At 56.3% G+C, this 67,664-nt stretch overlaps 5 protein-coding genes and 1 long non-coding RNA gene across 15 annotated transcripts; 2 read left to right on the top strand and 4 right to left on the bottom strand.

The window, feature by feature from the left end:
• Positions 1-7,132: 7,132 nt before the first annotated feature.
• On the bottom strand, positions 7,133-10,565 carry ABHD15 (abhydrolase domain containing 15; the record flags this gene model as incomplete). Its single annotated transcript, XM_079726427.1, has 2 exons — positions 7,133-7,658; positions 9,685-10,565. 2 exons carry the CDS (start codon positions 10,563-10,565, stop codon positions 7,133-7,135), a joined length of 1,407 nt encoding a protein of 468 aa, XP_079582553.1.
• A 2,102-nt stretch (positions 10,566-12,667) lies between these two features.
• TP53I13 (tumor protein p53 inducible protein 13) lies at positions 12,668-16,351 on the top strand (the record flags this gene model as incomplete). 2 transcript variants are annotated; one of them, XM_079726097.1, is made up of 7 exons in its annotated part: positions 12,668-12,739; positions 12,910-12,978; positions 13,202-13,243; positions 14,896-15,024; positions 15,161-15,361; positions 15,472-16,027; positions 16,114-16,351. In XM_079726097.1, the coding sequence occupies 7 exons, from the start codon at positions 12,668-12,670 to the stop codon at positions 16,224-16,226; spliced, it is 1,182 nt and encodes a 393-aa protein (XP_079582223.1). In that variant the 3' UTR covers positions 16,227-16,351. The 2 variants fall into 2 exon arrangements, with proteins under 2 accessions (XP_079582223.1, XP_079582224.1); XM_079726098.1 differs by lacking the exon at positions 14,896-15,024.
• Positions 16,352-18,080: 1,729 nt separating this feature from the next.
• On the bottom strand, positions 18,081-32,030 carry GIT1 (GIT ArfGAP 1; the record flags this gene model as incomplete). Of its 3 annotated transcripts, XM_079726289.1 has the most annotated exons (21): positions 18,081-18,293; positions 18,463-18,526; positions 18,652-18,834; positions 18,940-19,013; positions 19,143-19,229; positions 19,419-19,472; positions 19,563-19,793; positions 19,905-20,057; positions 20,162-20,295; positions 20,424-20,535; positions 20,953-21,050; positions 21,608-21,680; positions 22,118-22,166; positions 22,357-22,383; positions 24,274-24,316; positions 24,653-24,747; positions 24,833-25,050; positions 25,570-25,675; positions 25,797-25,909; positions 26,375-26,508; positions 31,979-32,030. In XM_079726289.1, 21 exons carry the CDS (start codon positions 32,028-32,030, stop codon positions 18,081-18,083), a joined length of 2,313 nt encoding a protein of 770 aa, XP_079582415.1. The 3 variants fall into 3 exon arrangements, with proteins under 3 accessions (XP_079582415.1, XP_079582413.1, XP_079582414.1); XM_079726287.1 differs by lacking the exon at positions 22,357-22,383 and having other exon boundaries at positions 20,162-20,322; XM_079726288.1 differs by lacking the exon at positions 22,357-22,383.
• Positions 32,031-34,353: 2,323 nt separating this feature from the next.
• Positions 34,354-36,537, bottom strand: LOC307068366. The gene is made up of 2 exons (XR_013811438.1): positions 36,314-36,537; positions 34,354-34,595 (listed from the first exon to the last, which is right to left on the bottom strand). It is a non-coding gene; the product is annotated as an uncharacterized lncRNA (long non-coding RNA).
• ANKRD13B (ankyrin repeat domain 13B) lies at positions 36,254-53,717 on the top strand (the record flags this gene model as incomplete). Of its 4 annotated transcripts, none has more annotated exons than XM_079726192.1 (15): positions 36,254-36,367; positions 46,928-47,063; positions 47,198-47,322; positions 47,410-47,455; positions 48,063-48,206; positions 48,296-48,485; positions 48,562-48,628; positions 49,701-49,782; positions 50,503-50,567; positions 50,788-50,918; positions 51,012-51,169; positions 51,294-51,446; positions 51,564-51,727; positions 51,806-51,882; positions 52,360-53,717. In XM_079726192.1, the coding sequence occupies 15 exons, from the start codon at positions 36,254-36,256 to the stop codon at positions 52,595-52,597; spliced, it is 1,890 nt and encodes a 629-aa protein (XP_079582318.1). The 4 variants fall into 4 exon arrangements, with proteins under 4 accessions (XP_079582318.1, XP_079582317.1, XP_079582319.1 ...); XM_079726191.1 differs by having other exon boundaries at positions 52,321-53,717; XM_079726193.1 differs by having other exon boundaries at positions 51,806-51,886; positions 52,382-53,717.
• Positions 53,718-53,750: 33 nt separating this feature from the next.
• CORO6 (coronin 6) lies at positions 53,751-60,318 on the bottom strand (the record flags this gene model as incomplete). Of its 4 annotated transcripts, none has more annotated exons than XM_079725864.1 (10): positions 53,751-54,854; positions 54,949-55,179; positions 55,278-55,335; positions 55,679-55,824; positions 55,913-56,017; positions 56,956-57,075; positions 57,702-57,883; positions 57,979-58,108; positions 58,545-58,667; positions 60,121-60,318. In XM_079725864.1, the coding sequence occupies 10 exons, from the start codon at positions 60,316-60,318 to the stop codon at positions 54,732-54,734; spliced, it is 1,416 nt and encodes a 471-aa protein (XP_079581990.1). In that variant the 3' UTR covers positions 53,751-54,731. The 4 variants fall into 4 exon arrangements, with proteins under 4 accessions (XP_079581990.1, XP_079581991.1, XP_079581992.1 ...); XM_079725865.1 differs by lacking the exon at positions 56,956-57,075 and adding an exon at positions 56,455-56,574; XM_079725866.1 differs by lacking the exon at positions 56,956-57,075.
• Between the last annotated feature and the right edge of the window lie 7,346 nt (positions 60,319-67,664).

The following is a 67,664-nucleotide window of genomic DNA, read 5'->3' as shown; positions in this document are numbered from 1 at the left end:
AAGTGTTGTCATTTTAAAAAGTATAGTTGAGATTACCTACTTTATTGAATAGAAGACTATCAGAAAAAAATGGCACTTTTAACTTTTTAACATAGCTTCTAAACTCCTAGAATGTTGATGCTGAGCTATTTTGAGATTAATTAGCATTTATGTAGTATTTAATTTGCCTGGGTCAAACAACTACGTGGCAGAGCCAAGATTTGATTCCAGGTGTTCTATCTCCAGCATTTCCCAACATCCCACCTTGAATTTGGTTGAGTTGAAAGGGGGTTTAAAAAACAAGATTTCTTTCTGCTTTATCCCCACAATTGAGCGGTTCAAACTACAGTGGAAGGAGAGTTAGGTGCTTCTACCATGTCAGCAACCCAAAACAAATGCTGTCATTGACTAAACACATCAAAGATGCTCTGAGTTATGCTTAGGGTTTAAAGCCTATCCTACCTGACTATAAAAGAAAAAAATTTTTTTTATGAAAGAAATTTTAACATAAATTTAAAAATCACCACAGTGGTTGGCTAGCTCCACAGCCTCAGGGTTGTAAGTTAGTGCTATCATCTACATCTCAGTGATGCCAGCTGCCAAACCAGGGTTTTCCTGTATATGTCCTAGGCAATTAGTGACTTTTTTTTTTATTGGAGTATAATTGCTTTACAATGGTGTGTTAGTTTCTGCTTTATAACAAAGTGAATCAGTTATACATATGTTCCCATATCTCTTCCCTCTTGCGTCTCTCTCCCTCCCACCTCCCTATCCCACCCTTCTAGGTGGTCACAAAGCACAGAGCTGATCTCCCTGTGCTATGCTGCTGCTTCCCACTAGCTATCTCTTTTACGTTTGGTAGTGTATATATGTCCATGCCACTCTCTCACTTTGTCACAGCTTACCCTTCCCCCTCCGCATATCCTCAAGTCCATTCTCTAGTAGGTCTGTGTCTTTATTCCTGTCTTACCCCTATGTTATTCATGACATTTTTTTCTTAAATTCCATATATATGTGTTAGCATACGGTATGTCTTTCTCTTTCTGACTTCACTCTGTATGACAGACTCTAGGTCCATCCACCTCATTACAAATAGCTCAATTTCATTTCTTTTTATGGCTGAGTAATATTCCATTGTATATATGTGCCACATCTTCTTTATCCATTCATCTGATGATAGACACTTAGGTTGTTTCCATCTCCTGGCTATTGTAAATAGAGCTGCAATGAACATTTTGGTACATGACTCTTTTTGAATTATGGTTTTCTCAGGGTATATGCCCAGTAGTGGGATTGCTGGATCATATGGTAGTTCTATTTGTAGTTTTTTAAGGAACCTCCATACTGTTCTCCATAGTGGCTGTACCAATTCACATTCCCACCAGCAGTGCAAGAGTGTTCCCTTTTCTCCACACCCTCTTCAGCATTTACTGTTTCTAGATTTTTTGATGATGGCCATTCTGACTGGTGTGAGATGATATCTCATTGTAGTTTTGATTTGCATTTCTCTAATGGTTAATGATGTTGAGTATTCTTTCATGTGCAATTAGTGACTTTAATTATACTTTCAGATACTTGTTCTTACTGATACGAGGGAGGCAAGGCTGCTGAGGGTGTTGTTTATTGCAGGCTGTGTGATAAACAACTTTAGGGGTGCCATTTATAGATTCATGTTGGCTCCGCCACAAGAGTTGTGCAGCAGCTCTGAAGACAAATTCTTTCTCCTTTTGTTAACACCCTTTACATTATGGAGTTTAAAATGAGCTTTATTTACTGTCATCTTAGCCATTGATTGACTAGGAAAAGGCAAAGTATGGCATAAAGAGCAGTGGTTTAGGGTTCTGGTCTTCAGCCCCGTCACTACTAACTGAGATCTTAAAAGTCACATCCCTTCTGACCATCACTTACAAGAAATAGGAAAGCAGATGGTTTTTGGCTGGAACAAATGAATCAATGTATAACCTATTAGCCATATCATGGTTATCCGAGAGAGAGAGCATGTGTGTGTGTGTTTGGGAAGGGGGTGGGGAGAGTTTGTCCTCAGTTGGGCAACCCAGCACCCAGTTTGTAAGCCTCAAAGGTGCTGCTCTTCCAGCCCCTTCCCAACTTTGCAGTGGAATTAATAACTGGAAATCCTTGGCCTTACAAGAATCAGAATATAGACTCTGATCTGAAAGCAGATGCCACCTCATTATAGAGGTCTTTGAGCTCTGGTTGAGGAATTAAATGGGCTTGAAGAATGGGATCCATCTGCTTTTACTGTTTCATTATAGCCTAACAGACCTTAATTAAGGCCTATTCACAATCTCAGTCTTTTCATATGGAACAACTCATAACTTGGCCTGAAGTCATATGAGTCACAAATGAAGTAGAAACTAGAACCCACATCTCCAAACTATTTCAGTGCTCTATCCAACACACAAATTACTAATTGCCCCCTGGAAAATATCTCTATGTAGGTACCACTGATGATCAGGGAATTTTGAGCCTGCTGGGAAATTATTAGCCCAGAGCAGGAGGCCTGGTTGTTGATTAAACAGAGGTTCCGCTGGTTAGTGTTAGGGGACACAAGCCTAGATCTATAGCAGTGAAGCAACAACCAGCAAATAGAGAATGTGCAGTGAGGCTCCGTTAACTCCACAGGTAGGTAAGCACAGCTCAGTACATAGAGGACTTAAGAAGACAAACAGCACATTTGTCTGTGGAGATTTAAAAAAGAATGACATTCCATTGTTGCAGGGAGACTGCAATTTATTATTCAGAGGCAAACAAGCTGAGAGAATTTTTTCTTCAATCTCACTAGTGATAGACACTAGAGCAAGATACCTTATTACACAGGAAGGCTGGAGGAGCCAGAGACATTTGTTATTTAAGTGTTAATATCTTTTATTGTTTAATGAAATTCTACTTTTCCTCTCAACTTTTAGCTCTTCCTGGATACTTCAGAGCATAATTATTAGATGTCTTAAAACATCCTCTGGTCGCTTTGGTAGGGTTATTTTCATTAAAATCTTTATGTCGGGCCTCCCTGGTGGCGCAGTGGTTGAGAGTCCGCCTGCCGATGCAGGGGATACGGGTTCGTGCCCCGGTCTGGGAGGATCCCATATGCCGCGGAGCGGCTGGGCCCGTGAGCCATGGCTGCTGAGCCTGCGCATCCGGAGCCTGTGCTCCGCAACGGGAGAGGCCACAACAGTGAGAGGCCCGCATACCACAAAAAAAAAAAAAAAAAAAAAAAAAAAAAAAAAAAAAATCTTTATGTCATCTCCCAACTCCCAGAATTTGGATCAGGTCTATGATCTGATCCTCAAGCCCGTAAACCAACCAGAAGTCTTTACAACCCACCGAGCTCGTTAGCATTGTTTCCAGTCACCAACTCTCAGATGAGAAGAGACCTTATATCTAATGTAGGCCACCCTTATTTCTCAGCACATGTCCCCTCCATGATACGTGCCTAGGAACAGTCTAGCTTGTGTATACCAACAATGATGGGGGACCTTCTGCTTCCTAAGGCATTCATTCCATCCCTGGGCACTTGGACACTCCCTAGGTATAACTTCTTAATCTTAACTCTACAAACTGTCATAACTAGTGAAAACAGTTTCTGATGCCATCTTTTGTGGCTTGGCTGTAGGATCATTGGTATCATTGAATCATTGGTATCATTGGCAAGTTCTGCCAAAGTGGCCAATTATCACTGCCTGTTTAAGCAGGGAGGGAACTTTATACTAAAGTTCATTTCTAAAGGAAGAAACCATGGCATCACTAAGGGTGACTGACTGACAAAGGATCCTGCAGTCTGGGTGGAAGATGAGTACAGAGGAACTTCTGACTCTGGGGTGGTTTTGAGGTTATATATAAAGCTAAGATGACACTTCCTGTGTCAAGACCTCTTTTCTAACAGTACTCAAGTCTTAGCAAGGATATCTTCACTCAAAACAGAGATGACATCTCAAAATGAGGATTTGGTGCTGTGTTTTTTTTATTATTGTCATCTCTGGCCAAGCCACCTTGGAAACCTATGCATAAATACATAAAATGCTAAATCTTGGGCTTCCCTGGTGGCGCAGTGGTTGGGAGTCCGCCTGCCGATGCAGGGGACACGGGTTCGTGCCCCGGTCCGGGAAGGTCCCACATGCCACAGAGCGGCTGGGCCCGTGAGCCATGGCCGCTGAGCCTGCACGTCCGGAGCCTGTGCTCCGCAAGGGGAGATGCCACAGTAGTGAGAGGCCCGCGTACTGCAAAAAAAAAAAAAAAAAAAAAAAAAATGCTAAATCTTTAAGAGAATTAAGTTATAGCTTAGCACAGTCTTTGGTATCAGAGGTCAGAACTTAGCAGGACTCAAGGAAACCTTGAGAAGCAGTTGTCTGCTTCCTGCATTCTGATCCAGTGGGTGGAGACAGATAACTCAGGTCTGAGATTATGCCTCCTTTATTGTAATTGGGTTGTGTTTTCTTTTCCCCCTTTACCATTTGAAGGTGTTTATAAATAATGAAGAGACCAAAAGGGAGGCAAGCAAGTGAATGAGACCTGAGAGGATTGCCAAAGACTTGCTACCTGGAAAACTCCCAACTCAGTGGTACTTCTTTGGGTTTTGTTTGTTTTGTTGTTTGTTTCTTGCTTCCCCAAACTCGTAATTTGTCACTTTGTTTTTAGGGCCATGCATTCTCTCAGAATGTGTGCCTGGGGTTCCTCCATCTGGTTTCATATAATTAGCTACTAACAAAAGCAGAGCCAATTTGGGTGGTTCCTTCATCGTTAGACTGAAGGACAGGGTCACCCAAACCTGCTTGAACAGGAACTATGCTTTCTTGGCAAAAATGGCTTGAAAAGCAGTGATGTCACCAAATGGTGATGAGAAGATGAGAGAGAGGTAGCTTCCTGAGAATGGCTATGAGTACCTCTGGCACAGGGGCATGGAGGAGAAATACTTTAGGGTTTAGGTGATTAGGGCTGGGGATCCAAGGGGATCCAAGAGACAAGGGCTGTTCTGATGTTCACAGAGCTTTAAGACTATAACTGGAAAAAAAAAATATATATATATATATATATATATATCCTCCCCCACCCCACCCCACAAGCTGGCTTTCCTGTAAAAAAGGAACCACGATTTCTCCAAAAGCTATTATCTTAACCAGAGTCCCGTGGTTATCTGGCCTAGAGAAACAATCTGGATTTTAGCCCTTAGGGGCCCTTTAATCCTGGGGGGTGAGGGTGGGGGGTGGTTAAAAACCACTGGACTGCTCCCCATTTTGCAGTGAGTTCTGAATGATTATAGGGTCCTGCATATGGGACTGCAAGACCTAATAAACTGAAATCCCCACTGTACCAGATGCTGGGGGAGGGGGCTGGCCAGATGTCAGTAATTCTTCTTTGCCAAGCCTTACACCAAGGCGTTAACCAGAAGTAGAACAGCTTCTTTAGGGTTCACTTCCTTATTATCTCTCCTGCTCAGAAATGGTGAGAGAATGTTAGATGAGGAACATAGAGGAGGAGGAACAAGAAGTGGGGAAGGAGGGAAGGAATTTTTTCATGACAGGATAATGTGTCTTAGATAATTGAATGTTGTCTGCATTTCAGTTTAGATTCTTGGATAGTTCAGAGTTTCTTCTTATTTGATCCAGACGAACAAGGATGGGCTAAAATTATCCAAACCTAAAATCATGGCCCCAGAAATTCCTCATACCAAGCCTTAGGGTATGGCTTTTGGTAGACATCTCTCCTTCTTCAAATTGTTTTGCTATTTGTGAGGCCAGTATGGAGCTTCCTGTCAAAACAGGTGCCTTCTTTCTTGATGACCAATTAAAATTTCAGGGCAAAGCTTTTCTGGGAGGAACTGGATGTCCTATTGTATTGCTTAATGGCCTAATCCAAACCAAGGTGTGGGTCAATCTGTACAATGCCTTATTTTACTCTGATCTTAAGCATTAGTCCTCATAAAACCAAAGAGCCTATCAGTCACTGAGCGGTCAGATCCAGGAGGAAGCTTTTCCTGCATCTACATGGATGGCCTTTTGAATAACTGAGCAGAAAAAGCATGGTAATGTGAAATATTCATAAATTACTGAGTCAGCTCTAGCCAATCTCTTGGAAATTTTGTTTGCTTTCTCTGGTCCCAGATGTCTCTCCAGGGTCTGGAGAGGGAAAGCCTAGTAGTAGTGTCAGAAAAGAGGGCAACTAACCAAAAAAACACCTAAGATATGAGGTTTATACTTTTACCACTTAGAGAAAGCCCACATCTCAGGAGGAAAACACCTCTGGCTAGAACTCTCTGGAGTAATCCCCCGAAATGGTACTGGAGGGAGCAGCTAGAATGTCTGCGAGCCTGGCTCCTTGAGCCATGGTCAAGCAGACCCTGCAAGGATTTCGTCTTCGTAAAATCATCCTTGGGATCTCTCTAGTGAGTCTTGAGGTCCTAGGCTGAAGCCCCAGATCAGCCCCACTCCCAGTCAGGACTTGCAGAACTCCACCGAAAGACTGGCCCTTGGTATTCCAGACGCAGGCGTTCATGCTCTCTAGCTGGTTGCCCTCCCCAACCCCGTCTCAGCACAGCACTTACTGCCTCTGGGCCTATCTCACACTCAACACAAGATGCATTGGCTCTGTGAGCCGCTTCCACATCTGCCACCACATGAAGTCAGCAGAGCGCCACAGCCTCAGAAAAAAACGAGGGAAGTGGCATCGAGACACAAACATCCTGTCCTCACTACATCAAGTGGCTCCAGCTTGAGAACCAGTGTCACAGAGCTGATTATTTATGTGGCACAGACCTGCCCAATGGCTCACAAAACTCATCTCCTTTGTATCTTTGCTGTGAGCGAGCATTTTCTCTTGAGTCCAGGGACATACATGGAGATATTCTTTGGCTTATGAAGTCGGTGACAGGGGACCGTGACAGGGAATGCCCAGCTGCTGAACCAGGATGAGTTGGCATGTGTAGAGCAGGGCCTGGGCAGGAGTTCTGCTCAGGGGCAAATGAACGCTAGCTTGCTGGAAGTTCCATCTCTTTCCACAGACCAGTTTAAGAGAGAAGGGGCTGAATCAGGGGCAAAGAGCTGAAGCCGCCTGCCCCACTCAGTCCTCACTGCGTTTTCAGGACTCAGCCGTGCCCAGCTCTGTTCTTCCTCGCAGGGCTGGCGGGTTCTTGGGTCAGGTCTCACCTTGTATACGATCTCTTCCAGCTAAAGATCTCCTCCAGGTTGGAAGAGGGAGAGACCTCCCGCTTTGGCAGGGTTCCCCAGCGACGCCGGCCCCCTAGGAAAGAAACTCGGCGTCTGCTCAGCCCTTTCATCCTCTCTTCCGTTCGGAAGAACTCAGTCAAGGCCCGGAAGTACTCCAAGATGACCTCGTGGCTCCAGGCTGGCAAGGGCTTCTGGCGCAGGAAGCCACAGTGGCCTCCGTGGCGGCTGAGCAGGAGGAAGAAGTAGGGGTTGCTGTGAAAGAGTTCAGTTGGCAGAAAGTGGTTTGGGGGCCCGCACACAGGATCATCGGCGCTACAGATGCATAGCACAGGTACGGCTGCCTCGTCCACATCCCGGAGGGGGTCGTTGTGGTCCCAGTAGGTGTCCCAGCTGATGGGGAAGCTCTTGGTGTGGCAGAAGAGGGTCTCTTCAAACTCTCGCAGGGAGCGGCTCCTGAACAGTTTTCCAGTGTCCACTGTGTCCTCCAGGGCTGTGGCGTACCTGGAAGAAAGAAGTTGAATGGGGAAGGAAAGAGAGGAAAGAACTGGAAAATAAATTGACAGCAGAAGTTACAGAGTGGCAGCCCACAGGCCAGATTCTGACCACAGAGGCTTTCTTTGGACATAGAATGTATTTAAAAACTTCCATGTCATTGCCATCATTTAAAATCAGGAGATTTCACATAAAATGCATCTTTCTGGCTTCTCGAGGGAAATGGGGAGATCTGGCGACATGGACTGGCATGGCAACAATCAGGGTATTTCCTCCCTCCTTCCTGTGTTACAGTTTCTACCAGGACAGTCATTCATGGCATTACCTCCCCAGCCCTGGGGCAGCATTTGACTTTACAGCCTCTGAGTTATTGCAACAGCTCTCCTCCAGACCTCATCTTCTGACCATGATAGGGAGCCTGCTATGAAATGTCACCTCCTGAACCTCTCTTGGAAGAACTCAATGGCTCAGACTATCCAAACCAGCAAGTGACATCCCCCAACATTAACATCTTACTTTAAGTTGTATTAGTTTGCTTTTTTAAAAGATAATATGCTATCCAGCTGATGACAAATGAGTGTGTCCTTGATCAGTGGGGCAGGTATTCCTAGAGAGGGCTGAGTGGCGGAGGAAGTGACTGGGAGTGTAATTAATTGGGTGAGGTCCCAAATGGGAGCCTGAGAGCAACTGCTCTGGGAAAGAGGAACATCTTTGCTGTTTCCACCTCCCTGGAGAGGGCCTGGCACCCTGACCAGGAGGCCAGGATGGGCAGCTCAGTCCTTTATTTGGATTAATTCAGCCTTAGCCAGCTGAATTTGGATAGGTGTTTCCTGCAAACATTCAAAGAGGCTTGCCCCAAGTTGGCAATCCCAAAATTCCATGGGCAGGGCAGTTCCTAAAGGCCCAGGTTTTCTCTCCACGTCCCTTACCTTATCCTCCAGCTGGTGCCCAGGGTCAGCACTGAGGATGGTCATTTGGGGATGGAAACTGGCAGTTAAGCCATGTGAAAGTACCTTGCCCCTGGACTGTTCCAGCGGCTCTGGGTTGCCATGGTAGCACATGGGCTGTTGCTGAGCTCAGGGTTGACCTTCTTAGAACAGGAGGCAAAATAGGGCAAGGAAAGAAAGAGAAATCACAATTGTCACCATGTATTGGTGCCAGGCCCCTTGCTTTCGTTATCTTATTTCATGCTTATAACCACCTTGGGAAGTGGTTATTATAAACTCCATTTAACTGAAGAGGGAAGTGAGGCTCAGAGGGGTTAGCTAACTTGCTGGAAATTCAGGATTTGAACCCAAGTGGGTCTGACCCCACATCCCAGGTCTTTCTGCCACACCACACTGCTGCCATCATGTCTTTGACCTCGTTCTTCTATCTCCTAGGAAAACAACAGTGTAAGCAGAGGCCTGGTTATTTGCTGTGGGAATGTCACTCAGGCCTTCTCAGTGGAAAATTCTCCCCTGTCACCCTGGTGGTAGATTCTTTTCTTTTTGGAGATTAAAAAAAATGTTTAAATACTCTTAAAATTTTTGCATTAAATATTGAGTATATACCTGGGAATATGCAAAACATCTGTCAGGTCTAAAGAATTTTAATAAATCAAATACCACCAAATTTCTTATTCCTGTCACCTCCAGGCTCAGAGGAAATATTCTGGACAGATAACCAGTCACAATTGCTTCCAGAGCCCTATTTGCTGATTTGACAAGCTATGGACTAAGCGATGTCAGGTGCTGCCTCTTGTGGCGGGTGGAGCAGGTGCTCAGGTTGCTAGGACACGGTGGGGCTGAGGTGAGGCCAGCGGGCCCCAGGTCAGGAGTCCCTGCTCTAGCTAATGATGCTGAGTCCGTCTGTGGCTTTTAAACCTGCTTCCCTGATTCTGTCCAGACTAGAGGGTTTGGACGCTTCAGGAAGTGTGTGAGGAAAACTTTGCCCAAATTGCTCTAAACCTGTTTGATTCAAAACCAGGCATAGCCGTTTCTCAGCCCCAAACCTCTATTCCCCCCATTGCTCGTCTGCAGCCTCCGTTACCCACCTGCTGAGGGCGATCTTCTGGTGGAGCAGAAAGCCCCGCTCGTAGGGCCAGGGCAGGCCGGCCTCAAACCACTCGCGGCAGCATAGCACCGGCGAGATGCAGGCTGCACCAGTCATGTAGCTGGAGGAGCCACACTCGCCCAGGTAGGACAGCAGCAGCGCCGAGCCTGAGCCCTCGCTCACCGCGAACAGCGGGGCTGCGGGGTGTCGGAAGCGGATGTAAGTGATGGCCTCTTTGAGATCAGACGGGTCCCCGAAAGGCTGCAGCCGGGGGCTGACCAGTGGGCAGCCGTGGTGGCCGCGACGGTGGAAGATGACCGGGTAGTAGCCGCGCTCTAGGGCCAGCAGGCAGAGGCCGAGCACGTTGCGGGTGAGGCGTCCCCAGGCATTGGGGATCACCAGCAGCACCGCCGGGAGGCCCCCGGCATTGGTGACCCGGCGGCCCCGGGCGCAAGGTCCCACGACCCAGTCCAGGGCCACCAGCCCGTCGTCCGCCAACTGCAGGTACTCCCGGGCCAGATCGGACCCCGGCCCCACCGGCAGCACGAAATGGCAGAGGGTCTGCAGGTGGGGCCCGGAGAGCCAGGAGCGCGGGCCCGGCTCCAGCGCTGTCGAGCGTCGCAAGGCGCGCAGCAGGCACTGGGCCAGCGCCGACGGCTTACAGATGAGCCTGCACCCGCCGGGCAGAGGCTCACGCTCGTCGCTGAACTGGTCCGCGGGGCCTGCGCCGTCCACCTCCTCCTCGTGGTCTTGGCCCTGCGCCCCCGGCAGGGTCCTCGCTCCGACGGCGCGCCTCCCGGGGCGCCGCAGCAGCGCGGCGAGCAGGCCAAGCAGGGCGAGCGCGGCCAGGAGCAGGGCGAGGGCGGCGCCCCACGGCGGCATGGCGAGGCCGGAGAGCCTCCGGCGGGCGGCAGCGGCGGGGACGTCCCCTTGGCGAGCTCCCCTCTCTGGCCGCGGCTCCGCCGGGCCGCGGCGGCTGCCCAGGGCCCTCCCGCGGGGAGGGAGGGGGTGCACTCCGGATTGGCCGCGGCCCCGCAGAGGCAGCCAGTTCGGTCCCGGCTCCCCTCACCCGCCCCCCCCCACTCCCGCCCACGGCCCTTTGTACAGTGATTGCGACAAGCAGGAGCAAGAGGTGAAAGGAGCGGAGGCCACGGGGAGGGAGCGAGGACGTGCCGGCGAGACGGAAGGGAGTGGGGAGGGCAGCAAGCCGAGGAGTGGGGTGTGGGGGTCAGAGAAGCGGGGAGACTTGGAGACCGAGGCTTGGGGGACGGGGATGAGTCTCAGAATCCTCTGCCCCCGCCCCTCCGTCCCGCGTGGTGTGTAGGGTGTGCAGCTACCGGGGAGACCTGCGTCGCTGCGCCCTCAGGGGCCGCTGTTGAGAAGTAGCAAAAGGGAGAAGTGAATAAACCGCAGCTCCCGGCGCGGGCTCCCGGGCTTCCGCGGGGCGGCTGCAGTGCAGCCGGAGCCACCACCCGCACCTCCGTCGCCAGGCTCGGCTGTGCTCTCTGACCTCGGTGTTTGTCTTGGCCCCGCGGGCACCCGCAACTGCGCAATAACCCGGCCGGGCGGGGGTCCGGCTCAGGGCCAGCGAGGGCCAGGGCCGGCGTCGTGCCCTGACCGCGGGTTAGCAGCGGGAGGCTGGAGTGCCGGGGAATGCCCTTTCCCTTGCCTGCATTAGTGCGCTGTGCCGATCCCCCCGGGGAGCGTGGGGCTCCCCTGGAACCTGGTAGAAGAAATCCTCAACACCGCTCCCCAGGAAGGACTTCCCCAAAAGAAACAGCCCCAAACCTCCGAGAATAGGCTGGAGGAAAAGACGCACTCAGGTGCCCGTGGAGGGAGATGCCTATCACCCCGCGACCCGGCCGTGGCAGGGGATAGATGGCAGTCCCTTCATCAGCTCAATAACTGGCAATTACCGGGGAATGGGGGAAGGGTAAGAAATATCCCTTGCAAGTCACAGCTATGTGGAAGACGGTCTTGCTCTATTTCAAAGTTTGGGGCTGGGCATTTCAACTCTCACCCTCCACCCACTTTCCCGTCTTTCCTCAAAATCCTGAGCCGGGCCAAGGAGAAGGGCACCGGGGAGAGGGCGGCAGAGCGGGCACCCGCTGCAGGTGACGTCTGGCCAGCGCTCCCTGCTGGGGGCGAGGCCTGTGACTCCACCTCACGGTGACCAAAGTCTCCTTGGGCATCTGCTGGTCCCCGCTGGGCTAATTACGAAAGCGGAGGCGGACGTGGGCAAGAAAGCAGCCCCCAGCCCGGCTCCAGCTTCCTGGGACTTCTGGGTCTGGGGAGCGTGGAGGCCTGGGACCCTTGGAGACTCCTCCGGGTTCGGGCGCTATTTGCGAGGGCAAGAGTGGGATGAGATGAAGGTGTAGCTCTAGAGTGGGGACCCTCTTCCTTCTGCAGCTCGGACTTCAGGCTTCTGTCCCTCTTCTAGATGCAGGTCACATTGATAAGTCTGAAGCGGGTTTGCCGAAGGAGCGGACCCGTCTCCCCTCCTGGGCCACCCAGTTCACAGTGGAATCCCAATTCCCGCCCTCCTCCCCGCTCCAAGATTCCACCCAGGAGCTGCAGCTGCGCCCTGCAGGACGCGGAGACCCGCTGAGACGAGTGCCCGGGCGAAGGAGGTGGTCCCGCCTGCCTCGCAGCGCGGCGCGCCGAAGACCGGCTTCCGAACTTTTCCGGCTTGGGGTTGAGGACGCGTGCGCGCACTGTCCCGGGCTGTGGGCGGGCACTGGGGCGGGGCGGGGACCCGGCGAGAGTGGGCCGGAGCTGCGGGGGCGGGGCGGGGCGAGGCGGGGCGAGGCGAGGGGCGCGCGAGCCTGGGGAGTCGCGGCGCGCGGTCTGGGGTCGGGGCGGGACGGCGCGCGCGAGCCCGGGGTCTACGTGGGCACGCGGGCGGCGTGGGTGCGCGGGGGCAGGGCCAGGCGGCGCGCGCTCCCTGGCTTGCTGGGCTGCGGGCAGTGCTGGGGCGGGCCGGGATGGCGCCTCCTCCGCCTCCGCCCCAACTGCTGCTCCTGGCGGCCCTGGCGGGGCTCCTGGGTCCCAGTGAGGTAAGGCTACCCGCTCCCGAGAAGCCTTCGGCCAAAAGTTCGTGCTGGAAGGAGTGGCGCGCGGAGAGGGGACTAGGAGTTCTCCCCTTGGAGGGCTGGGCCTGGGAGGGAGAGGGCAGAGCCCGCGCCGAGGCCAAACGCCCCAGCTCTTCTGCGCCTTGAACCCACAGGTGGTGGCTGAGCCGGCGGAGGAGGCGGAAGCCCGTTGTCCCGAGGGCCTGTGGCCTCTGCCCCCACAGGTGGGTGCCTGGAGGGCGGTGGGAGAGAGGAGTGTGAAGGGGCAGCCCAGTCCCGCCCTGCCCTCGCGGCACCCTCCACAGCCACCCTCTGAGCACCTCTGCCGGTTCCTCCGGCCCTCAAGTCACCAACGTTTCCATTCCAACGTGACGGCACGGGCTTGCTGTCCTCCCCCCACCCAGAGTCCCCCGTGGGCTCTAAGCTCTCTTCTCTCCCCCTGTATAGGTGTCGCCAAGAGTGACCTACACACGGGTGAGTCCACGGCAGGTAAGTACAAGCAGGAGGCATCCTCAGTGTCTGCACTGGAAACAGCGAGCTCCTCGCAGGCTTTCTCCACCTTTTCTGCTCACCAGCTCCATTCTTTACCACTCCCCCCAGTAAGGGGCAATGTTCTTAGTCCCAGGACAGTGAGCCACAGGCCTTGGTCCTCTGCAGTGCTTGTCAGGAATCCTGTTGAGTAGCTGGCTGTGTGGGCAGGAGGCTGCAAGGGAAACTCTGAGGGTAGTAGGAAAAAACAACCTGTGCTCCAGCTCTGCTGTGTGACTTTGGAAGTCTCCTGACTTCTCTGGGCCTCATTTTTCTGTAAGAGAGGTTATTAGTAACGTCCCTCCCCATGAGGAGTTAACAAATAGTGTGGGACAGCACTTTGGAAAATAGGAAGCTGTAAGGAGTGTGTACCTCAGGTTACCAACCAAACTGGGGGTTCACCTTGTGTGGCTGCCTATTTTCATTGCCAGTGGTTGGATAGCTTCTCTGTCCCTTTGGTTTTCCTTCTGAAATATCTTTTTTTTTTTTTTTTTGATCCTTGTAATAGCTCCAGGCCAAAAGAGCTCCTGCCACCTACCTGATTCCTTTTCCCAAACAGCCCTTTCATTCCACTGTTCAGAAACCAGTGGCTCCTTATTTCTCGCCTTATCATGGCCATACTCCCCTGTCTAGTTTTTCAGGCTCTACCTCGTTAAGTAAACCTCATCCAACCTCCCCACATCTTTGGGTCCTCTCGTCTTGTTGGTCTGCTCACCACACACATGAGTTCGAGGCTTATTCCCACCGCTGTACTTTTGCACCTGCTTATTCCCCTCAACACCTGGCGTATCCTGACTTGAAGGGGGCAGCTCCCTGCCCTCCTGCCATCCATCCCCATCCATCTTCAAAGCCCAGCATAGGAGTCAGCTCTCTCTTGAGACCTTGCCTGATCATATTAGCCCTTATTTATTCATCACCTTCTCCAAATTTGTGTAATGCTTATAATGTATCTCTTGTAATTTAACAACTAATCACTTCGAGTGTTATTAGTTTGCGCTTTCATTTGCGTTAGTTCTGTTCCCCTGAGTTTCCTTTGCATTCCCTGCAAGCGGAGTCCAGGAGTTCTCTTTTGGCATGTCCTGTAGCATCTGGCACAAGTGCTGAGTGTCAGGTCAGCTCAATCAAAGAATAATTAATAATTGATGAAGGGTTTCCATCCTGAGATTGTGCACCTGCTGCCTTTGTGCCCTGTATTTGGATGCGTTGGGGAGATGAGATTGAATACATAGATGGGTCAATACATAGAAGAGCTGGTCTCTGTTTGGGGGGTGCTTACAGTCTAGACTGGGAACCTGTAGAGCCACCGTGGCAGGCCCAGAGAAATATAGCTAAAGAGTGTGGTCTGAGTCTGGCAGGGTTAACCACGCATGCTGCCACAGAAGTTGTGAGCTTTGAGGGGTGGCAGTGCATGGAGAGGAGGGATGAAAGGAATGCCTTCAGAGGCAAGAGGGGGTGCACGCCAGTATCCAGGGCCCTTTGTCCTTTCCTGAGCCCTGAAGGTGGAAGGGTCATCTGGCCATCCTGGGAGTCCCTTTAAGTTGGCTCCTCAGGATGGGAGAACTTGGGATTCTTAGGGAGGGACCTGGCTTGATGTCTCTATGCCTTTCCTCCAGGCTGAGGATGTCAGCTTCCTCTACCATCCCTGTGCCCACCCCTGGCTGAAGCTCCAGCTTGCCTTCCTGGCCCACATTTGCGTGGCCCAGCCCTTACTGGCCCCTGACTCCAGCCTCACCCAGGATCGGGTAAGTGGTTGCTGAAAGGTGGTTGTCTGGCACTGGCAGAGGCTGCAGCCCCACGTTCAGGGCAAGGGGAATTCAGGGCCTCCTCTTGCTTGCCCCCCATCCTTGTCTTAGCTCTAACAGTTACCTCCTTTCATAGCCCCTGGTACTGGCAGCATGGGGGGTGGCACTGGAGATGGCATGGGTAGAGCCAGCCTGGGCTGCCCACTGGCTGAAGAGGAGGAGGCGGCGGAAGCAAAAGAAGGAGAAAGCATGGTTTCACTCTGACAGTTTTTCTGGGCCCTATCCCTTGGTGCCAACACCGGGCAGAGGGAGGCTGTGCCGGAGAGGGTGCGTACAGGTGAGGGGTGCTGGCCAGGCTTGATGGTCATTGGGTTGGTGGCCCAGGGTGGTGGTGTCATTGGGTGATCTGGGCAGGGAAAGGGTGACTGCTGTCTCTTCTCCTCTTAGGCCACGGCTTTGGCCTTTACTCTGCGGAGCTGGAGGCCCCCAGGCGTAGAGGTGGCATCTAGAGGGCCTAGGCAGCTCTTTCCTGGTGGTGCCAAGAGGCGTGGGCTGCGGGCTGCCCTTGGTCTCCAGCCCACCCCCTCAGCCCTGAGGTTCCGCTCTGTTTCCTCACGGAGCATGGAGGCCAAGCAGCCTATGTTGGGACCCCAGGGTGCAAGGGATAATGCCCCATCTGTGCCCACCGGCCCACTGCTGCTTGGGGGGCCTGGAAGCAGTGTCAGCTCCAGGCTAGAGGCTCAGGTGCCCAAAGGGCAAAGCAGCCCAGGGGTCTGTGCCTGTCCAAGTCAGGCTTCCCCGGCCGCTCGCGCAGCAGCGCCTCTGCCGGCAGCCCGGGGCCCCACCCCGCGCACGGAGGAGGCCGCCTGGGCTGCCATGGCCCTGACCTTCCTGTTGGTGCTGCTCACCCTGGCCACGCTCTGCACGCGGCTGCACCGAAACTTCAGGCGTGGGGAGAGCATCTACTGGGAGCCCACAGTGGACAGCCAGGACACAGTGGCTGGTGAGAAGTTCCCCTCCTCACCTGCCCTGCCCCGCCCCGCCCCCCATGGCTTCCCTGCCCTTGACAGCTCCCCACCCTGCCCATAGCGGTGCTGAAGCGGAGGCTGCAGATGCCCCCTCGCCGGGTCAAGCGCTCCCGCCGGAGACCCCTCCTCCCGCCCACGCCGGACAGCGGCCCGGATGGGGACAGCTCCGAGTGACCTGCCCCAGCCCTGCCACTGTGGCAGGTCCGGCTCCTCCTCCCGTCGGGAGGCTGCGCCACGTGGACCGCGCGCAGGGCCGCCCCCTGGTGGCCAGATGGCGCAGTCCTGCCTAATCGCTGCAAAAGGGCTGGTCCTTAGTGTGTGGTTTGCTGGGAGGGATGGGGGGGGAAGGGAGGAGAGAAAAAGGAGCTGTCTCAGCCTCCGCTGCAAAAACTCCGTTTCTCTTATTAAATTATTTTAGTAGAGCCTGGAGTTGAGCTTGTGCATCTGCCACACAGACTCCCTCCCACCCAGGGCACTGTCCTAGCCCATTTAGGTCGTGTTTGAGGTAGGGGGTTTCTAGTATCAAGTTGGGCACTCGCTGGCCTGTCTCCTCTTGCCCGCGGGGCCTCAGACACTGGGGTTTAGTAGCGTGATAGACCCCTCCCACCACCAGGGGTGAGCAGGTGGTGGGGACGGTGGTGGTATTTACTGAAACATTGTTATTTTCAGGACTCCTCTAAGAGATGACAGGGGCTTCCCTTCCCTCAAGTACAGGGGCTGGAAGAGTCGTGGTCTTCACTTGCTTCATACTTTCGCCAGGTTGGTCTTTCTCCGTTTCACGTCTGCCACCTCCCCAGTCCCTCCCACGGTTCCCTAAGCATCAGAAAGGGCACATGGTCACTTATTTATTTTTGATACAAATGTACATGACACACATCTTGACACTCAGCCCACCACCACCACCACACAGGTAGAGCCTGGCCCCCGGGACATGGGTGGGACGGGGAGAGGAGCTGGTGGGCGCTGCCATCTGTCTCTCAGCCTTCCTAGGCTGCAGCCCAGGCTCCAGGGACCCAAATAGCGCAGGCACTGGCCTCTCAGAGGTTACAGGGAGGGGCTCTCGGCTGAGTCCGGGACCCCGGGGAGCCAGCCCCAGGCTCAGGGGCTCAGTTCTCTGCCCCAGCCAGCACGATCCCCCTCCACAAGGGAGGGGAAGAGAGATGGAGCCAAGTGGTTTTCCTGTTACGTTCACAGAGAAAGGGTATGAGTCGGGGGAACAATGAGGGGAGGCAGAGGGCAGGACCCCCGCTGCTTACCCCGGCAGTCCCTGGCCCCAGGATGGGGGAGAGGGGCCGACGCCCAACACGGGTCCTGCTGCTCTGGTCCCCTCACCCCCTCACAGAACTCCAGACGGGCCAGGCCTCCGGAACGGCACTGCCGCCCCGCACACTCACACGCAGGCACGCAGGGACACTCAGTTACCACAACGTTAAAATTAAGGGGTGGGAGAGAGGAGAGAGAGAAAAAAGACTTTTCCAGTGTTTGCTGCTGGGGACCCCAGGAACACAGGTTGGGGCCTGTGCCCTAGGCTGGGGCCGTTTGGCATTGAAGGAGAGCAGCAGGGGGCTGGTGGCTACAGGGTGGGGACATCCACAGGTATTATGTACAAGGGGGGATGCCCCCGGCTCAGCCCCCAGTAGGGCTGGACTGGCTCATGGGGGTGGGGTGCATGTAAGGGAACCACCCCATTTGGGGTGTCCCCACCCGACCCTTTGCTGAGGGTGCCCCAGAGGGCGAGGGGCTGGGAGTGATGCCTTGCAGGCCCCGGGCACACTAGAGGGGGCGGGGGTGCTCTGTACAGGGAGAGGTGCATGGAATGTAGGGGACAGAGGCTCCTGCCACCTCACCTCCCCATCCTTGGGGGCTCGAGGGGGACGGGCACCAGGGCACCTGGCTGCCAGGTGAGAGTGGCAGCACTAAGGGCACTTGTGCCAGCGGCTCTGTTGGGGTGGGGATTAGTGTCTGGAGTGGCCCAGCTCCCATGGCCAGTGAGGTCCCAGGGTGCGGGTGAGGGTGCAGGGAGAGTGGTCACTGCTTCTTCTCTCGGGTGGTGATGGTGACCAGCTGCTTGGCAGCCTTGGCGATGTCATAGGCGCACTGGATCACCTGCTGGGTCAGCAGCTGGAAGTCCACGGGGGCGCCAGGCTCCGGGGGCACCGTCTTCCGGCACTCGCTCTGCAGCCGGTAGGCGCTGGCGTTGAGCAGCCGCAGGGAGCTGCGCACTGGCTCCAGGGCTGGCCTCTGGAGGGAGGACGGAGGGAGTTGGGCCTTGGATTTCAAACCACGCGCCATGATATGGCCCAGCGTGTCCATGTCTCCACGCAGGCCGTTGTCCGCACCTGCCCCGCCCTGAGGCCCTGCCCCACCCTGAGGCGACGCCCAGTCCTGCTCCCCTCTCTGGCCCCTGTACCTTTGGGAAGAGAGAGGCCATCTCAGTCACAGCCAAATGGATCTTTTCTGAGCAGGGCACAAAGCTATGGGGGCAGGGGAGGGTAAATTAGGAGGGCTCTCAGGGAAGGTTCCCAGGGACAGTGGAACACTGGTCCCTCTCTTGCCCAACACCCCAGAAGCCCATACGAGCCTCCGCCCACCTCCATACCTGTCATGCTTGAATTCCTGGGCAGCCCGCAGTAATTCCTGAATGTTCTTGGTGACCTGCTCCGTCTTCAGGATGACATCCTCTGTGCTGGGAAGCCCAGGGTCGAGGTCTCCATCCAGGCTTTCCAACTCCGGGTGGAAGTCCTCTTCCTTGCCCAGCTCTAGAAACCTCTTCCCTTCCAGGCTGGGGTTGGAGAGGAGAGAGGGAGGCATTCCAGCCGTGAGGCCGCTTGCCTACACCCTCACAGGCGCTCAGGGGCCACCCACCCCCCTCCCCCGGGTGCCTCACCCCAGCAGCGGGTCCCCACTTTGCGTGTTCTCATAGTCACTGTCTGCGCCGCTGCCATGGCGGGAAAGCTTGCTCTGGAGGGGTACAGGGAAGGGGTGGCAGGTAAGGTGCACGTTCACACACCACCCCCCCCGCCCCGCCCATCACCTCCCAAGCACACATCTCATTCAGCCCATCCCTCGGGCCCTGGGGATGCACATTACCGAGTGACGGCTTCCTTCCTGGGAGCACGACAGCAGTGGGGAGGAGGGAGTGAAGGGCACAGCTGAGGCCGACACCCCCTTCCGGACCTGAAACCCAGGTAGGGCTGGAGTCAGTTTCCTCCTCCCCACCACCCACCTTGTGGCTTCCCTGCAGTGAGGCTGGGACTGTGTGTGTCTAGTCATCCTTGTGCCCAGCGTCCAGCATAGAGCCTGGCACTCACTGGGGCTCACAACCTATTTGTGGGTACGGACCCACCTCCCCCAGGCCCTGCTTACCCGGTAAAGGCCAGCAGGGACGTGCACTGAATAGATGGCGTCATCCTCCAACTCCTGGGGGTGGCACAGTGGGCGTCATGGAAGGCCCTGCAGTGGTCCCAGCCCCGTCTCCACCCCCCACCCCGAGGCCCATAGGCAGCTCACGGTGCTGTGGAAAGGCTGGAGCCGGGTGGTGAGTTCATCCCCAGGTGGGCCTCCAAAGGGCTTCAGGGCAGAGCCCGGTTCATACATGGAGAAGGCCTGGCGGTCCCTGCGGTGGGTGCTCCCGCCAGGCCCCATGGGCGCGTGCTCCGCTCGTTCGCTGGGAAGTGGGGCTGTGGGCACTGGCCCCGGCGGCTGCCGGATCTGCAAGTTCTCAGCCTGCAGCTTGTGGATCTGAGAGTGAGAGTGGTGTCAAGACACTCCGGAGGGTCCAGGCAGCACCACCACCTCCAGAAGGGGGTAACTCCTCCCCGCACTGGGGCCCTGGGAGGCCCCCATCCTCACCTCCCGCTGCAGCCTCCGGAGCTCATCACTCAGGCTGCTGTTGACTTTCATGAGCTGCTGCACCTTTGCCTCGGAGGCGGCCAGGGCCTTCTTGAGCTCCAGGTACTCCTGCAGTGTCACCGCCCCGTCCGACAGATCTGAGGAGTCCATGCTCTGCAGAAGGAGACGTGAGCCGGTCAGTCAGTCCCCTTGTCCCCGAGCTACGAGAGGCTGGAGCAGGGCCTTGGAGGAGGCATGGGGAGGGGCAGCGCTCAGACCCGAGCACGGTTGTTCCGAGTGGCACCAGCGCTGCGCAGGGGCTCCTGGTCTGTGTCCTCGTCCGAGGCCACGCTGTCGTAGTCGTGCTGGTCGTCCAGGTCACTCTGGCTCCGCACAGACAGCTCGAGGTTGTCTGAGGGCACAGGCCTGTCACTCAGGGCTCATACGGCCCATCCATCCTGCCACCCCCGGAAGGGAGCCATGAGAGAGAATATCCTGGAACAGTGCCCCCCACCGCGCCCCCATCCACGCCCTTCCCACCTGTGGGGCTGCTCAGGCTCTTGCCCTGCTGTCTCCGCTTGGCCTCACTGAGAATGTCGATGATCAAGGTGGCGAACTCTCGGGCATTAAAGCGGGCCAACTTCTGTCGCCCCTGAGAGGCAGAAAGGGCCAGGCCGGTGTGAGGAGGCCCTTACGGCTGACACACACAGATGGGGACAAAGCAGCCAGGCCGTCTGACAGTTGACTTAACCACAGCTAAAATGTGCCAGCCCAGCTCGCCGGGCCAGGGCAGGGGGTGGGGAATGACACAGATTTGGGGTGCCTAGGGGAGCTCTCAGGAAGAGGCTGGAACACCCCCCCCCCCAAGGGGCTGCTCACCAAGTGCTCCAAAGAACAGCCTCCTCCCCATTCCCAAATCCCAGAGCCAGCGGGGCCAGGGAGAGGCCTCGGCCAGGAGTGGGAAAGACTCAGCCCAGACAGCAGCCTGCCAGGAAGGGCAGGACCCACAGAGCTGGTGACCCCAGGAGGGGAGATCATCGGCCCAGGCACCCCCGCCCAGCCCACTCACCTGATTCCGCGTGGCTGAGTATTCAGGGTTAACGGGCAGGAAGGGTACAGCACTGCGCTCCGTCACCAGGGTGCTGTGGTTTTGGGTTGCCAGCCACACTGGGGGGGAGGGGCAGGGAGCGGATGGTCCGTGGTGGCCAGGCCCATGGGGTGGAGGTGGGAAAGCGAGGAGCACAGCCTTCTGAGCTCCTCCCCATGCCCACCGAGTGCTGGTGTTCAAGAAAGGGGTGGTCTCCGGACAGGGGAAGTAAGGCTGGGTCAGGGAGAGGCCGGTTGGGGACTGACAAACAGGACGAGGCGACTCCCTCCCGCCAGCCCTTACCAACCGGGAGTTTGGGCTGGAATCTGGCTGTGGCCAGGAAGAAGGGATGCAGGGGGCGGAGTGGGACTGGGGAGAGAGCCAAAGTGGGAGGCAGCCAGAGCACGGGAGCCCCAGTCCAGGGGGCTGGGGGGAGGAGCAGGCTGGCGGCCTCCAGCTCAGCATGCTCTGCCTGCCTGGCTGGGGCTTACGTGCAGGCCTGCCGAGCAGACCAGCCCCCGGTACCTCTTCCTAGTCCCAGTAAAAGGACCCCAGAGCCACACCAGGTCCCACCCCCTCCCCAGCAGGCAGGCGCGCTGTCCCCTCTGCCCAAGGCTTCGATCCCCTCCCGGCTCACCAGCGTCATTTTCTCTTCGATCCACCTCGTCATACACGTCCATGGCAAGTTCCTCAAAAAGCCGGTTGCTGAGCTGGAGGCGGAGATGGGGACCCAGGCTTTGTCAGATCAACTGGCCCCCCCAGTGCCAAGCAAGCCAGCTCACCGGGATCTTAGAAGATGTCGAAAACGACTTGTGTGTCCCTTGTGCCACCCAGCCCTCTCCCCAGTCTCAGAACTGGCAACTGGGGTAGGGGTCTGCCTGCCAAGCTCCGAGGTGGGAGAGGCAGAGGGAGACCAGGGCAGACTGGTTAGTGCCCAGGTAGCTAGAGATGCGCCACGTGCCCCGGGAGCCTTAGGAGGGCAGAACCAGGGTCAAAGGCGAGGGGTGTGGAGGTGGAGGACAGGTGACTGAGGAGACTAGAGCGAGGGGCAGGTCCAAGACTTGGACGAGCGCACCAGGTCAGAGAAAGGGGGAGCCGTCGCAGGGGTGGGGGCGGCTCCAAGCCTTAGGGGCCCGAGTAGACTCACCGCCTGCAGCTTCTTCTTGGCAGCTTTGGCCAACTCGGACAGGTCTAGGCTGTGGACGAAGGAGGGAGACGGGAATGGGGAAGAGGGGAGAGGCCAGACGTGAGCGGTGGCCAGGCCCCTGCCAGTGACCTCCCAAACATGCAGGGATCCCAGGGAGACGACACCCCAGGTGCTGCACACCAAGTGCCTCCCTGCCCCACCCAACCTCCAGAGCCTGTTCCCGAGCAGGCACCATATACCTCTGAGACATGCACTTTTGCCGAGATCTAAGTCCAGAGGAAGGCAGCAGAGAGAAGAACAGGACAGAGGCAGCAGTTACCCAGGAGCAGGGCAGCAAACGCCTTCCCACGTCAAGCTCAGGCCCGGCTCCGTGCACACGCCAGACCCACAGGCACCAAACCCAACTCGGCTTCCCCCCAGGCCCTCCTCGGCCGGCTCGCTCCTCCTCTCAGTGACCCACTTGCCCCGCACCAGCGGCAGCTCCTGGGGGCCACCTGCAACCTCCCTCACCCTCGAGCCCCAGCCAGGCTTTCCCCAGGTACTGCCATTCCATCCTCCTGCCTGGTCTTTTGCAACGTTTTTTCATCCATCTTCCCGCTTCCAGTCTTGCCCCTGCACCCCTTTATTCACCAGAAGCCGGAGTATTTTTGACACATCTGGCTGCACTACCCCTGGCCTTAAGAACTTTTCAATAGTAACAGGTTACGTATGGCACACTTCAACAAAAAGCTCACTTAAAAATATGCTAGGGAATTCCCTGGCGGTCCAGTGGTTAGGACTCGGTGCTTTCACTGCCAGGGGCCCAGGTTGGGGAATTAAGATCCTGCAAGCCACACGGTGCGGCCAAAAAAATAAATAAACGAAATAAAAACGCTCAATGCTTTGCATGCACTATCTTATTTAATCCTCTCAGAAGCCCAGAAAGATAGGTACAGTCACCCTTATTTCCAGAAGCAGTAACTAAGGCTCAGAGAGGTTAAGGAGCCTGCCTGAAGCCACACAGCCAATAAGCGGCAGAGCCGACTCCACGTGTCCGTGCTGGAACCTCTCAGCTCTTGTTGGGGCTCAGGACCGGCCCCTCTCTTGCCCTGTCTCTCTTCCAGTCTTGCTCCTGGGACTCCCTGCCTCTCCCATGCTTCAGCTACACAGTCTGCCTGTAGTTCCTGGCACAGCATTTCTGACGTCTATGTCTTTGCCTCTCTTGCTGTACTCCCCACAATGGACTACAACTGACTAGGGTGCCTCCCCTCTTGGCTGTGACCTCCTTAAGGGTAGGGATCACGCCTGAGTTACCTCTGGGTCCAGCGGCAAGAACAGCTGGCACTGGGAAGGTGGTCGGTTAACATTTCATTGAGAACACATTTACAACACACACGCAAGCAGGCAGACACACCAGGCAAAATCAGACCAGAAAAGTAGCGGGGAGTCTTGGGGTCTCAGAAGAGAGAAGATCTGGGCATTCAGGGATCCGAGGTGCCCAGGTCTGACCATCCCCATCTGGCCACACTGGCTTCTGGAGAGGGAGGGAGCCTCCCCAGATCCAGGCCAGCAGGCACAGCTTGGCCATCGCAGGCAGCCACCAGGTGGCGCCAGCATCCATCCTGTGAGCTGGGTGAGCACCCCCACCCCCACCCCCCCAACCCCGAGCCTGGGCTCCTGGGGCCTCTTGGATAAGAGACAGAAACACCTCTACTGGCCTTGGGCCTGCAGCCCCTGCCCAACTTCTGAGCACACCACAGAGGCCTGGCAGAATCCCAACGTTAGTCAAACTCCCGGGGCCCACCACCTTTTCACTGAAGAGCAAAAATTTGTCTAAAGATTTTACAGTTGGAGTCAGTGCCACTGGGAACAGAACTCAGTGATCCGCTGCTCCTAGGGGTCTATTTCTTGTACTCAAACCCCATGTGCTTGACAGCCACGGGGGTTAGGCTGTGCTGGCCGCGTGCTGAGTCAACATTTCTTACCTGCCCTGGGGCCCAGCATTAGGGAGTGAGGACTGGCCTGCGATATGCTTGTGCCTCCAGCCCCAAAGGGGAAGGGGGGCGGGGGTCCCAGGCCCCTAAAGCTGAAGAGTTGGGGGGTGGGGGCGGCTCTGGGGTCAGGCACCCACAGGGCATCCAGCTGCCTCTGGGAAGGGGCGTAAGGTGGGCACTCACCTGTCCGCCATCTGTGGGATGATGTAATGCCCATTCCTGTGATCTGAGTAAAAATAAAAATGCCAAGTCACTGGTGCTGGGTGGCCTTAGCAGCTGGGAGCCCACCTCACTGCCATGAGCAGGGCTTGGCACCCAGAAGTGACAGGGGAAGGGAGGAGGGCAGGCCACCCCCAAGAGCCCTGGGAACTGGCTAGAAGTTATGCCCACCCCCACTCCCTACCCCAACACGCTTCAGCCCAGAGCCTGCAGCAATTTCACAGGAGCCAGTTGCCTAGCAACGCTGTTCCCCAGCCGGCTTTGTCACCATGGCACCTGCTGCTGGGGTGTGTCTGGGTCCCACCTGCCTGGCCCAGCCAAGCCCACCCCACACTCTGCTCACCCGGCTTGCGTCCACAGAGATAGAAGGCCAACCGGTCAGTGAGCTCATACTGGCACTCGACTAGCCTTTCCGCCAGCTCATGGTGCCCCGCCTGCCTGTGGGGAGGGGGCATGGCTCAGCCCTACAGCCGCAGCCCGCTCCCCACACCCACCCGAGCCTCACACTTCAGCGGACCCTCACCTGGCATAGTCAATGGGTGTGCGGCCGTTAACGTCAGGGGAGCCAGGGTCAGCCCCGTACACTACGAGAAGCTCGGCCTGCAGCGTCTGCCCTGCCTTGGCAGCCACATGCAGCGGTGTGGTGCCCTTCTCTGGGTGGAAGAAGTTGGCCTGGGCACCCAGGGACAGCAGGCGCAGACACGTCTCCAGGTTTCCCGTCCGCACGCTCGAGTGGAGTTGCTGTGAGGAGCAGAGTGTGCCACAAACGGGTGGGGGTGGCCCCTCCCACCTCCAGCGGCACCTGGTCCTGGCCCGCCTGGGACTCCTCCCAGCTCCACGGGGCCCAGCTGAAGTTAGGTTGTCGGGGGACAGAGGGCTTCCTACTAAGAGTTCATGCCCATTAATCACAGCTGCAGTCAGTCACCACCTACCACAGCTGTTAACTCTGTGGTAGATGCTATTTCTTTCCCATTTTACAGATGAGGAAACCGAGGCTCTGGGAGGTTCAGAAACTGCCCAGAGTTTTCTGCCTTTCGGGCAGCAGCTGAAGAATTTTAGCCTCGTGTGTCCACTTGGGAGCGGAGGGGCCTTATTCACACCTGATTGCGGCCTGACCACGCAATCTCGTCCCTCCACCGTGCCCACCATGCTTGCCTGACCTGGCTGCCTTGGGGGCCTAGGGGGCCTAGGGCTCAGTGGTGATGGCACTGTGGGTGAGGAGAGGAGAGGCCCAGCCCTCCGCTGTGGGGCCCCGCAAACCTTGCTGAGGTCCTTGGCGGTGACTCCATCGTCGTCCCGGCAGGGCAGCTTGTGCACAAAAGCCAGCATCTGGTACTTGGCTCTGATGAACTCTGACTTGATGGGGCTGCATGGAGCACGCAGGAGGAAATGGGGGGCGGAGTGGGAGAGGCCAGGCGCCCAGCCACCTCCCAGGCTCCTGCCCCCGAGCACACAACCTCAGCCACCACCCCTCGAGCCCGACTCACTGGACTTTGTCTTGGGGGTTGGCTTTGCGCCGGCCGCTCTGCACCTGCGCGGGGTCCAGCAGGGAATGCTCCCAGATGGAGTTGGCCCCGTTGCTGGCGAGTGTGTGCACCATCTGTAGGGAAGAGGTGCCAGAGTGAGAATGCCCACTGCGCGCTGGGGAACGCCTCCGAGCACCAGGCTGGACACAGTACTAACAGGCCTACTGTGTGCCTGGCACTGCTGCACCCCTACCCAGTCAGGCCATCCCAGCCAAGGATGCGGGTCCTGCTTAGCACTTCGGGTGACGTGATGGGCACACCAAGGCTCTGAGACATTAAGCTCGACAGTACATGGCCGAGCTACTAGGTGGCAGAGCTGGGGTTCGAGCCCAGGTCTGTGTGACTCTGGTCCTGGAAGCCTCCTCTCCGTGTGGGCCGGCGCCCGGGTGGAGAGGGTAAGGATTAGGTTCTGCCCTGGGTGGGTGCTGCCCCCGGAAGCCACGGGATCCAGAGAGCTGTGTATGTGGGTGCGGGGGGAAAACGTGCCGGCGCTCAGCACACGCTACTGGGAAGGCAGAATGGCCCAGCACAGCCTGTACCTGCAGCAGAGTGGGGGGCCAGGCGCTGTGGCGAAGGTGCTTGACAATGGAGATGTGGCGTCCCAGGCTCCGGTGCACACTGCAGCACTCGTCACACACCAGCACACCCCTGCTGATGGAGGCCCAGCCGGGGTCTGCCGGGGTGGGGGGAAGGGTCAGCCACAGCCAGACACGGGCGAGGCCTCCTGAACACCGCCCTGGGCCCGCACTACGCTTAGAACTCCACGCACATTTGCTCACTCAGTCCCCCAGGGCTCTGGGAGCTGGACCAGCGATGAGGACGCTGAGCTCTGGAGGCGGGAGGGGCTCCCATCAGAGCCAAGCCCTTTCCTACATGTCTTTGCCCCTCTGGGGAGGTGTGGTCCCCAGGGCCTACTCGGCGGGCACAGCTTCCTGTCCTGCAGCCACTGCGACCAGTTCCACAGCCTTTCCCCAGGGAACAAGGCTGCCACCCTAGCCCTGCCCCAGGGAGGCAGGAGTCCCCAAGGACCGCATGCCACACATCTCTAGGCACTCCTGTGTCCGGGTCAGTGCCACGTTTCTCCTACACTCAGGCTTCTTTTAGAACCACTGGCTCACCTGCCTGACCCATCACACCCCTCTGGGGGCTCCCGCCTCTGTCCTCATCCTGGCAGGTAAGAGCCCCTTTCATGACCGAGTCTCCTGACACCACCAGTGATGGGGTGAGCTGGAGCCCCTCTTAAGGGGGATGGAGAGAGCAAAGGAACTAACACTGACTGAGTACCCACTGTGTACCAGTTGGGTGCCATAAGTATGGTACCTCTAATGACTGTCAGGCAAGGTGGGAAATGCTACCCCTGCTTTACCAATGAGGAAGCAGTGTCTCAGAGAGGTTAGGGTGCTTACTCAAAGCCACACAGCTAATGAGTGGGATTGCTGGGATGTGAACCCAGGCATTTAGATGCCGGAGACCATGCCATGTCCACACCAGCTGCTGTTGCAGCCCCAAGTGGGCGCCACTCTCCACTCCTTGGGGAGAAGTGAACTTTAGAAGAAGGGGGACCAGAGCAGGACGGGAACTCCTGGGGCCCTTCTCCAGGGCGGGGGAGATGCCACCCGTCCCAGGCCCCTTGGGAGAGGGGGAGGGGACAGCTGCATACAGCTCAGGCTGCGGAAAGGTCACGGGGGAGAAAGCAGCCATTGTGTGCCACCGGGGAGTGGGGGCAGGGAGCCTCTCTCACAGGACACTGTGCTCTGCCCAGGCCCCCGGCCTGTCTCACGAAGCCCCGTCCTGGCGGGGGGTGAAGGGGTGGGGACTGGCTCTCTGCCTCGCCCCTAGTGCTCATGTTGTCCAGAGGGGCCCCCACCAGGGGAGGGGACAGGCTTGGGGTAATGAGAGCCTCTCCAACCAGAAGGCAATTCTCTTACCCTTCCCCGCAAGGGCTTCTACCAGTGTTCGCCAGAGAATTGTGACGAAACTGAGTCAGGATACAGCCTGAGCTCTGCCGTGGTGAGTGTCCCCTCCATGGCATGGAAACAGGAGGTGGAAGGGGGAGGGCTCAGTTCTTTGGGTCTGGACTTCTTTAGGGATCCCCCCAAAACAGGGCAGAGGGATGCAGGAGGCACCCGCCATGCACCCTCCTCGGAGGCTGAGGGGCCCACGAGGAAAGGACCCACCATCTGTGCCAAGAGGGGGAGCCCTAGAGCAAACTTCAGTGTTGGCTTTACCCAAACGGCGAGGCCCCCCAGGCACGGAGAGCTCCTTTCCCCCCCACCCCCAAACACCACTGGGTCAGGGGTCTGCCTGCCAGCCCCCTCCGCCAGCCCAGGCAGGAAGCTGGAAATGACGCAGCCTGAATTCCTCTTGTTGAAATGGTGGGGTTTCCTGTCAGGAGGGAGCCGCCCAGGCCAGGATCATAAATGGGCAGCTCTAAGGCCTCCACCCCAAGCCCGTGGCCCTACCGGAGAAGCCAGACCTGGGAAGGCTGGCCAGATATCCAGGGCCAGACCAGACATGGTGAGCCCCTGAATGAGGTAGTGCCCAGGAGCTGGGGAAAGGGGTCCAAGGCTCTACTCGGCACTCTCCCAGCCTGGGGGAGGGGTTCTCCCTCTCTTCCACGGTGACCTGAAATAGGAAGGGTGGGCAGGGGACACTGTCCTGGTCTGGGGCACACTGGTGCCAGCTCAGTTCTGGATGACACAGATGGGTCACCTTACTACCTACCTCCTATGTCCAAGGGGCCTGGGCCTACCCAAGCAGGAGCCCCCAAGGCCCACCTAGGCCAGTTCCTAAGCCAAAGGGCCAGGAAGGGTTTCTGAAAGTCAAAGGGCTATTGTAATTTAAGGTTAAAGGACCCTTGCCCCCAGAAAGGCTTCCAGGACCAAACAGGGCAGAAGGGTTAGGCACGTGGTCTCCTCCTCAGTACCCTGCCCACCTTCCCCCTGGGCTTCTGCCTCAGTCGTGGGGCGGGGGGCGCCTGGTATGTGTGAGCAAGTGGCAGGAGGGGTCCTGGGAAAATGTTAACCAGCACCAACCCCATGGAGGCCTCTATTAAGGTGAATACATGTCACCACCCAAAGCCACTGGTGACCTCCAGGGCCCGGAGCCAGCCTCTTCTGATCTAGGGACCAGATCCTCACTAGACAAGAGGGAGAAGCCCACCATCTTGAAAGCAGGCAAGAGTAATCCATGGGGACAGAGGTCAGAATGGCGGTTGCCTTTGGGGGCGTTGACACAAGAAAGCCCTATAGAGTGACAGGAATGTTCTACCTCTTGATCGGAGTGGCGGTTACACAAGTATATACACAGGTAAAAACTTATCAGGCTGAACAATAAGGAAGAGGCACTCTGCTGTACATACGTTATACCTCAGTAAAAGCAGCAGCCCACCACTCACCCCACCCCACAATCTATATTATGAAGACAAATAAGCCTGCAGGTTCCCCAATGTCCCTAGCTGGTGGCCAGCCTTGCTCACTCAAGGTGCCTGCAGGATGGGCATCTTGAGGTCTTCACGCCTGTGCCTGGGGCTGCCAAAGTGGGAAGGCTGCCTGAAAGCCTGTGGGGTGAGGCGCAGGCCCGTGACAGAGAAGCCAGGACTGTGCGGCAGGGTGAGTGGAGGAGCAGGAAACACAGTTTCCAGGGCTCCCCGACCCCTGGCCAGGCAGGCAGGGACACAGACGGTGCCTAATGAGGTGGCACCAGCTGCCAGAGCAGGCATGCTCTGCCCAGCTGTCTCACAGCATACTCACACTTGTCCCGTGTGCCCAGGCCTGCGAGCAGAGGGAGGACAGGGCCCTTTGGGGTCAGGCTGCATCTTACCTTTCACCTCCATGACCCTGCAAATTAACCAACCACAAAAAGGCCACAACCCCACTCCTAGGGCTGGGACTGCAGGGCTCCTATCACAGTGAGAAGCCTACAACTTTGGGTAGGAAGCATACACCAAGGAGGTGGCTCTGGGCCTGGGCTCCAAACTGCTGGTTTCCCTCAAGCCTCTTACCTGGGCTGCTACAGGTCCCAGACTGAAAATGCCACTCCATGCATCATAGGGTCGGGGTGTGGGGTAGCCCCGAAGAGTCAGCTGGGGTCCTGAGAAGCATCCAGACACTTGAAGAATGCCTGCGATGTGCCAGACACCATGCTAGGTGCTGGGGTGGGGGGATGAGCAAGACTTCATCGGCACCCTGCACACCTCACCATCCTGACCTCACCACCTGCCTCTTCCTGATCTGTATTCTGGATCAGGGGAAAAGGAGATTCCAGGGGGGCACACATGGCTCTGTGGGATGAGGACTGGGGGTAGGAGCTGGGCACCCCAACACAACAGATACACACCACTCCTGCCCATGCCCACTGGACATCCAGAGGCTTCCAGCCAAACAGTCAAATGCAGCAAAGAAAGGACAACTGCCTTGCTAATGCTGCCCGACGTCCTCCTGGCCCAGAATCAGGACCACAGACTTGGAGGTGGAACAGTCCTCAAAAACCATTTCTACTCCAACTTCTTTGCCTCAGAGTTGAGGAAACTGAGACCCAGAGTGAGGAAAGTCTTGCCATGAGTCACAGAGGAAGCTGGAAACAAAGACAACACCAAAATCCAGGCTTCCCTGATAAAGTGTCTGCTAAGCAACCCCCTCCCAGTCCTACCTGCCCTCCCCCGACTGCTACGTCTGCCCAGCCGAGGTGCAGAACAGCCTCGGACGGACAGACAGAAGGCAAGCTCTCCTCCCAGCCCTTCCATCCCCAGACCTGCCTGCGGCTGGGGTGAGGAGAGAGTTTCTAACTAATCAGGGGTAGGGACACCCCTTCTCTCCTCCCCCGCCCCCTCCCTCAGGTAGTTTCTTCAAAGCCCTCTAGACCACGACATGCCCTGAGAGGAGGCCTCAGGGTCAAAACCACCCAGACCACCGTGCCTCTGCCAGGCACCCACAGTTCCCTGTTGGGGTCCTGGTCCTGTCCAAAGGGTGGCTGCAAGTTATGGGCCCACAAAACAGCACCCCACACTCTCACACTTATTTTGTGCCCAGAGCTTCACAGACGACCCCACCCTCCCCCGAGCCTGCCCAGAGGTCTCCCAGGGAGATAGCGCCTTTTCTAAAAAGAAGACGGTCAAGGGCCAGGGCTTTCCTTTCCCCAGGCCAGCTGCTGAGCCCCATCACTGGCAGTGTCCTCCCCCATCAGAATGGAGCAACCTCTCTGGGTCACTGATCCTCACTTCCTCAGTAGGTCAGGGGGGGTTTACATCAGCCTGGACCTGACTCTGCTGGGAAGGAGAAGGGAAACACCACGGTAAATACAGCCAGGAGGCAGGCCAGGAAGCCAGGTGGATCCCAGGAATCTAGGCACCCCTCGGCACTGCTCCCTACCCATTTCTGGCCAGACTGGGCTACGGGATGGGGAGGGGTCTGTGCCCAGGCTGGGGTAACGCCGAGCCCACCTTCCAAGTAGGCCTTACTGGGACCCCGTAAAAGCTGTCTCGTTGCTCCCAGTCACCAGGCCTGGGGACGCCTCAGGGGAAGATGCCCAGGCTCGTGGTGGCCCTGAACACCAGGCCCTGCGAGGAGCCTTGGGAACCCGGGGCAGGGAGCTAGGAGTAGCCACCCCCTCATCTGCTCCCGAGGAAACAGTATCCAGGCCCCCCTGGCCCATCTGCCCAGCTCTCTGCCCCTTGCCCTCCGCCACCCCAGCGGGCGCGCAGACCATGCGAGCAGCAGGTGCAAGACGCGGGGGTGGCACTGAGATGACACAAAACCACACTCGCCCCCACCTCCTAAACCCGGCCGGCCTCTGCCACAGCCCTCCTGCCACCCCAGGCTGGCGCTTCCGTTTGGATACAGAGATGGAAGGGGGGGCAGCCAGCTGCCCTCCTCCCTTATACTGAGGGGTGGGAGGCGGCGCCGGGAATGTCCTTCCTCGCCGGTCCACGGACGCGAGGAAACAGCGGCCCCCCAGGCGTCCCTCCCGCCAAGGACGCGGCTCCGCAGTGGCCCGGGCGGGGGCCGAGTCCGGAGGCCGGAGGCCGCAGCCCCCGGCCCGGCCCCGCCCCGCCCTCCGGCCCCGCAAGGCGCTCCCGCCAGGCCCCGGCGCCCGCCCGGCGGTGCCTCGGTGAGCGGTCCCGCCCCCGGCCCGGCCCCGCTTACCCGGGGCGCTGCAGTCCGCACACACCTCCGCTCGCGGCCCCTTCCGGGACATCCTCAGCGGCGACGCGGCCGCAGCCCTCTGGGCCAGCGTGGGGGGCGCGGGCGGCGGGCCCGGGCGGCGACGGCCCCTGCAGCCCGGCCCAGCTCCGGCAAGGCCTCGGCTAGGCTCCGCAAGCCCAGCCAACCGTCCGCCCCCGGGGCTGGCCCGGAACCCGCCGTGCCCGCCCGCCCGCTCGCCCTCGGGCGCCCTCCGCCCCGCACCGCCCCGCGCCGCCCCGCGCCGCCCCACCGCCGCTCGCCGCTCGCTCTCTCCGCCCCCTGCGCGGCTCCCGGCCGCTCCTGCAGGAAGCGGCGCAGGCCCGTCCCACCGGGGGAGGGGCAGACTGCACACCCGCCCCGCCGCCAGGCCCTGCCTGCCGCGCCTCCAGGAGAAAGGAAGCCGAGAGCGCGGGCGGGAGGGGGCGGGGGCGCTTAAAGGGACCACGGCCGCCGCCAGGCCAGAGCCGGCAGTGCCTCCTACGGCCCAGGCCTCGGCTCCGGCGCACCCCTGCCCCCAGACGGTGTAAGTTTGCCTCACAGCCCCATCCCCTTCATTTCCGGGGACAGTGACCCCTGGGGATCAGAGAAGAGAGTAAGGAGCTGGAGGCCCGGGCTCCCCTTCCGCATCAAGGGGCTGTGGCTCAGGGTACCCACTGTGGTTCAGGGTACCTGTCTCTGTTTGGGGTGAGTTGTGCATCCTGGTCCCCCATGAGTCCGCCTCTGTGTGTCCAGGTGTATGTGTGGTCACACTCTTGCTGACTGCGCACACCGCCAGCAATATGGACGCCCAGGTGCCAGAGGTCATGCAGTGTATCCCCTGCCACCGGGCTAAAAAGACATCTATCCCTCCTCCATGCTTTCATCCAGAGAGGAAAGAATCTGGGCAATTTTTTTTGAAGACCTCCTGAGGAGTGACCACTGTGCCTGTGTGCAGTAATATCCACTTCGCATCGGTCTTGTATATATCAACGGTGTTTCTGAGCCACCAGGGGTGTGTGTGTCCAGGGCGTGTGCATATAACATACAAGGACCTTTTTTGTGGTGGCCTTTCTTCCTGGACTTCACACTGAGACTCATTGGAGGTGGGGGGGTGGACAGGGAGAGAAGGCGCAGGCCGCACGTTGGTGCACCCCTGGACTGAGCATGCTCCCCCATACACGTGTGCCCCACGTGCACCCAACCCCCATCCCTGCAGCAGCAAAAGGCCAGAGCTCTGTGGGGAGAGGGCAGAGGGGCCCAGGCCCAGGCCCAAGGGCCAGGTCAGTGATGACACGATTAAGGGACGGTTCCCCAGATTAGGGGAGGGTTCCCCAGGGGCATGTAGTCCTGCTGTGTAACAAGGGAGAAGGAGGGGAGTCCTTGGGCAGGGGTGCAGGAGTTGGTTGATTTTATCCCATTGGTGCCAGAGCAGCAGTGACTTGTGGGTGGCAGGCTGCTTCCCTGGGGGAGACATGTAATGTTCATGAGTCACACCACCCGAAATATATGCAAAGCTGCCTCCATCGCCTTTCGCTGCAGCCCAGATTGACAAGTTTGTTTGAGATTGCGATCCACGAGGTATATTTATAATCGCACCTTAAAAAAAAATCTTCTTGCAGGCACCCCCTCCCCCCATAGCCAGCAGCTCCTCTGGCAGGGTTTCTGCGAGCTAAGATACCTCGCGGGCGGGGGGGAGGGGGGACGGGGGGAGGGAGGACACCACCTGCCGCCCTGTGCTGCACTCCACCGAGGAGTCCGTCCGTGGGCTTGGTGGCCCCATCCCTGGCGATGGGAGGAGCGGCCTGGCCGCTCTTACTGGGCGCACAGCCCACGAGCAGTGGCCGCCCGTTCACCCCCGATCGACCCCCAGCTATGGAATTTCATTTATTAGAAGTCGAGGCGGCTGCTGGCAACCCCATTGCTTGGCTGTCTTTGTTTCTCTGCTGTGTGGGCGCGTCTCGAGCACGTGGCAGCTGGAGCGCGCAGGCCGGAGGAAAAGCGACCTGGGTTTAGAGTCCAGGGCCGCTTGGCAAAAAGAGAAACCCCGGCTGCCCAGAGGATAGCCCCCCCGCCCCGATCCAGGCTGAGCTCCCCGCCTCCTTAAGCTCCAAGCCTTTTCAGGGGAGGAAGGATAAGTCACCCCGTTCCCCCCACCCCGCTAGCCCCATCTCCTGGTTGGCCCTGGGACTACCTGGGAGTGGCCGAAGCAGGGATCCACTCTCCAAACTTTGTTCCCGAAGCCACCAGCCCCGCCACAGACGAGCTTCTGGGCCTGGGGCTAGGGATAAAAGGGTTTCAGAATTTCCCTTTGGAGACTTTGCCACCTCAGGAAGCAGGGCAGTTAGAGAGATCACAAAAACACTCTAAAAACAATTTAATGAGGAAATGTACAGGCATTCTCCCGGCCACTCCTAGCCGTCCCTTCCCCGCTCCAGCCTCCTCCCCAACTCTGGCAGCAGCCACGACACTCTGCTGACCCCTCGTGGTGGAGGTGGGCAGCGGTCTCCGGCTGCGGGAGACGCCAGCTGGCTCCTCCCAGCCTGGAGAAAGGGGCGAGGCGGTCCACTTCTCCCTCATCCTTTCCCGCCGTGGCCTGGCACTGCAGGGTGTGGAGGAGGAAGGACAGAAGACCACACAAAGAAACCTGAGAGAGGCTCGGAGAGTTTGCAAGCTTTTGCTAGCACCTCCCACAAAAATGTTTCCTGGATTGTTCTAAGTAGGACTGGTATGGAATCCCTTATTCCTGTCTTGTTATAAGGTGGGCTCAAGAAGGCACTGTGCCTGGTCCCGCCACCTGTCCCAGTCCGCCGGGTTGGGGGAGGGATGCGCCATTTCCAGGGCAGTCACTATCCTTAGCTCACCAGAGGAGGTAGTATTTAGTGTCACATTTTAGAGGTGAGTGGTCCGAGAAACCAGAAAATTTAAGCAATCTGCTTAAGGCCAGGCAGATAGTAAGGAGGAATTCAAACTCAGGTTCTCTCAGACACCCCAGTCCCTATCCACACCAGGTCCTACCAGCCCTTGCAATAGGCTGCCCCAGAGGGCAATTGCACTTTTATCACGGCATCTGCAGGCACCCTTCTGGAAAGACCTCTCTGCCCTGGGGTTATTCAGGAAGGAGTTAGTCTCTGGAATCAGTCACTTCCTCTCCAGAGGGGACCACATGGGGTGGAGGTGGGGGGCTGCCACCTGCTGCTGTCTCTGCCCAGCCCCACTCTGGTCCTTGCAGAGGACAGCGTATGGGGGGAGGGGTCTGTTCTCCCAGCCTTAATAGACATTCTCTTTCTAACGTCAAATGTGGAAGATGGAGTTTAATTTTAAAAGAAGGCAGGGAAGACTCCTATGCAACATCTCAGGTGCCAGATTCCTGGTTGCTCCAGTGACCCTTGGCACTAACGCCCCGCACCTTTCTCAGGATTCCTCCCATCAGTCACTCTTTTCTTGGAATCTGGATCCTGCTCACGTTCCACTAGGACCCAAACTCAATCCTGAAGGCCACACCTTCCCGCGACCCCTAAGGCTTGAGCAAGGCCTGTAACCCCCTCCTTCCCCAGCAAAAGGCAAAATGCCAGCGGGTGGCGGTGCGCCCCAGTCCAACTGGCGTCAGGACACTGCCTCCATTCCGGCCAGGCCTGACTTCCTCCCCACTCTCTCAGTGAATCAGGGGGCCACTGCGGGACCCTCTCCGGCCGCTCGCCACCCCCAGTTCCACGAGGCGGACTACAAGACCCATGATGCCGCGGGGCCGAGTTATAACAAGCACTGCCCAGAGCACCCACGTCCCCCTCCTCTCTCCCCCGCATCCCCGCATCCCTAGCCGACCGCTCGGGCTGAGGGCCGGGCTATGCAGCTGCGGGCGCGCGTCCCTGCGGCGGCGGCGGCGTCCCTGGGGCCCTCGCCCCGTGCGCCCCCGCGCCCGCTGCGGGCGCCTGCTCCCTCGGCCGAGCAGCGTCTTTGTACGCGGGGGTGTGGGAGGCGAGGCGCGAGTCCGCGCCGCGCCGCCGAGTGCCCGCGCCCTCTCCGGGCGGGTGGGGGCCTCTCCGCGCCACCCGCCGCCTCGCGAGGACGCCCGCGGCCCGCACCGCCCGCACCGTTCCGGGCGCGCCACCCCCGCCCGCCGGCGCCGCTAGCACATGCCCGAGCCGCAGCCCTGCGAGCAGGCAGCGCTGGCCCCCCGCCCCGCGGCTCCGGGCCCTGGCTCTGGCGCGGTCCCTCCTCCCGGGCCGGGCGCCGCGGCCCCGGCATGAGGAGCGGGCGATGATCCCCGCCAACGCCTCCGCCAAAAAGGGGCCCGAGGGCAAGTACCCGCTGCACTACCTCGTGTGGCACAACCGCCACCGCGAGCTGGAGAAAGAGGTCCTCGCCGGCCAGGTAAGAGCGCCGTCGGGGCGCCGCGAGGACCCCATGGCCGGGCACACCCGCCCGGCTTGGGGAGGGGGCGCGGCGCGGGCTGTCCCGCCCCCCTGGCGAGTTTGCAGCGCTTCTTTGTTCGCAGCCGCCGCTTTTGTGCTGTTGACCCGGAGAGGGTGATGGGAGCGGCCCCCGCCCGCTTCCCTCCGGCCCGGACTGGCGGCCCACACGTGCTCCGGACCCTCCCAGATTGGGGTAGGGGACGCCGTGCCCCTCCTCCGCGGGGGCAGTGAGGGCTGCGGGGAGGGGCTGCCGGCTCCATCTGTGTTCCACGCGGTAGGAGAGTCCGCCCCACTCAGCTCGGCAGCAACACCTCCCGCGTTAGTGTGCGGAGGTGGGCAAGGCCTGCGTAGGGAGGGGGTCACGGGTCAAGGATCAAAGAGGCTGTGACACTCCCAGATATTCCAGCCCCACCCAGTGCCCTCTACCCTCACGATGAGCGCTTATCTGTTTGCTCAGACTGGGCAGAGCCCCTGGATCCCTCAGACCCGGCTCAGGAGTGGGGAGTAAAGAGAGAGACCCTCTTGGGTTCAGCCCTGAAGGGCCTTGTCCAGGTGCTGAAAGGCGCTCTCCTGCCCTCTGGTGCTGGGGCCTGGCTTCTAGGCGCTGAGGAAGCGAGGGGCCCTTTGGCCCTTGGCAAGATTTGAGAGTTTGCACACAGAGCAGGCTGCCAGGTTCCTCTAGTCAGTGAGAATGGGTGGGTCAGCCAGCTTTGGCTGGGCGGTGGCCTCCAAGAAGATAAGGTAAGGGATGGGGTCTCCTGGCTGTTCTATAGGACCAGGGCAGGCAGGCAGGCAGGCAGGCACAGGTCACAAATAGTTCCCAACTCTGCCGTTGGCCTTCAGGCACAGGTAGGCACTCGTGGCCTGGACGACTAACCCTCCAGGGTGGGGAGGCAGGAGCGAGAGCTGGGCCCAGCCTGCCCTGGTTTGTCTCCAGTTGAGGCCTGCAGACTTGGCCTAGATCTGAGATCCTGGGGCCGTGGGCTGGGAGTGGTTTGCTAAGGCATTGCCCCTTTGGGAATATGCCTTTTGAGGGCCACTTCCTGAGTCACAGGAAGTTCAGTTTGAGGAGCTGTCTGCTTCCCAAGGGAAGAGTGAGGTGGAGAGCAGGACATCCCCAGATGGTGAGCAAAGTGAGGGTCAGAGTGTGTCTCTGAATTCCACCACTGAGACCTCAGACCAGTGCAGCACCCAGCTCTGCATAGTAGTCCCAGGAAGTGTTGGGGTGACCTGAGCCTCCATCTCTGGTTGGGGTGTCCACTTCCATTCTACCTCTGCTTCCACAAGGATGCTCCAGGTTGCTCCTCAGACCACGTCTCTGTTTATCCATCATAAAGGAAGTGGTTTGCAGCCACTGGTAAAGGAAGCGAGTTCAGAGTGGTGGATCCTGTCAGACAAAGATGAACAAACCAGGCACAGCCCATGCCCTCCAGGAAACCCTGTTCTGGTGAAGCAAGTGTGAACAGGGAAGTACAGTGTGATGTGCAGGGTGCTAAAACAGTCCAGCCTCTTCTGGCTCTTCTCTGCTTTCCTCCCCTTGAGGGCAAGAGAAGACAAGCCTCTGATAGAGGTTACAGCTGGAGGGATTTAAGTATGATCTGAGAGGAACTTCCCAATGGGATGGTTGACGGTTGGTCGAAGAATTTTTAGGCAGATAGCTAGTGGCTGAATGTCCAGAACACCTCAGTCACACTCCCTTGCCCAAGGGGTGGGTGGTCCTTTTCTTGCAGAGATTGGAGAGAGGCAGAATGCCTTAGAAGAAAAGGCTTTTTCACCCAGGCCTCTCTGATTGACAGTCCTCAGGTCAGCAGTCATCTTCCTGGGGTGAGGCTGGATGGGGAGCACTGGAACCCGCTGCAGGTAGGGGTGGCTCGGACCACTGAGTGTGTTCCTCTTTGCTCCCCTCAGGCTGCCACAGAAGCCAGGGACCAGGTTCACCCCATCCCCACCCACTCACCCCCTCACCCTGGTGAGTTTTTGTCTTCCTGAAACGGATACTGCCTGCCCTGATCCAGGCCAGGGGGAATATAGGGCACTGGTTGACATTAAACCCTTCTTCAACCATAAAGGAGTCAGGGGTGCCAAGAAGGGGAATGCCAGTCAGTCTGGGTGGGAGAGCCCCCTGGCTGTATTTCGACTCCAGGACTGACCCAGAGGGATGCTTGCATCCAGATGTGCACTGCTCAGTCCCCAGGGCCTCAGACTCCCAGGGAGAACTGAGGATGCCCACCCCAGCCATTTCCTGCAGGTGATGGGTCTGGGGGCAGCCACTTAACATCATAATGAAACCCTGTAGACCCCAGGCATCTCATCTGGGGGTCCCTGATCTCTGGTCCTTCTGGCACCCACTGTCACAGAAAACAGCTGGGTTTTCCTCAAACACACAGCAGCTGGGTTTCCCTGGTCTTCACTTGTCATAGCTGCCTCTTCTGCACTCCAAGAAAGCCCCGCAGAAGCCCTCCCGTGGGCAGGCTTGGCAATGCTGGCCAAGGATGAGGGGGCTGGCACGGCAGGCTTCTGAGCAGGTTCATGGGGCCTGGACGCAGGGAGGGGCAGGGAGATGGGAGGTGCTCAGTGGGTGTTTTTTGGTGAAGGGAAGGGTCCATGATCACCCCTAGCCAATACCCAGCAATACAATGGTTGCTGGGTGCCCTGCTTCCTGCCACACACCTGCTCTGCCAGGTTGGGAGGGGGCAGGGGGTTGTAGGGTAGTGGATGTGCCAGTTCCCCCTTGGCTGGCACGAGGCCTGAGGTCCAGACAGCTGGGCATGGCCTTGGTTCTGGAGTCATGCGTCCCTGGTGTTCCCTGGGGGTGGGAGGTGGAGGTTAGACTGAATAGCTCCCTGTGGGAGGGCCAAGGAGAGCAGGATTCTTCCCAGGCAACAGGCACTCTGGAGGGGGCTGGACTGTGGTCCTAGAGAAACATTTTCTTTCTTCCGGCGGCTGCCTCCACCATGGTCCTCCTTCCTGCTTTTCCCGGTTCATCCTTCTGACCTAGAGGCAGGTGAGATGGGATCGTGGGGCCCCTGGATACTCAAACAGAGGCTGCCTCGCCCAAAGTACCTGTTGTGTCCAGGAGCACCTGTGATCCCTTCTCCTCGCAAAGTAAGCAGTCCTGGGTATGGGCTGTCACCACAGCTGATGAGTTGGGAAGCTCAGGAGAGGGAGCCACAAACCCTAGAAACCAAATATCAATGTGTCTGGGATGAGGGGGAGGGGCTGTGTGGGGCAGGATGGAGGGGGTGGGCGGAGGGGGAGTCAGCAGGTGCCACCCCCACTGGCCCAACTCCACTTGGGGAAGCATCTTGCCTCCCTCCCCCCGTTGAGTGAGCTCAGGCCTGCCTGGTGGGACAGCAGAGGAGCAGTGGCCATACCAGACTCTGGCTGTCTTCCCTGGGGCTGGGGGATGGAGCAGGGCAAGGAAAGGAGACGCCAGCTGAGCAGGCTCTGGGCCCCTCACCTTACTTCTCCAGCACCTGTGTTTAGTCTATACATTTGGTATGTTCTTATAAGGTTTCACCTAACAAAAGGACTCTGCTAATGCTAAACAACTTTGAAAAATACCCTGCTAGTGCATGTGGGTTCAAGGAGTGTGCATGTGGGTTCAAGGAGTGTGCATGTGCAAATGCGCTGGCAAATACGTGTGTTACATGAGTAGAGGCCTGCAGGCCAGAGGGCAGCTGGGCACACATGTGCTTGTACACTTAGGGATGCACATGTACAGTGAGTGTGGATGCAGGAGTAAGAGTGTGTGTCCTTATGGTACCTGTACAAGTGTGTGTGTGTGTGTGTGTGTGTGTGTGTGTGTGTGTGCAGGCAGGTGCCTGAGTGGAAGCAGGGAGACTCTGCCCAGGGAGCCCCAGCTCCTAAGCTCAAAAGACCCCTGCTTTTGGCTCCAGCTGAGGCCAGCTGGGGTGCAGAGTTTCCGTTCTCTTGGTGGGGAGGGCTGGCTATTGGGTTTCATGGGAAACCTTTTCATTCCAGCAATTAAATAGCAGCAGGCCTCTGCCGAGGAAATTAATGAATTCTCCCACCTGGGCCCCCAGCAAGGTGCCTCTTCCACCGCAGGCCCAGCTTTGCACGGGTGAGGGGGAACTTCTTTGGGGCTCGGCGGGCAGTATGCAGGGCTGATGTTGGCCCTGGAAGACAGCGGTGCCTTGGGGACTCTGGGGAGTTGGGAGAGCTCCTGTGGAGTGGGGGCAGGGAGGGCACCCCTGCCTGGCAGGCAGTGCCGGCCTCTCTGTGGAGCCTGGAGCTGGGGCACCTGAGGGGGAAGGAGGCAGGCGGCATCTGGAGCCCCGGGCCCGGGCCCTGCTGGCTCCCTGGGGCCTTGATAGCAGCAGCAGCATCTGGGGCAGGGCCGGTGGGAGGCATGGGTGGCTGGGCTGCGGCCCCATGGGAAGGCCTCTTCCTGACACCCTCCATGACCCAGCCAGCTCAGGGTCTATGGATCCTGCATCACTCCCACCCCAGGACTCAGGACCCCACCCAGGTCGGACCCTGAGGGGCCCAGCTCAACCCGTAAGAGGCTCCCCTCCCCTCTGGGGAGCTCATGTAGAGCAGCAGCAGGGGGGCCACTCACAGGGGCCAGGCACAGTTTTGGGGTTTTTTTGAGGCTCCCAGTATATTTAAAAATGAAGAAATGCCAACACAGGGTTACAAAAATTATATAAATCTGAATTATTTTAAATGTTTTATTTTTGACAAAGGAGTTCCCACTCATGTTTAAAATATTTAACTGTTGCTAGAAGGTAGCAGCCCTCACTACTTTCCCACTCCTCTCAGACGCAACCACTTTGAACTCTTTAGGCTGTTTTGGTATTTGCCGCCATAATTATAAGCACTATACCTCTACAAGTATTTACTGGTTAATCAATTTTACACTTTACTGCCTTGCCTTCCTTCCCCATGTCCCTTAAAAAGTCATCTATGCATTTGTTTAATAAATATTTATTAAGCACCAGTTATGTGCCAGATGCTGTCCAGAGACTGGGGATGTAGCACTGAACAAGATAGACTGTCCCTCTGTGGGGCTTACAGTCTAGGAGAGGGAGACAATGAAAAAATAACTAAGCAGTTTAATGTTGGCAGAGAACTAGAGCAGGATAAGGGACAATAGATAGATAAATAGCAACTGACATTTGAGATGGGTTGTCAGGACCAGCCTTTCTAAGGAGGTGACATTTGAGCGGTGGCCTGAATGAAGTGAGAGAAGCAGCTTTGTGGCTGCTAGTACCCAGGAGAAGATGGTTCCGGAGAAGGCTGATATGCAGGAGTGGAGCTTGGAGAGATGGGAGAGCATGTGAGTTCAAAGAGACGTCCAGGATTCTTTTCTCAACTGGATGGGAAGCCATGGAGAGATTTTGAGCTAAGGGGCGTCAGGATCTGAGGAATATTTCACAGGATGACAGCACCTATGATGGGCCCTGTGAAGAACAGACCTAAGGAACCAAGAGAAGAGTGGGCGGAATTAGGTGACAGATGGGGTGGCCACGACCAGGAGGGTAGCCTGAAGGTGGTGAAAACTAACATGACTTTGGATCTATTTTGAAGGTAGAGCCTGTAAGGTCAAATTTTACTGATGGACTAGATATGGAAGGTGAGAGAAAAAGAAGAGATAAAAACAGTCCTAATGTTTCTTACCTGGAAAGGGAGTGAACTGAGGTGCTGTTTACTGTGATGGGAGAACTGGGGCAGGTGAAGCTGTCCAGGTATGGCTGGCATAAAGAAAGCAATGGAGGGCTTCCCTGGTGGCGCAGTGGTTGAGAATCTGCCTGCTAATGCAGGGGACATGGGTTCGAGCCCTGGTCTGGGAAGATCCCACATGCTGCGGAGCAACTAGGCCCGTGAGCCACAACTACTGAGCCTGCGCGTCTGGAGCCTGTGCTCCGCAACAAGAGAGGCCGCGATAGTGAGAGGCCCGCGCACCACGATGAAGAGTGGCCCCCACTTGCCACAAGTAGAGAAAGCCCTCGCACAGAAACGAAGACCCAACACGGCCGAAAATAAATAAATAAATTAAAGTACCCTTAATTAAAAAAAAAAAAAGCAAGGGAAGGAAGTCACAGGTCAGAACGTCCCATTTTGTTTCATGAATTCAATTTCCTTTTCATATTTTTCTCAGGGTGTAAATTACTGTCCTCCCCCCCACCGCCAATTTTTTTTTTCTTCTGTTTCCTGCATTGACAGTTGTTTCCTCTGGGTTTTTAGCATCTATTTGCATGTTTTGGTATCTTTCATGTTGGCAGCTTTCCTCAAGTGTCCAGTCACCCTCGGCTCTTGGGGCATATTTAAGGATGGGGGTGTGGAGCTTATTAACGAATGGGTGCTGCTCTAAGATGATTGGCCTGCTTATTGTTAGGATCCCCAAATTTCTGTACCCAGAGGTCTGTGGTGCCTCTAGTTTCTGCAAGAAAGAATTCTCCAGTCTCCTGCTAGGGGTAGGATGGAGCAGTGTTATGTGCAGTCTGGCTGCCAGGGGTTCAGGACTTGAGGCAGGGAAGGGACTGGGCTTTCACTGTTCACCAGTTTTCAGTCCCATGACCTCATCCTCAGACCAATGTCCGAGTTTAGTACATCTGAAGCTCCATTTCTATAAAGAATAAACCCTTGGCATCCTGTGGAGAGGAAGGGGGGCATCTCCCAGCTTTACAAGATTGGGGAGGGGGTTCTGAATTTTAACCAGACCCCCCTGTATTCAGTCCTGAGCCTTTCTCCCACCCCTGCTGTTCCCACTGCCTGCAATGTTTTACACCTGTCAAGGGTGCTAAGGGGGGAATCTAGCTTGCTAACCACTGGGGTTTCCCTCTGTGAATGCTTGGGTTCTAGTACCTTCTGTTCCCTTAAGTCAATTGTGATGCCCCAGCCACTTTCTTGTGGGTTTTAAATATTTTATTGGCATTCTTATACTTGCTCACACATTTATTTTTTTAATGTGGTTGTGCCGGGTCTTAGTTGTGGCAGGTGGTGGGTTCCTTAGTTGCAGCAGGCAGGCTCCTTAGTTGCAGCATGCAAACTCGTAGTTGCGGCATGCATGTGGGATCTAGCTCCCTGACCAGGGATCGAAGCTGGGCCCCCTGCACTGGGAGCGCAGAGTCTTAACCACTGCACCACGAGGGAAGTCCATCACACATTTACCTTTTGAGGCAATCTTCATTCCTTTGTATAGATCTAAGTTTCCATCTGGTATCATTTTCCTTCTACTTGAATAACTTCATTTAACATTTCTTGCATGTCTTCTGGTGATAAATTCTCTTAGCTCTTGTTTGTCCATAAAAGTCTTTATTCCCCCATTTCATTTTTGAAGTATATTTTTCACAGGATATAGAATTCTAGGTTGACAATTTTTCCCCCAGCACTTCAAAGATTTCATTCTGTTGTCTTCTAGCTTGCATGGTTACTGATGAAAAGTATGTAGTATTTCCTACATTTGTCCTTACATACATAGCGTGTCTCAATTCTCAAAATGCTTTCCACAACATTGTAAATCAACTATACTCAAATAAAAAATTTAAATGCTTTTAAGATTTTCTTTTTATCGTTAGTTTTCAGCATTTGATTATGATGGGCCTTGGCATAGGTTTTTTGGTGTTTTTCTTCCTTGGGATTCATTGAGTTCCTTGGTTCTGTGGATTTATCACTGTATTAGTTTCCGCAACAAATTACCACAGACTGGGTGGGTTAAAACAACAAAAATTTATTCTCTCATCATTTTAGAAGCCCAGATTCAAGGTATCAGCTCCACTCCTTCCAAAGTCTCTAGGGGAGAGAGACTCCTTCCTTGTCTCTTCAAGCTTCTGGCGGCTCCAAGCATTCCTTGGCTTGTGGTTGCATAGCTTCAGTCTCTGCCTGCATCTTCACATGGAACTTCTCTGTGTGTGTGTTTTATAAACTGGATTTAGGGCCTACCTGGATAATTCAGGCTGATCTCATTTTAAGATCCTTAACTTAATTATGTCTGCAAAGACCCTTTTTCCAAATAAGGTCACATTCACAGGTTCTAGCAGTTAAGACGTAGACTATATTTTGTGGGGGCACCACCATTCAACTTACTACAGTAGTTTTTTTAAAATCAAATTTGGAAATTTTTTGGCTATTTCTTTAAATTTGTCTTATGCCTCCACTTCCTTATCCTATCCTGTGGACTCCAATTATACATATGTTAGAATGCCTTATAGTGTCTCACAGATTGCTGAGGCTGTTTCAATGTTTTTCGATACTTTTTTTCTCCTCTGTTCTTCAGTTTGTACAGTTCTGTTGCTGTATCTTTAAATTCACTGATTTTCTTTTTATTCTGTAGTGTCTAGTCTACTGTTAATTCTATCCAGTGAAAATTTCATTTCAGATATTGTACTTTTTATCTCCCATTTCTTTCCCTGTGAACGTTGTGTTTTTCTTTAAACTTTTGAGCATATCGAGCCATTCATCTTTGTTTCTATTAAATGATTTTTTCTCGTGATTATGGGTTTTATATTTTCCTACTTCTGTGCATGTCTAGTCTTTTTTAACTGGATGTTGGACATTGTAAATGTTGCGATGTTAAGCACTGGGATATTGTTGTCTTCCTTTAGAGAGCGTTAGACTTTGTTCTGGCAGCCTAAGTTAAGTTACTTGCAAATCAGTTTGATCTTTTGGAGCTTATTTTTTATCTTTATTAGATTAGGTCTGGGTGAGCCTTTTCTCTTGGGATAGGATTCCTACTCCTAAGGTATAACCCTTCTTGGGTCTCTTGAATACCCTGGGTGATCAACAAGGAGTCTCTACTCTAGCAGGTTGGAGCTTGAATGTCTCCCTGCCATGGGTGAGCTCTGAGAATTTATCAGCCTATTGTTCCTTTTCTGCCTGGTTTTGTTGAGTTTCACTCTACACATGTGAAGTTTAGTATTCAGCAAAGATTCAAAGGGACCATATGCAGATTTCTGGAGTTTTGTTTTTTTGTGTTTTTTTTTCACATAGCTCACTTCTTCCTGGAACTCTGCCCTGCAACTTCTAGCTACCTCAGCCTCCCTGAACTCCTCTCTCCTTAACTTGTCAGCAAGGCTACCATGCTCTGCTGGGGATTACCCTACCTGAATTGCTGTCTGGAATATTCCTCCAAGTAGAAACTTAGGCAATCATAGAGCCCACCTTGTTTGTTTCTTCAGGGATCACAGTCCTGGACTAATTGTTGCCTAATGTTTGAAAACAATTATTTCATATATTTTGAAGCAATAGTTTTCTCTGTTTGGTCGGAGGGTAATATCAGTTATCTCATCATATTGGAGTAGAAGCCTTTTCCTGGCATTTTAATCAAGTTTTGGGGAGGAGAAAAGGAGTTACATATACGTGGTCAGTTCACATATTTAAGCAGAAGTCCTAGTCTCCTGAAATATATCTAAATATTTATGTTTAACAAACATATGCTTTTATCATGCAATAAAAATCTCATGTAGAGAGTCTGCCTGCTAATGCAGGGGACACGGGTTCGAGCCCTGGTCTGGGAGGATCCCACATGCCGCGGAGCAACTAGGCCCGTGAGCCATAACTACTGAGCCTGCGCATCTGGAGCCTGTGCTCCGCAACAAGAGAGGCCGCGATAGTGAGAGGCCCGCGCACCGCGATGAAGAGTGGCCCCCGCTTGCCACAAGTAGAGAAAGCCCTCGCACAGAAACGAAGACCCAACACAGCAAAAATAAATTAATAAATTAATAAACGCCTTCCCCCAACATCTTCTAAAAAGAAAAAAAAATCTCATGTAATATAATCGTGTTATTCACAAAACAATAATAGTATTTATAAAAAATGTTAATACATAGTGTCCCATAGGCACAGGACATGGGTTTGAAGTTACACCATGAACATATTCTTTCATTCTTATCAATGTATTACTGCAACTGTTTGCTAAACCTCTCAGGGATAATGTCAATGATCTAAATTGGTGGCCCTTCCTGAAGGTGTGGTCTTTTTTTTTTGGGGGGGGGTACGCGGGCCTCTCACTGTTGTGGCCTCTCCCGTTGCGGAGCACAGGCTCCGGATGCACAGGCCCAGCAGCCATGGCTCACGGGCCCAGCCGCTCCACAGCATGTGGGATCTTCCCAGACCAGGGCACGAACCCGTGTCCCCTGTATCAGCAGGCAGACTCTCAACCACTGTGCCACCAGGGAAGCCCTGAAGGTGTGGTCTTGGACCCCTAGGATAGGTCCTGTCTCAGGTGCCCTCCCTGGCCAAGAGTCTTTCTAGACCACACTTCGGGCCCAGGCTTACTCTTCACAGGCAGACTACTGGGCCTTGGAAGAGTGAACCCAGTCAGGGCACCTAGGTGGACAGGAAAGGAAGTCCTTCCCTTTCTCAGAGTTACTTCCCACCCTCTCCTGCAAGCCCCTTTCCCCTCACCTGACCCCAGCTCATTGTGTCTATTTTTTCCAGTGCCTTCTGAGATGGGCAAGCCAGGACAGCTAGGTGTTTGCTGCCTGCCTAGAGGCTGTTAGGCTTAGATGGGCTATCTCAGAAGTGACCAGGGCGACCTCTTCACCTCTTCCAGGTGGACATCGAGCAGCTGGATCCCCGTGGGCGGACTCCCCTGCACTTGGCCACCACCCTGGGGCACCTCGAGTGTGCCCGCGTGCTCCTAGCACACGGCGCAGATGTGGGCAGGGAGAATCGCAGCGGCTGGACAGGTGGGCACCCCTACTCACCCCTACCCCACAGCCTGGGTCTCCCGGCATCATATCCTCACCTCTGATTGGTTGAAGGGAGCCCTAGGCAGGGTCCTGCCGTGTGACATTGCCTCTTGCCCACACCCCGCCCCCAGTGCTTCAGGAAGCTGTGAGTACCCGGGACCTGGAGCTGGTGCAGCTTGTGCTGCGGTACCGGGACTACCAGCGGGTGGTGAAGCGGCTGGCAGGCATCCCTGTGCTCCTGGAGAAGCTGCGCAAGGTGAGGGCCAGCCTCTCAGCCTCCCCACCACGGTCTTTAAACACTATCTCTAGCGCAGGCTTAGCCACTCTCCTCTTCATCCTCCAGGCCCAGGACTTCTACGTGGAGATGAAATGGGAGTTCACTAGCTGGGGTAAGAGGGGCTGACGGGGGCCTCTCTGGGCACTCTCCCACCTCAGGGCTTCTGCACTTGCTGCTTCCCTGCCTAGAGCACTCTTCCCATCGCTCTCCCATGGCTCCTTCTCACCTCTTAGCTCTCAGCTCATTGCTACCTCTTCCTGAGGCCTTTCCTCAATGCCTCTATTGATTCCGTTATTATTTCCTTTACTTTGTAATGACTGGCTCATTTGTTTGTTACTTGTCACCCCTTACTAGAAGGTGAGCTCCAAGAGGGCAGGGGTCCTGTCTTGTTCAATGTTGTATCCCCAGTGCCTGGCACATAGTAGGTGTTTAATAAATATTTGTTGGAAGACTAGATGAAAGGTTGAGTGAGTGAATTAAATGGTGGATACTAGGGACTTGGTGGTGGCTGAGTCATGCCTGTCCCCAGCCTCAGGTTGTTCATTTCTGAGTGACTGTGGTCTACATTTGTGGGGGGGAACTGGGGCAGGGGCTGCTCTCCCACCGGTTCCCTTACCCTTTCCCAGCCACACTCCTGACCCTGACCCCCATGCTCTGAAGTGGCCGAGGGTGGTGGGCCAGATAAACTGAAGCCACCTCTGACGTTCTCTTCAACCTAGTGCCCCTGGTGTCCAAGATCTGCCCCAGTGACACCTACAAAGTGTGGAAGAGTGGGCAGAACCTTCGGGTAGACACCACACTTCTGGGCTTTGACCACATGACGTGGCAGCGAGGGAACCGCAGCTTTGTCTTCAGGGGCCAAGGTCAGGCAGGCGGGATATGGGGCAGGGTGGGGAGCCTGGGGACAGCCCCCTGAGACCCCTGACCCCCTGTGCTATTCTGCGGCTGGCAGACACGAGCGCCGTGGTCATGGAGATTGACCACGACCGCCGGGTGGTGTACACAGAGACCCTGGCTCTGGCTGGGCAGGACCGTGAGCTACTGCTGGCTGCTGCCCAGCCCACTGAGGAGCAGGTCCTGAGCCGGCTCACCGCACCCGTCGTCACCACACAGCTCGACACCAAGAACATCTCCTTTGAGAGGTGAGTGGGCATGGCCTCGGAAGCCTGGAGCCAGCCCGGTGGATGCCCCCTCACCGAGACCACGCTGCTTCCCTAGGAACAAGACCGGCATCCTGGGCTGGCGCAGCGAGAAGACCGAGATGGTGAATGGGTATGAAGCCAAGGTGAGGTCATAGCTCCCGGGTGCCAGCCCCACCACACTCTTGCCTACAGCGAGCTGGGCAGGGGTTTCCTGACCATGCTTTCTCGGCCTTGGGAGGTGCAGAGGCAATGCAGCGTGGAGGCAAGGTCATGAGACTAAGAGGCAACTGATGGGAATGGCCGGCATTTATTGAGCACCGAATATTATGTTCATGCTCAAGGCTCTGTTCTGACATTTTAAATGTATGTACTTGTATGTATGTGTGTCTATGTACACATGCACACATGTCTATGTATATACGTGTGTATGTCTCACACACACACACACTCATTTAATCCTCACGACAACCCTTTCGGGTAGATGCTATTATTATTCCCATTTTACAGAGGTTTATCGAGTCCTTTCCACCGTTTCCCATTTAATCTTCACAACTCTATGAAGTAGGGTACTGGCCCATTTTAGGATGAGGAAGCAGGGGCTTGGAGTGACTAAGTGGCCAGTACAAGGTCGCCCAGAGCCAAGCTTCAGACCCAGCTGGCTGACTCCAAAGCCAGGCCTTTACCCCTAAGAAGACTGTTGTGGGGCACCCCCAGCAGTCACTCTGGGACCCCCATATCACCCATGTGGGGCCATGTGGTGAAGGGTCTAACCAATGCAAGTTTCTGTGTCGTTGTTGTTTCCTCCTGGAAGCCTTCCCTGGTTCACAGGCTGGGTTATGGCCTCTGGTTTTTGTTCCCACAGTCCTGTGCTCTCCCCATTAGAGCATGTATCACACTGTGTTATTACTGTCCATTGTCTTCTTGATTGTGAGCCTGAAGAGGGCAAGGATCGTGTCTGGCCATGCTTGTTCACCACTGTATCCCTGACGGCTGCCTCAGTGCCTGGCTTATAAGGCCTCCTCACAAAATGTTTGTTGAATGAATAAGAGAACTGAATGAATAACTTCATCTAATTACTTGCCCAAAGGCCTGCAGATTGGAGCTGACAGCACCCCCCTCCCCTGACCGTTCCTTGTAGGAAGTGTTCATAACGCCCTTAGGGGCAGGGTAGGGGTCCCAAAGCTGTCTGTGAGTCCTTTCCTCATCTGTCCCCAGGTATATGGGGCATCCAATGTGGAGCTCATCACCCGGACACGGACAGAGCATCTTTCAGAACAGCACAAGGGCAAGGTCAAAGGTAATGAGGCAGAGGTGGATGGGGGCGTGGGGGGAGGAACCAGCCCCACTCAAGCGCCTCCATCAGTATTTCCTCTGACATCCCAGCAAGAGCCAGGATAGTTTATTCAGTCAAATAGGTTTCAATTCAAGTGCTAAATCCTAGTGATTGGTAGTGCTTGCCTAGAGTGCTGTTAAGATTCTAAGGCAACATTTGGGCTCAACAGGAAGGAATGCTACAATTGATTACTAATATCTGCATTGGATTTGGGGCAGGGGGGAATGTCATGTACGCTGTTTGTTGGCCATTCTAGTCTAGTGGGACATACCCTAGGCAGAAGGACAGGGGCCCTGCCACTGATTCTCTGTGCCCACTGATACTACAACTGACTCTCTAGGCACCAGTTAGTCTGTCTAAAGTGGATAGACATAATTCCCAGCTCACAAGAGAACAAAATGAAGTTAACATGGATGCACCTGAAGGAAAACACATACACATGCATACCCCAAAACACTTCTGGAAGTTTCTCCTGAGCCCCAGGCCTACTTTTATTCCAGCTGTGCTTATGGTGGTCCTGCCCCTGCCCCTTGGAGTCCTCAATCACCTTCAGGTGAAGGTGCCTGGGTGTGTGGTGGGGGTGAGCAATCCTCCCTCCCCCCAGGGACCAGCCTCCTCCCTGGGTCTTGGGTGCTGTCACTTCTGAGGACTGCAGTGTCCTCTGAAATGCCGTATTTCTTGCAGGCTGTAAGACACCTCTGCAGTCCTTCCTGGGAATTGCTGAGCAGCATGGGGGCCCCCAAAATGGGGTGAGTGTGTGTAAGGGGTACCCCTCTGTGGAAGGGTGTGCATGGGGATCAGGAGGAAGTCTGGGAGGCACCCTGTGGGGAATTCCTTTCTTTCCACAATGCCCAAGGCCCTGTCAACTCCACAGTGGCGGGGGAACAGATCCGGGGCTTGTAATACCAAGTGGCTGGCCTGGCCTCAGGGACTGAGAAGGGCTCATAAGCCCCTCCCTGTGTGGTACAGACCCTGATCACTCAGACTCTGAGCCAAGCCAACCCCACTGCCATCACCGCAGAAGAGTACTTCAATCCCAACTTTGAGCTTGGCAACCGTGACATGGGCCGACCCATGGAACTGACCACCAAGACACAGAAGTGAGGCCCCATGGTGGTGCTGGGGAAGGGTGGGCAGGGCTGGGAGGCCATGGCTTCTACAATGTCCCTCACCCCTTGGGATCTGGGGCACAGGTTCAAGGCCAAGCTGTGGCTGTGTGAGGAGCATCCCCTGTCCCTGTGTGAGCAGGTGGCCCCCATCATTGACCTCATGGCCGTCAGCAACGCACTCTTTGCCAAGCTCCGGGATTTCATTACCCTGCGCCTGCCTCCGGGATTCCCTGTCAAGATTGGTGAGGCTCCACCCCCATTTCCCTTGAGCAGCTATTGGGAGGATGGGGCTTAGAGGAGGTAAAGAGTGGGTACCTAAGGTGTGAGGGAGTGGGTGGTGGCGCCTGATGGTTTCTGCATCCTCAGAAATCCCGATTTTCCACATCCTCAACGCCCGCATCACCTTCGGGAACCTCAATGGCTGCGATGAGCCGGTGCCGTTGGTGCGAGGCAGCCCCAGCAGCGAGACCCCTTCCCCAGGCAGTGACTCCTCCAGTGTCAGCAGCTCCAGTTCCACAAGTGAGACCCTGTCCCGCCCTGAGCCCGCCCTCACTTCCCCTCCCCACCGAGCACTTCCCCGGGAGTGGCCGGGAGGGGAGGTCTGGTCCACTCTGACCCACAGCCCGGCGCCCCCAGCCTCGTGCCGCGGCTGCGAGATCTCCCCCGCGTTGTTCGAGGCCCCACGCGGCTACAGCGTGCTGGGCGGCCAGCGAGAGGCCGCCACCCGCGACGACGATGACGACCTGCTGCAGTTCGCCATCCAGCAGAGCCTGCTTGAGGCGGGCAGTGAGTATGACCAGGTGTGTCCCCGCGGCCGCACGGGGCCACTGGACTGCAGTGCCGCCACAGCTAACTGGCTCACCCCCGCCTCCGCCCAGGTCACCATCTGGGAGGCGCTAACCAACAGCAAACCGGGCACTCACCCCATGTCCTACGAGGGTCGCCGACAGGACAGGTCAGTGCCCGCCCGTCCTGAGAGGGTTTGGAGACGCCTATTCCCCCACCTCCCATACACGTGCACAGAGAACACCAGGGCCCTGTCACGGTGCGTATGAACACTGCCGCATGAGCACCCCTCTTGGCCCAGAGGAACCGTGGTACCGTCATCAGGGACCCTACTGGTTTCAAGATGGCGTCTACCACCACCACCCGTTCCTGACTCAGGGGTGGGTGCGCAGTACTCCACACGCGGCCTTAGAGCCTTCACAGACCCTCGCCAGACAGAATGTCGGGGCTGGGGTTCTAGAAGACTGGGAGGATGGGCTTTGCAGGACCTGGGACCAGCTCCTACCGGGTGGGAGGGAGCCAGGGAGGCTTCTACCTCCACTGAAGGGTGTTGAGGCCTGCGCTGTCCCGGGGCCTCCACACCGTCTCCCGCCCCGCATACGGGCAGATGCGCCCGGAGCCCTCGACGTATCTTACCTGCCTCCAGGAGCGCTCCGCCTACGCCGCAGCGCCAGTCCACAACCCCCGCGGGCTTGGCGTCCGTCCCCAGCCCTCGGCCCAGCCCGCGCCCAGGCCAAGGCGGCCACGTGTTCCGGAGCTACGATGAACAGCTGCGGCTGGCCATGGAGCTGTCTGCGCAGGAGCAGGAGGAGCGGCGGCGGCGCGCTCGCCAGGAGGAGGAGGAGCTGGAGCGCATCCTGCGGCTCTCTCTGACTGAGCAGTAGCGCCCACTGCCGGGCCCCTTGGCCACGCCCCGCGGGACCCGCCCCGGAGCGAGAGTCGCCCCTCCTGCGCGCTCTCCGAGCTGAGTCCGGAGACACGAACCGCCGCCTCGGGGGCGTAGCGGCGCACCCGGCACCAGATGGGGAGGGGTTCGGCCCGACCGTGGGGTACCTTCCTGGAGGCAGCTGGCACGGCCCGGCTCCCCTGCTTTGCTGTATCCTGACCCCACCCCACTCCCCTGGACTCTGACCGGTCCAAGGGCGGAGCCAAGCCGTTTGAGGGGGAGACGGTCCTTAGAGGAGCACTGTCTCCATCCCTTGCTCCTTCTGGCCGGTCCTCCTTTCTGCTCACTGACCCCACTCCAGGACACTGCCCGTGAAGCCTTTGCATCTCCGCTCTTCACCCCCGGGGCGCAGCTGAGCTCCCCACGTGCTGTGTGGCTGCTTCGTCCTAGACACAAACCAGCACGTCAAGGGCCCAGCTCCTCCCCGACCCCGGCATTTCAGCGTCAAGTGCACTTAGCGGGGTGCCCGGCTCCCCCAGCCCCCACACCCCTCCCGGGTCTCAGGGTGGTCCCAGCTTCTCTTTGGGTGACCACAGAGGTTGGAGTCCCCATCCCCAAGGCACGTTTTTGTGAGCAGGGAGGGTGCCCAAGGTGGCCCCAGGTCTGGGCAAGGCCTGGCTCCCTCGTGGTGTCTTGGCGAATGGGGGGGCATAGTGGGCGTGGGGCAAACACCAGACTGGACACGGGGGTTGCCCAGGGCCCTGGCACCACCATCCATCCCTTCCCACCAGCTGCTGCTAGCCCTCTGTGGTTGTGCATCCTACTTTCCCCCCACCCAGGGGCTGACTCCAAAACCCTTCATCCAATGGTGCTAACCCCCGGCTCTCCCCTGCCCCAACCCACCACCCAGAGAAGCACAGACCCCGCCAGGGGCAGGGGCCCACTGCACACCCTTGTCTGGGTTCTCTCGGACTGGCCTTCCTGGCTCAGCCAGTGAGGCTTGGAAGGGACACGAAAGCAATGGAAGAAAACAACAAAGGGAAGCTGTTCCTCTCACCCTCTTCCCTGATGCCAGGGGCACCAGACTGATTCTGAGGCACAAATAAAAGAGGCTTCAAACCCGAGGCTTTTCCTACCTGCCTTTACTGGGGAAGAACGCCCATCTGCGGGTTGAGGGTTCCTTCTGAACCTCAGTGTGGGGAGGGCTCTGAAGTAAGAGGATGTCTGGTGGGTCCTGAGCCAAGCGTTGCATTTGTCAGGGCCCCCAGGAGTCTGGTGGTGGCACTTACAGAGGCTGGGGGTCTAGCATCCCCACCCATGCAGGAGGCACAGACTGAGCACTTGGTAAAATGTTTCATTCAGTACGTCTTGTTTTCCTCCTAGAGTCAAGGCCACAACAGAGGGCTGGGGGCAGAGAGTGTGTGCGTGTGTGTGTGTGTGTCTGGGAGGGGGGAGGTGTGAACCTGCTTCCTCATGCCAGTTCTCTGGTTGGTTCTCCTGCGGGAGTGCCGTGAGGAAGCCGTCCTCTCCCCTGCAGATGGAGAGAAGGAAGAGAGCCCTCTGCCATAGGCTGCTGGGTGTAGCCCGTGGGTCCGGCTGTACAGCCAACGTTTGTGTATGTCCGTAGAACTGGGGTGACGCCCGTTCAGTTTACCACTCAGGGTGGTGGAGTCAAGTGAGCTGATTAGAGGGAGAAGCGTTGTAATTTTCCCCAGCCGGTCTGGGGAGACCCGTCAAATCGCTACCCCTTTGAGGTCAAGCCCAAGCTCCCCAACATCCCCAAGCATTGCGCTAATACTAAGCACTTTCCCTGCCCTGGGCGGGAAGGGAAACAAAGGGGACACTGCCTGCCCTGCAGCACCATTGTTGAGGCCCCCGTCACCCTGGGCCTTCCAAGGCCAGCTCCTGCTGAGTCCTGTACGGGGCACACAGCCCGGTAGGCGCCAGACGGACGCGAGAGTCCGCAACGCTTCATTTGTCCAGGACTCCCGCGAGGGGCGGAGTTCCCTCCCCAGTCCCGGCCCAGGCCCAGAGAGGCGGGGTGCGGAGGGCCCAAAGCCGGGGCGGCGCGGGAGTGCTTGCGCTCCGCCCCACTTTGCCCTCCCGGCTTGGAGCTTCCCCGGCGCGATGCGCTAGTCCGTGCCGTCCACCAGCTCGCACAGCATGTTCTCCAAAGACGTGATGCGCTGCTCCTGGGCCTGCACCTGCTCGCGCAGGGCCTTGATCTCCTCCAGCAGCGTCTCCAGGGTGTGCTGCTGTTGGACGCAGAGGACGGAAGAGGCGGCGTTGGGCGGGGTGCGGTAGGGGGATGTGAAGATTGGGCCTGGGTGGAGCAGGGCGGGACCTTACCGACAAGGGGGCGTCGCTGGCTGACTGGCTACGGCGGGGGCCGGGGGGCGGGCGCACGTCCAGGATGTTGCGCTTGGTGACCCGCAGCTCGCGGTGCTTGGGGGGCATGTAACCGTCCCTCAACGAGATGAGCACGGGTTCGGCGTCCTGGCCGGATAGCCATTCATCCGCTTCTAGGGCCGGTTCGGGGCCCGGCGTATCTGGGTAAAGGTCGTCTTGGAACAGGTCTGACTGCATGGGTAGGGGGACACGAGAACGAGCAGGGTGCCAGGCCTGCTCCGCTCCTTTCCGCCTTGGAGCCCTGCCCAACCCCTCTCCCGGCCACTCACCTTGCGGGGCACAGTCATGATGATGGGTTCACACTTTCTTTCGTGCAACTTGTAGAACCTATAAGGGAGCGGGGATCGGCACACGCTCAGGCTCCCACTCCCTTAACTCTTGCCCGGGGCCAAGGGGTTAGAGGCCAACACTTGCTGAGCGCCTACCATGCATTGCACTTTAAACACCCTCTGATGGGGTGTTTATCATCATTAAGAGATGAAGAAACTGAAGTTCGGAGAATGTCAAGCCTGTAGCATTGGGGCTGGCACTGGAAACAAGCCCGTATGACACCCCGCATCCCCGAAAACCCACTATTTTCCAGAGACTACACTATTGGGGAAGCCCCCGGGTCTTCCCGGATGGGACGTGGGCACAGAAGCAGGTGAGCGGGAAGGGCAAGGCTGCTGACCGTGCAATCTCGCACTTGCTGACATCCAGTCCCCGCTTGGGCATGAAGCCCATGCCCCTCTGCGGCTCCTTGCTGCTGAACGTGTTCAGGTAATGCACGAAAGGTGGTTCCTCGGTAATCTCAAAGTACCGAATGCTGCTGTCGCCCTGCAAAACCAGTCGGTTCGGAGATATGCTGGGCGGGCGCCCGATAGCTCGGTCCAGACCCCTCTTCTCCCCTCCCTGCTGCGAGCACCTTGCCACACAGGTAGACGATGCTGGAGTCGGGATCGTAGAAGGGCAGCAGGACCCCGTTGCTTGTGTCCATCTCCTGCAGTGCCACTGGCTCCTCGAAGTTGTTCTGCCCGAGCACAGGAGGCGTGACCAGCCCTGTCCCGCCCGCCGTGCCGCTCTGGATCCCTTGAAGCTCCTGTACGCTTCGTGCCCTCCCCAAAGCCCACGCATTCCCAAGGCAACTCTGGTGAAGAGAGCTGCAGACCCCAAACCTGGACACCACTCTCGGTCCCCCGCACCGATACCCCCTGCGCCGCCGCATGCAGTCACCGCAAACCACCCCCAGGGACTCGGCATCACCAGGCAGGGGCGCCAGCGGGGGCTCCTTCAGGCGACGCAGCAAAACTGGGCAGAGGGGTGGGTGTTAGGATGGCAGGCGCTGCAAAGAGGGCAGCAGCCTCCAGCCCTGTCCAGGTGGGCATGCCCTGCGGGTGGGGGGCGCCTGGCCCCTCTCCCGTGATGCCAGTCCCCGGGGCACACACCCCAAGCGTCCAGCTGCGTTACCGGGTCCCACAGGCCCAGCTCTCGCTGGCTCATGCGGGTGAAGCCCGTGGTGAAGATATGACCCTGGCGCGTGAAGACGGCCCGCATGGGCCTCATTCCCTCGTGGGCCGCAAACCTCTCCTGGGGGGAGGGGGAGACAGGGAGAGGCGTCACCCAGCTGCCTGCCCTGGGGAGCCTGGAGGGCCGGGCAACCAACTTGCTGACTTGGGTGTGGGGGGCGGAGACAAAAGGGGTCCTAAATTTTCAGTTTCCTGGAGTCTCCTGGCTGGCCCCAGGCCTGGAGAGCGCGGGGTGCGGGCCTCTCTCTGCAAATTCTGAGCCCTTAAGCGCCCTCAGAGCAGGGGGTGCCTGCGGGTTTCCCAGGGGAGCAGAGAGGCGTTTCCCAAACGGGAGCTCCCCGCTCCGCTTCAGCTATCTTGGGCGCGGGCCACGGTCTGGGAGAGCGCTCCCGGCTGACCCAGCGAAGGAGCGAGCGCGTGCGCCCGGCGCGGCCTGGCCTACCGGGTCCCAGAGCGCGAGTTGCCGCTCACTCATCCTGCTGAAGCCGGTGCTGAGTAGCTTCCCGTCTGCGGTGAAGACGGCCCGCAGCGGGCGGGCGCCCTCGTGAGGCCGGGCTCGCTCCTGCTCGCGGGGTTAGTGGGTTAGAGTGCCCGCCGCCCCGCCCCTCTCCGCTCCCGCCGCGCGCACTCCGCGCAGACGTGCACGTGCCCCGCGCATCCAGCGCCCCGCCTTAGGTTGAGGCTGGTGAGGCAGGTGCCGCCGCCCTCCCAGGGCACCCAGCTGGGGCAAACAACGCGCGAGGGTTGCCTCCAATCTCCCGCCTAGCGGGTCAACTAGGTTGGAAAGGGGCCTGCCCGCGAGCCAGTGTCAGGCTCAGGCGCCGGAAGATGGCGCTGGGTGCCGGCTGGGAGGAGAGGGGTCCGGGGGCGCAGGTTCGGTTCATGCAGGTCTGGTGGGAGGGTAGAGTTTGCAGCTTCTCCCCTCCTCAGTCACAAATCGAGCAGCCCTCCTCTGAGCTTCTGAGATGCAGGGGAGGGGAGGGAACAGGAGCGGGGCTGAGAATTGCGGGCTGGGGGCTTACTTAGGTCAGGGGCTGTGGTTGCAGACACGGAGGGGCAAGGCTGGTGTCTGGGGTTAAGGTGGAGGAGGTGAGAGCTGGGACGAGGGGCTCAGGGGGTTGTGGGTACAGAGGCCTGACAGCTGCTTCCTGGGGCAGGGGTTGGGACGTGGCCAGGCTAGGCACTCACCGCCACCACCTGGCCCTTGCGGGGGTCGATGATGCGCAGGGTCTTGTCCTTGCAGGTGGTGGCTAGCAGCCTCCCGTTGCTGTTCCAGCACACGCTGTGGATGACGTCCGGGTGTATGTCGTCTAGACTCAGAAGCACCTCCCCAGTGCCCACGTTCCAGATGATGATCACATTGTCACCACCTGCCCGGAATGGCCAGGCACCGTCACGTGGCCCTGCCTTTGCCACTCCCCACACCCCCAATCTATGGTGGGGACCCCTCCCTAGGCCCCCAGACCTGCACTGAGCAGGACATTCCGGGCAGTGGGGTGCCAGGAGAGGATGCCCACACGTTTGGAGTGGCCCTCGAGTGTGAGGATGGGTTCTGTAATGTTGCGCATAGGGGTATAGTCTGGAATCTGCCACACCTAGATAGAAGGAAAAGGCATAGGGTAGGTGGGATGAGGAGCCCACTTTGTCACTCTGCTCTTCCCTTACTTCCCCCACCCCCCTTCCCCAGGGTCAAGTGCAGGACAAGATGTGATGGTGCCCACATGGGGCAGAAGCAGCTGGGAGCCAGGAGGTGGCACTGTCAGCTTTCCAGAGACCTCCCTACTCAACCGAGCAGGGAGACTTCAGAGCACTGCCCCCCTGCTCTTCAGGCCCCAAGGTAGCCATGGCTAAAATTAGTCCTAAGCAGTTCATCCTGGGAGGGGGTGGGCCTGTAGCTAAAAATAGCCTGGGAGCTGGACAGGGCAGGGCCCTGGAACTCAGCACCTCCCTCACCACCTTCCGCAGCACAGGTGAGGCAGCCCTCCCTGCTTCCCCTGCCCGACAGCCCAGCAGCATCCACCTGGCTCCTACCATGATGGTGGTGTCATCTGAGGCACTGGCGATGACGTTGTCATTGTGTGGGCACCAGTCGATGTCCAGCACAGGGGCAGTGTGCCCAGTGACCAGTGGGTAGTTCTTATCCACTCGCCCTGTCTGCAGGGGTCAGAGAAGGAGATGTGGGGCCACTGTCCTGCGTGTTTTCAGGGGGTGGGGAGTGGATCTGTCTACATCTCAATTCTCTATTTTCTGTTTTCTCTTTGCAGAACCCACCCCCTTTCTGCTCTTCCAACCCCATCCGGCCTACTTCCTCTACTTCACGGAAGACAGAGTTGAAGTCATTTCATATCAAGGAATCAGACACAGAGAGGTAAGATAACTTAACCAAGGACACACAGCAAGATACTGGTAGAGTCAAGACTTGACTTCTTAGTCCAGTGCTCTTCTAAAAACATCTACTTGGAGGAGACTGTTCTTGGGCCTGTTCCCCCAACTGAAATGTCCATGGCAAGCCCCTGGTGGAATAGGTCAAGGTAAGGTAAGATGCAATGCAGTGCTTGACAGCCCTTTACTAGCCACAGTTGGCAGATCTCCCCCTTGTCAATGGCTTTACCTTGGAACCACATGCAGCAGGCATTCCTTGTGCCTGCCGTCTCCCAACCTGAGCTGGGGCCCATCTATTTTTAATCTTTATGGTATGTTTGTGGGGGCTCTGAGGCCTTTGCAGGGGCTGGCGTCAACCCAGACCAGGCGGTAGGGGAGAGGGGTGGCCGTGTGGCATTGGAACGGCACTTGTACTGGGGGAGGAGGTGGCTCCAGCTGAAATTTGAGCCCAGGGGATGATGTCCTTGGATGGTGTCTGCATTGTCCTGGAGTGAGTCACTGGCTATTGCCAGGCCTCATCCTGACCTTGCCACCTGTGGGGCCTCCCCTAACAAGGTGTAGGAGCCGGAATCCAGGTCAAGGTCATGCCTTGGAGTGGCCATCCTGTGGGTAGAGATGGCTGAGGGGCTTGAGGCTACTCAGTAAAGGTGCTGGTCATTGCCTGGCCCCCATCCCTGGAGTAGAGGGGGCTTTGGCCTTATATGTCATGTCCCCCGGCCCTTTGCTCTCATTCTACCTCACTGCAAGAACCAGAATCGGGGAGGTGGCCAAGAACTCTTTGGATAGAGCCTGACTCTGTCCTCAGTGTGCTGCTCCGGGGTGTGATTTAATCCAATGCTCACCCTGGGCTGTGTACAAAGATCCTGACACCAAAAACATAAGGGGTGTGGCATCAGGAGAGATAGGAACAGAATCTGGCCAGGTTCTGTCTCCACTGCTTCCCAACTATCCATCACCCACTCCTGGTCCCTGCTGGGAACAGGGTGCTGCATGGAGAAGGGATGGGCTGCGAGTAGGTGGGGGCCGATGTGATGCTGCTGTTCTAGGAGGGGTGACAGAGCCTCCCAATTGGTCCCTGAGTGATTGGGGAACAGGGAGCCGTCAGTCCACATAGACTGCCCTCCTGACTGAGGAATGGAACTAGGTGAGAACACAGGCTGCTATCAGGAGTCCCCAGGAGTCACAGCCAGTGTCCTCCACCTGCTTCCTTCCCCTCATCTCTCACCTTGGCCAGAGGCAGGACGATGAAGGCACCTCCACCTCCAGCCTCCACAATAATGGCCAGGAATTTGGGGTTGACGGCACAGAAGGAGCTGTCCCATGTGACCTTGGACACACGGATGTCCTCGTAGGCCTGGTCAGCCTTTGCCGCCTGTCCAAACACATGGCGGAACTTGCTCTGCCGAACCACGCGCCGGCTCATAGCTGGGGGCAGAGATGGAGGATCTCGGTGCCCAAATTTTGGTCCTTAGTCCCGTAGCTGTGGGAGGGAGGGAGGAAGAGTTGGGGCAGTGGCAAGTGAGAAGGGTTATCTGACCAAGAGTCAGCTATAAATTAATATAGAGTCTGGTCCTAGAAGCAGGGAGTTTTCCTCAAAGTGATGTATGGGAAAGTTCTTTGCTTAGTTCGAGGGGCTAGGATTTGGGGCCTGACTTCTCCTTAGAGAGCCAGGCTGGGGGACAGTGGAGCCTGACTGGGCCTGAAAGCTTCCTGGAGTTGAAGTGGTTTTGGGAGGAGCCTCAATGCCAGGCTGCCCTCCCACTGCCAGGCTTGTATGAGCATCTCTTCATGGAAGTGGTTTATCTCCCAGAGGCATCTTGTCCAGAATCAGAGGCTTTGGCTTAAGGCCATTTGTGGGGTTAGGACTGCAGCCACTCAAGATCCTAAACTCAGCATCTGTGGCATAGTTTAGGTGGATGGGGTTTTGCCTTTTTCTAAAAATTTGCCAAGGAAAAGTTCCTCCTGTTAGCTCACCTGAGTTCTTCCTGCTACTGTTTTCATCAGTTTCCTCCCATGCTGTTGGCGGGGGGTGGTGGTGGGGGACACAGTGTAAGGTGGATCTCTCCTCCTCCCACTTCTCTCTGCACTGGCTTCTCTAAGAGGCCCTCACCACTGTGTTCTGGCTTTTGCCGGCCATATTTCAGCTCCACTGCTCTTCTGGGTCCTCTCTCCTACTAAATTCTCTTGGGGGTGGGGTCCTCGACCCCCCTCCCCCCGGCTCAGAGCCATATTTTCAGGAGTGGAGTGAGGAGGGTGAGGTGCCTTTTCTCCCGCTTGGGGCTTGAGCTAAGCTCTTCCCCAGGGGACACACCGAGCTCTTCCAAAGCCCCAGCGACTGACTCCAGCCCCTCCCCAGCCCCGGGCACCCCTGTGCCCTTCAAGACGCTTCTACGGCTCCCGGCCTGAGGCCCGGCCTCCCCGCACCCTTCTCCGGCCTCCTGCCCAGGCACTGCGTTTTTGCGAGACGAGGTGTCTGCGCCCTGCGGGCGCGCGGGCCGCTGTTCGGCCAAATATAGACACCAAGTCCGCCCCGCCCGGGACCGAATTTGGCGGCGGGTGGGGGGGAGGGGGCGCAGACCTCTGTCCCCTCCAGACACCCCGCCCGCTTCACTGGCTACGGTGGCGGCGGTGGGGGGGTGGGTACCTGGTCCTGAGCCGGCCGAGGGGCGCTCACGCTGCGACTTCTCTGCGGAGGGGGTTGGGGCTGCGCTGGGGACCAAGGGAGGCGTCAGGGCACCGGAACTGCCTCTCCGGGTGTCCGCGGCGTCTGGGGCCCGGGCGTTCGGCTGCGCGCTCCGGCCGCTGCCTGCGACTCTCGGGGCCGGGCGTCGCTGCAGTCCCAGCTGCCGCTGCCATCAACCTGCGGAGGCGGACCTAGCGCAGGGGCGGGGTCACATCGGCCCCGCCCTCTCCAGCGGCGGGAAAGTCGAGTGCTGCAGACTCTGCGCGGCCAGTCCGCGGGCCTTCGAGAAGCGTCAAAAGTAATTCTGCGTGTGTGCGCCGGCTGTGCGCGCTCCTCCGCGCTCCGCGCCTAGCGGGTGGGCTGAGGAGGCCCAGGTTCCCAGACCAGAGCTGGGCGCTGAGAGAGGGAGCCTACGAGGGGGCGCGCTCCCCTCAGAGCCGGCGGCCGAGCAAGATCAGATGCCTTCACGCTGCATTCCTGCTGCAATCACACTCCCAATTTAGACCATACCGGCGGGCCGGAGCTGTGGGACTGCACGTCCAGACACCCCTGAGGAGAGGTCCCGGAAGATGCTCTGGGGCCCCTTGGATGAGGGCCTAGGCTGGCCCAGGGCAGCTGTGAGGGTACCCGACAGGGGCCTGTGAATGTTACTGTTATTAATAGCAATAGCGACCACTGTCACTGTACTAGGCACTTCACCCCGTTAGAGAGGATTCCACGGAACAGGGCACAAAGCAGCCTAAAAACCGGTGATAGGGGTGTGGGAGAAAAAAAAGTGAACACCAGGTTCAAGGGAAAGCGGCTGGCATGGGTCTTTTTTTTTTTTAAATAAATTTACTATTTATTTTATTTATTTATTATTTTTGGCTGCGTTGCGTCTTCGTTGGGTGGGCTTTCTTTAGTGGACGCAAGGCATGTGGGATCTTCCCAGACCAAGGCTCAAACGCATGTCCCCTGCATTGGCAGGCAGATTCTTAACCACTGCGCCACCAGGGAAGCCCAGAAGCAGGAATCCTTCAATCCATTCTGCCTTCAGTTCCATCACCTGGGCGGGGGTGGGGTGGGGTGGGGTGGTGGTTGCTCTCCAGGTACAAGAGCAGGAACTTACAGGTGTTGTTTAGAGCTGGCATGGCTCAGCCCTGTCCTCTAGCCTTCTTCTGGCTGCCAAGGCCTGGCAGAGCTGGGGGTAGGTGGAGCCAAGGCACAAAGAACCAATCAGTGGAAGAAGCTACTTGGACTTGGTGCTTTCCCTTGCTGTTATCCATTTGAACTGTTACCCATCTGAATAGCAATCCATAAAAGATAGGCATAGACTTCATCTTTCATAAAGCCATTTTCTGGAAGAGGTGGCCTGGCAACTTAGACATGATTTGGTCCATTTGCTTTGGCTAGAAAGCCATGACTGATCAGGGTCAGGGACTCCAGGCACCCCTAGAATATTTTGTGAAATGACCTTGCCTTCACCATCAAGCACTCTGGCACTCCAGCCAGAGACCAGTGGTGTGCCCATCTCATTTGATATGGACGATTCAGACTGAAGCAGGCTGACTTAATTTTAGTTCAAGGCAGTGTCTTCTCTGGAAACTGAGCTTTCCCCAGATAGTAGGGCTGCTTTATATGTGATGAATGGCACCACTAAATATCTCATGATGGGTCTGTGGAGGGGTGGGAGAAGTGGAGACCCCTCCCCCCAGCCTGTTTTTGTTTTTGGCCATGCCGCAGGGCTTGCAGGATCTTAGTTCCCTGACCAGGGATTGAACCCGCGCCCTCGGCAGTGAAAGCACGGAGTCCTAACCACTGGACCGCCAGGGAATCCGCACCGCCCCCCCACCCGCGCCCGTTTTAGGGAACTGCTCTTTGGCCCCATCTCTCTTCCTCTACCACTGACATCGAGTGCTTCTCTTCTCTTCTAATTATGGGAGAGGGTTAAAGCTTTTACTTCTTTGGAAAGTCATGCCGTTTCTAGAAACCTTTCAGTGAGCTGAGGTGCCCTGTGCCGAAAGCTTGTGAACTCTATCTTGTTAATGTCCAGAGAAGTCACCTACCCAAGAAATCCAGTCTCTGCTGGGGCACGTCACGGCAGCTGTCCCAGAACACTTTGTACCACAGATGGCGGCGGAATTTTGGTCCCTTTGCTTATTCATTCTCCTAACATTCAGGTGGTGGCTTTGGCAAGAGCCTCTTTGACCAGGCAAGTTCCCAGCGTGGTCACTTGATTGGAGCCACACTGTCTGAAATAATCTTTAGTGATGCCATTTCCCATCCAGTCTTCATTTTGTGAGAGGTAGAAAGTTGTATTTTTTCCCAGAGCTCAGCTCTCTCCTAAGGGAGGGAGATCAATCAATGGGAATTGCATCATGTTTACCATCAGTGTTCTCTTCCAATCCCTCCACCTTTCAGCAACCCCCTCTTTTGTTGCACTTGATCAAGTACACGTTTCATCTTCAAAATAAAAATTTATTCAATCTGTAACAAGAACATTGAATCTGCACATTTGCGCACAAGTTCACATTTAAAAACAGCGGAGCACATCAGTAATAAAAAAATCTATGATACAAGTGGAACATCCCAACCACCAGGAAGATTAAGGAGGGAGATGAGACCACTCTTTATATTCTGCTTCAAATGCCTCAAAAAGGTCCCAGAGATTCCAGGGAGCACCTGCTTTATTTAATAAAATGTGAGCATAAAAGTTTGGGGTGGCCTGGGGCAAAGGTAACAGTCAGTGGGAGAGTCTTTTGGACTTGTTTTCTACATTTAGAACAAGTCCTACAAAATTAAAGTAGAAAGAAAGAAAGAAAAGGCACCTTAAGCTATGCCAAGCAAACCAAATTCCAATAAAACATAAAAACCAAACCGTTCCCTGTGGATTTACTGATTGGGAAACATTTCAGGGCCAGTTACCCAGCTTCCAGACTGGGTCATCAGCTTGAGTTAAGCCCTGGGTATTAGCTCTCCATGTGTGCACAGGATGCTGCCACCGGTGTTGCTGTGAGGACACAGATGGCAGCACTAGTCATATACCCCTTGGGACATCTTCAAGCTGATGAGGGATGATTCCAGTTTAGAAATCCTGTCCCAGATCTCTGGGGCACTGAGAAAATGAGGCTGGTTCTCTTTTCATAGCAGGAGCCAGGCACAGGCACCCTCCACTTCCAGGCCAGAAAAGTACAGAAGCACCTTGCAATAGCTCTCCATGACATCAAGGGACCCCAAGCCCTGGAGAAGGGTTAGGAGTGTGCAGCTTCCTGCTTTGGTAGCAGGAGGCTTTTTCCTGATATAGCCGTCGGATGAGTCGTGGCAGCAAATACATTTATGCCTAATACACGCCTTAATCTTTTAGTTTGGAAGGGAAAACAAATCCAAGATGTTTTTAAGTTGGATTGGTGCTGAAAGAGCTAAAATTTCATCTCATCTACCATCAAAAAGCAAAACAAAATTAGACAAAAACGACACTAGCCATTCACCATTACAACCATCACTATAAGACACACCATCACTGAGGAAATGATGAATATTTCCATACAGAGTGTTGGATGGGAGTGCAAGACACAGATGGAAGTCAGCTCCAGGTTTTCCCCACTTACCCATGAGGGCTGACCATAAGGCTGACCTTGCTCAGTGTGAGGACTCACAGGATGGCCAGGGCTGGGTGCCTGGAGGAGGAATCTGAGCGGCCATCAAGATGATGCACGTTTTAATATTCACAATGTAAACAAAATATCCACAAACAGTTCAAAAAAGCCAAAGAATGGCTTTATTTAGAAAATTTAAAATGCCCTTGAAAGAGACCCTTTTTGCATAATGCTTTCTTAAAAAAAAAAAAAGAGAGAGAGAGAAACAGTTCCCACAAAAACATCTTTACCAAACATGGCTAGATCACTTCAGAACTGAAATCCTCAGATGGAATAAATGAAGATTTCTGTGAGCTGCTATGTCTCAGAAGCTTCAGGTCTATCCAAGAGCATCTGTCTGGGGCCCTTTAGCAGGAGGGGACCTCAGAGCCTGGGCTGTCATCCTCAGGCTGTCCTTGGGGCTCTTGGTAGTTCCCAAAATGAGAAAGAGGAAATCCCAGTTGGGATAAAGGTACAGAACCAGGAAAATGCTAGATAAAGAGCCTGAAGAGGCTGAGATGTTAGGAATGATCCTAAACATTCGGAATCTGAAAGGCAACCAAAATAAGGAGAGATGAGTATTACTACACTACGGTACTGTGTATCTGCTATAGTACAAACTACTCCTAAGTGTTTCTAAAATCAAAAAGGGGTTTCTCTCCTTCCTACTGACCAGGTAACCATCCAGATTACAGCTCAAAATCTGTGTGCTCCTGGGGCTTTTACCCCATGCACCACAGTGTTACGTTTTACACACACACACACACACACACACACACACACACACACAACCCCTCCAGAATAATTTTGAGTCAGACTATGGTGGTTTTTCAAAATAAAGAGAGGCACTGAGCGAGAGGTCCAAACTTTTCCTACTCATCTCTGTCAATCTACCAGACCTGCTGTTTCGGGTCTGGCTTTTCCATCAACAGAAAAGGGAAATAGGCCACCTGAGATTATCCGTTTGAAGAGAATAAAGTTTAGAAAGTTCTTGATAGGCCATCATGTACTTTTCCTGGACAGTGCTCAGCTACATAAATAGCACAAGAACACTCAGTTTTGGGAGTCTGAGGGCTGGCAAAACCCTATGGCATGGCTGAATTACAGACCTTGTGTAGAGAATGTTTACTTAGGCAGGTAAATTAAATGATAAAAAGTATAATTATTAAAAAAAAGGCAGAGCAAGACCTCCTCTACTCTTTAAAAAAAAAAGGTTTTGTTTTTCTTCACAGCGTTTGAGGTTCCCCCACTCCCAATCTTTGTTGTTCTTTAATGCAGTGAGGGTGAGCATTAAACACAGTGGCCGGGAGAAGCGAGAACAGTGCAATACTGTCGACCCTGTGTGTACTTCTTCATATGAGGGATGTCACCATCTCAAGGGATTAACTGAGTGGACACTACTCTCTTAACCTCCATGCAAAGCCTCCTCTTCCCACCCCTGCCACAGTTTCCTCTCCTTTCGCCAACATATTGGTGATGGAACTGCCTCAACAAGAAAGGGCAGTTTAGATGGATGAGCCCTGGAAATTCAAAACCCTGTCCTGCAAGCCTCCTCACACTGAAACATGCCGCCTAGTAAAACATTTTACAACACATTAAATATCCTGGAGTCACAAAGCTGTGCGGATGACACATTTGAACATTTAAGGAAACTATTTAGGGACAGCACAGGTACATATCATTACTACACCATAAAAACACTTAGAGCAGGAGGTTTCTGTCCAATCTGCCTCCTGGCGGTGATGTCAGACCCAACTACGGCCTCCACCCGGCAACTGGATTCACAGTTCCGCTTGAACACCTACGAGTGGCCTCAGTCCACCTTTTCTCTCTCCTTTGGGTCACCATACCACCTGTCCTCATCGAACTCTGGCCTCTGACATCACTTTGACAGTCTGTGCATCTTTTCCCTCTAAGTGCGGTGATGAACCTCAAACCTAAATCTTAGGTCTGTGCTCGGTCAACCTCTCAGCAATGTGGACAACCACCAAAGCAAACAGGAAGCAAATTTGCAAACCTCTTCAGCTTTGATGAGCTGCAGTGGGTGTTCCATTCCAAGCTAAATATGTTTTCTGTAAGTAGCTGAAATAGGCTTGTTTATGGCAGGTGCTCCTGTGTTAAGGACCTCCACAATAGCAGCAAAGCAATAGCATCCTAAACGTGGTCATTAAGGGTGCCTGCCCTTGGCTGAGGCCTCCCTGCAGCCCTTCAGCCTAATCCATTAAGAGCTTCCACCTTGGGCAGCAGTAACACTCACATATACTCCCTGGCTCTGGTTCAGCTAGTGGCGAACAACATTCTGGGATTTCAGTCTCAAAGAGGAATCAGCCTTCAGTCAAACTGTGATCTAATAGGAGCCTTTAGGGGTTTCTCTGAGGAGGAAGTTACTAACGCATAATTTGGCAGGAGCTGGTGATTAGAAGTCTCCATTTAAAAAAAACCCACCATCAATATATACTCTGCAGATTCCTA

Source organism: Hyperoodon ampullatus, assembly GCF_949752795.1.
Source record: "Hyperoodon ampullatus genome assembly, chromosome: 19".
Taxonomy (NCBI): Eukaryota; Metazoa; Chordata; class Mammalia; order Artiodactyla; family Ziphiidae; genus Hyperoodon; species Hyperoodon ampullatus.
Note: the sequence above shows the minus strand (reverse complement) of the source record. Positions and strands in the feature narration are given on the sequence as shown.